At 37.5% G+C, this 71,507-nt stretch overlaps 6 protein-coding genes, 1 non-coding gene and 1 pseudogene across 7 annotated transcripts; 3 read left to right on the plus strand and 5 right to left on the minus strand.

Moving 5' to 3' along the window:
• The first annotated feature begins 1,936 nt into the window (after positions 1–1,936).
• LOC133816990 (uncharacterized) lies at positions 1,937–4,516 on the plus strand. The gene is made up of 2 exons (XM_062249362.1): positions 1,937–2,741; positions 3,427–4,516. The coding sequence occupies exons 1-2, from the start codon at positions 2,154–2,156 to the stop codon at positions 4,147–4,149; spliced, it is 1,311 nt and encodes a 436-aa protein (XP_062105346.1). The 5' UTR covers positions 1,937–2,153; the 3' UTR covers positions 4,150–4,516.
• Positions 4,517–25,993: 21,477 nt separating this feature from the next.
• On the plus strand, positions 25,994–29,201 carry LOC133816992 (mitochondrial phosphate carrier protein 3, mitochondrial-like). The gene is made up of 6 exons (XM_062249364.1): positions 25,994–26,469; positions 27,439–27,800; positions 27,904–27,947; positions 28,169–28,383; positions 28,473–28,597; positions 28,695–29,201. The coding sequence occupies exons 1-6, from the start codon at positions 26,161–26,163 to the stop codon at positions 28,753–28,755; spliced, it is 1,116 nt and encodes a 371-aa protein (XP_062105348.1). The 5' UTR covers positions 25,994–26,160; the 3' UTR covers positions 28,756–29,201.
• Positions 29,202–29,392: 191 nt separating this feature from the next.
• On the minus strand, positions 29,393–33,814 carry LOC133816991 (V-type proton ATPase subunit C). The gene is made up of 11 exons (XM_062249363.1): positions 33,617–33,814; positions 33,454–33,522; positions 33,130–33,257; positions 32,925–33,024; positions 31,886–31,953; positions 31,657–31,798; positions 31,325–31,441; positions 30,954–31,079; positions 30,685–30,768; positions 30,526–30,605; positions 29,393–29,876 (listed from the first exon to the last, which is right to left on the minus strand). The coding sequence occupies exons 1-11, from the start codon at positions 33,728–33,730 to the stop codon at positions 29,777–29,779; spliced, it is 1,128 nt and encodes a 375-aa protein (XP_062105347.1). The 5' UTR covers positions 33,731–33,814; the 3' UTR covers positions 29,393–29,776.
• Positions 33,815–33,963: 149 nt separating this feature from the next.
• TRNAK-CUU (transfer RNA lysine (anticodon CUU)) lies at positions 33,964–34,036 on the minus strand. Its single transcript has one exon. It is a non-coding gene; the product is annotated as a tRNA-Lys (tRNA).
• Positions 34,037–34,831: 795 nt separating this feature from the next.
• On the plus strand, positions 34,832–35,728 carry LOC133820027 (uncharacterized). Its single transcript, XM_062253424.1, has one exon. It carries the CDS (start codon positions 34,832–34,834, stop codon positions 35,726–35,728), a length of 897 nt encoding a protein of 298 aa, XP_062109408.1.
• Positions 35,729–39,516: 3,788 nt separating this feature from the next.
• LOC133820028 (B3 domain-containing transcription factor FUS3-like) lies at positions 39,517–42,555 on the minus strand. Its single transcript, XM_062253426.1, has 7 exons — positions 42,247–42,555; positions 41,718–41,807; positions 40,735–40,835; positions 40,502–40,548; positions 40,331–40,407; positions 40,166–40,229; positions 39,517–40,066 (listed from the first exon to the last, which is right to left on the minus strand). Exons 1-7 carry the CDS (start codon positions 42,553–42,555, stop codon positions 39,807–39,809), a joined length of 948 nt encoding a protein of 315 aa, XP_062109410.1. The 3' UTR covers positions 39,517–39,806.
• A 3,217-nt stretch (positions 42,556–45,772) lies between these two features.
• LOC133816993 (long chain base biosynthesis protein 2a) lies at positions 45,773–49,713 on the minus strand. The gene is made up of 11 exons (XM_062249365.1): positions 49,522–49,713; positions 49,355–49,443; positions 49,130–49,275; positions 48,921–49,045; positions 48,722–48,815; positions 47,955–48,118; positions 47,385–47,546; positions 46,887–47,013; positions 46,578–46,744; positions 46,393–46,500; positions 45,773–46,274 (listed from the first exon to the last, which is right to left on the minus strand). The coding sequence occupies exons 1-11, from the start codon at positions 49,711–49,713 to the stop codon at positions 46,179–46,181; spliced, it is 1,470 nt and encodes a 489-aa protein (XP_062105349.1). The 3' UTR covers positions 45,773–46,178.
• On the minus strand, positions 49,609–54,365 carry LOC133816994 (long chain base biosynthesis protein 2a-like; annotated as a pseudogene).
• Positions 54,366–71,507: the final 17,142 nt, after the last annotated feature.

Consider the following 71,507-nt stretch of genomic DNA (forward strand, 5'->3'; position numbering starts at 1 on the left):
TCATTATTGGTTTATTTTTATTCTCTCAAATAGTTTTATTTTAAATCTTTTATTTTATGTTCATAACATTAAAACTCATAAATCTTTGGAGCTAGGTTAGAATTTTATTAATTTTGGTTTAAAATAGTTTTCTTTTTTATTTTAGATAACTCTTTTGGGTTCGATCTTGTGCTTACACGAACACTATATTTCATATACGATTCGTGCGCTTGCGAGTATAAATTTTTAAAACATACTCGTTTTGGGTCCATCAGTACCCTCGGTGCTTACCCAAGGATACTCACCTTAATCCTAATCGACTTCAAGGTTGTCCTATCAATAGTCACGACAAGTGTCACTCCACGAGTTGACTACTAAGTTGCATGATTGAGGGCATGCCTTTACCCAATCAAAAGGGATGCTTGACATGCAACTAGGTTAGGTAAATGCGTTACACGGTGCCTAACCTGTCAATTTATCGAAGGGTAGCACCCCCATCCACCACATCAACAAGGGAATACATCTATTCTACTTCATGGTTTTACCCTGTCAAAAATGATGCTCGACATGTAGCTAGGTTAGGAAAATGTGTTACATGCTGCCTAACATGTCGATCCGTTGAAGGGTAGCACCCCTATCCACCACATCGGTAAGGGAAAACATCTCTTATACTTTCCAAGGAATTACCCCTTAGCACAGGCCTAAATAACCTTCACCTTATGATCTAATCAATGATAATGGTTTTCTTCGAGAGCCACCCCTGATCTAACGGTCTAGGAGCTCGCCCGTATGCCTTATAAGACGGAGCCCATTCCTTCCGCACAACACACAACCTAACACAAAAGCAAGATTTAGACTTTATCTATTTTCACTTCGTTTACCTTTCTAAGATATCTTTTAGCTCAAAAACTCTCCCAACAAGAAGTTCCTCTTAGTCTCAACTTAAGACAATAGTCAAAATACCTTCAAGTCTAACTAGAACCTGACAAAAGAGTCTAAGATTGAAGCACAACAAACCAATCAATATTCTAACATTTTTATCTCTTGTTCATCCATATCATTGGAACAAAATCGAGCACTTTTTATAGCTGTGCAAAAAAATTTGTAACTCGCCCACATCAACCCGAAATAACTGACAAAAAATGTAACCCAAAAAACCCGACTTTCATTTCAAACCGCCCAATTACTATATTTGGCGGGTTGAAATTTTTGGCAACCCGCCCAATGTAACCCGACCCGTCCAATTAAGAATTTGTCTATTTATTTAATTATTAATTATACATATATAAAACTAAATTCAAATTATTTTATTTTATAAAAAATCATATATTTTAAAGTAACAATTATTTTAGTTACAAATACAAACTAAAAATAGAGAAAATAATAAAAAAATTAGTGAAAAATGATTTTTTTTTAGAAAAAAAATAAAAAAAAAGTTTCGGCAGTTTGGTCGGGTGAACTTGCCCAAACCGATGGTTGGGTTGAACTTAAAATATTTTTAATTGGATGGGTTACGGGTTGAAAAATATCAACTTGATTATAAGTTTGAGTTTGTAAAAAATCTACCAAACATGTCCAAACCGACCATTGAACACTCCTAATTCTTATTTACAATATTAATAGAAATAATATATATATATTTTTTTATGTTTCATTATATAAAAATTATTATATTAATATATATTTTTATATTATTTAGTAGGATAACGAATTTAAATAAATGGACATTATGTCAAAATTTGTTTAGTGGCAAAATTAATTCTTTTCATTTGTAATTTTTTTGTAGTATCAATATAAATTAATTACCAAGTTGTGTAAATAATTAATATTTTTGTTTCAATAAATAATAATAATAATAATAATAATTTCGTGGTTTTGGAATGAAATGAGAAAAAGACATATAGACATGTTTGATATGTCTTCATCACATTCATTCACACTTTCTTTCAAACACATATTAAGCTACTAACTAACCCTACCTTTTAAGACTTTGAGCTGATTTTCAGGCTCATAAATTCATAATAATATTTAAACTCAGCTCTCCCACAACTCAACAGATCTTCCCAATTCAGATTCACACTAATACAATTATGCTTTACAATGGTAGATTCCGATTCCTTTCTCAATCTCAATTCCTCTAGATTTTGATTGAATTGGGATTTGACCTCGCTTCAATGGGTTCCTCTCAGTCTGTTCAAGTTCCCGAAAATAGCGACGAAGAAGAACAGGAACAAGAGCAAGACGACGACGACGAAGAGGAAGAAGAAGAAGAAGAAACAGAGGACCACAATGGCGAGCCTGATAGGATGAGGGAAGTGGATAACCATTTGGTGAAGAAGGTTCTTCAACAGGAACCGGAGATGTTGCCCTGCTACGCATCCGCATCGCCTCTCTCTCCTCAGCTATCTTCATTGGGTACGCCTCGCCTCGGACCCTCTATCAAGGTCTGGGACCCTTACAATGTGCTCGCTCCGCCACCCCCGCTTCCGCCTCCTCCCGTCTTTTCCCGGAGCTTCTCGTCCAATGCCATGGACGAGGATCGGGTGATGTTCGAAGTGTTTTTGATTAGTCACGGCGAGTGTCAGCTGAGTCTCAGGCCGGATTTGGTTGGGGGCCGGTGCCCGGAGGCTGCGCTCACCACCAATGGGAAGCGCCAAGCCAGGGCTTTGGCGGTGTTCTTGAATTCCCAGGGGATTCGGTTCAATGCGGTTTACTCATCGCCGTTGGATCGGGCTCGATCCATGGCTGTATCAGCTTGTCAGGTATTACTGTTATCAACTTTGTTTGTTTTCTGACATGTAAATCAGCATGTGAATAATTACATAGTTTGAAACTGTTGTATGTTTTGTTGGGTCAGTGGAGTGAATTATTAGAGCTTGAATTGGAATGTAGGAAGTGCATTTTATCCCATTTTTGGTAGTTTGATGTGATGTAACCTTGCCAGACAATAGGGTGTTTGTTAATCTCGAGTTATAGAATCTCATCTATTGAGGACAATGAGCCTCAAATTGTTGGTTAGGGTAGGCATTACATTTAGTTGATTTTTCTTTACTTGAACAAAGTTGGAAGTTTCCAAAATATATAAAATGATACATTTTTATTTTGGGAAACTAGGATCCCCACCCAACCCTACAACACACATTTGGGGATCAGAAAATAATGGCTTTGTAGATGGTGCTTGGGGGAGACTATTTGAGCTACCCCTTTTGGTTGAATCCAATATGAGCAATTGCTTCACATCTAATTCTGATCATGATATCATTGAATCTAATGCTCGTGCTTTTAATCCCATAATATTGATTTTTTTGAGACAGACTGAAAAAGATTCCTCCAAAATTTAATTCTGCTTGGGTGTACCACAAGAATTTTGGAAGTTTGAGTTATAATAAGTTTAATTTGGCTCTTTTGAAAGTTGAACAATTTGTGTACAACCATAAAATCCTGCAGGAAATGAACTTTGCAGAGGAACAGATTCAAACTTCGGATGCTCTTGTGGAGATGAGTCAGGGGCATTGGGAAGGATGCCTTCGGTCAGAGATATACTCTGCTGAAATGTTGAGCTTTATTGACAATGTTCAGCCTGATTTTTGTCCACCCTCAGGGGAATCACTGAGGCAAGTGGAGTTTCGAATGGTTAGTTTTCTAAATGGGACTGTGTTGGGACTGCCTGAAAAATTAAGATCAGATTTCTCGTCACTCCATCCGATGGAGAACCAAGGTTTTCCACTCCATAATCCTCACACTTTATCGAGTTCAATCCATGACCGAGAAGGGTCTTCACTCGCAGCACCTCACTGGGATATGCTTCAGAGGCAGCAGCGACAGGGAACTGGGCTACTAAGGAAAAAGTCCGGAAAAAGCAGGCTACAATTTATGACTACCACTGGAGATCATGAGGTCGAGGAAGAAATTTCCCCTCAAGAGTCCAATCATCGAAGCTCCCTACATGATTTAAGTGGCAGGAGCTCCTCTTATGCCCCTACTTGTATTGGTATTTTTAGTCATGCAGTGCCAATTAGGTGTCTCCTCACTGGCATCCTTGGCTGCAGCCCGCTAATGTCTCATAAGATGTGCATAGACGATTCTTCAGTGACTGTGCTGCAGCATTCATGGAAAACTGGTTGGCAGATAAAAAAGTTGAACGATACTGCACACCTCAGACTTCTTTAGTCGGAGTGTTTAGCCTGAAAAATCTCATCTATGGATTCATCGGCCAAGGCCCGGCAATGGCATCGGTATGGTTTCTGGATTGAACTTGTATGCTGCAACTCATGATGTTGGATGAAGTTGCACTACATTTTGCACTTTTTTGTTACCATCTTTGCAATACTTGTTTCTAGATTAAGTTTAACTAGCTCCCAAGAAAACTAATTGTTGTGGGAGTTGGGATTATTTTTATATGGGATGATTCTTTTGATTTGTAGCCATTTCCTGGAGTAACTATAGTTGTAATAGAAAGAAAAATAAGTTTATTATTGTTTTATCATATTTTTTTTTTTTGAGAATGGGAAAACTTTTATGAGCTTATTGGCAGTCACTTACTTCTTGTTTTTTTCCTTTTATTTTTTCCCTTTAAAAGTAAATTCCCATGCTTTAAAGGGTGTGTCATTCATTGTATAGATTTGGGCATTGTTCCATAAATTAGATAATGATTTCAGTGCCACAATCTGTGGTAGCAGTTGCTAGTGGAGATCCCTGAGTTTCCATGTGACTCCTATATTTTATTAGTCTTAAATCACCGTTTCTATGCTTAAACTTTTTTTAGGTTTTTAGTGGAATCAATCTGAATCTTCACCTGAAATTATTATGTACTCTAATATTTTCTTTTTATGTGGAATATTCATTTGATATTTTTCTCAAAATTCAGAGGGGTTTAGGGAACATAACCTTTCTTGATGTATGCAATTAGTAAGGTACAATAAGACAAAGATGAAAAGAAAAAGAAAGAAGTCATGTTAGTTTTTTTGCAAAGTTTAACACTTTATTTCAAAAGAGAGAATCATCTCCTTTTGTAGTTCATTATTTTCTTTACTTTCCAACCTCTTCGATCAATCTCTGTGAAGTAGGGTGTTAATTCTCCAATATTTTGGCTCTTATTCTATCTAGTGAAAATAATTGAGTAATAGTGTAGAATATGAGTAGAGTTTTTTTTTTTTTTTTTTTTTTAAATGACCTAAGATCGTAAAATAAGGAAAGGGTAGAAGAAAGGAACTTATTTAGGGACATACAATGTAATAAAAATGTTTGATCATTGCACTTCGGACCAGGTTATTTTATTCTAATTCTTATAGTAAGAACTTGAATCAAAATACTTCATAATATGACAATATATTTATACAAAACTTCGGCATAAATGGTGAGATAGATCATAAGCTATTTTATCCTAACCTTGTGGAGTAAAGTATTTAATGTTCCAATATTTTGGCCTTTATAGATATCTAAACAACTAAACCAAAGCACCTCCACTTGGAAAATGTACCAATTATTTAAGTTAGAGCATACCCATACAAGCATACAAGATTTTTAGGTAACAGATGGTCTCACACCACACGTGGCACCAAAGGAATCCATAGCAGCCAACAGAGTCACATGGGGGGGAGAGATCGGATCAACCAGAGTCCCACACTCACTCCAAAAATCTAGACCTTTAACATTATTAAAACCCTTTTCTTCTTTTTCTTATATATGCAGATAATCTAGAATAGAAAGAAGAAACTGTTTGTCCTACTCTTAAAAGACAGTAAAATTTAACACTAGCACTGCTATCCCGTGATGCCCACCGAGTGAACTAACGCTCACTCACACCACCACACTATACATAACCCCTTTATCCTCTAACTCTCACATCTCAACTCTCTCTCTCCTTCTCTTCACTCTCCAATGGCCATTTTATCATATAAGTTCTCAGTTGCCTTAGCCATGGCCACAGCTATATTCCTTGCCAATTTTCATTCTACATATTCAAGAAGCAGTGTGCCTGCAATCTCAGCCTCTCCAGCAGTGTTGCCGTACGTGACAGCGCCCAATATGTCGTCATTCTTCCCATCTCATCAGCCGGCGGCCTCGCCTGACTCGGAGGCCTTTGCGCCAGTGCCTAGCTCGGGGGAGTTCGTGGGAAGGGTCTCTTCTGCTGAATCAACTAATAAAAAAGGGTTGGCTTTAGCTTTACATTGTGGGGTCCTTTCTGGGTTTTTCCTATTGAAATTTGTTTGTGTTGTTTAAGCATTATTATAGTTATAGATAGATCATGTTAGTTTGAGCACATTATAGCTTCATGTGTTGAGATCAGATGATGGTGATGATGATATTGAGACTAGAACAGTAGAACTGGTTTTGTTTTGTTTTTCTTTCTCTTTGCTTAATCAAATTGATTTGTTTTTCTTTCATTTCACCGTTTGATTCGATACAAATATGTAACAACAATTGGCTCTGTTTTTCAAGGAATCTGGGGAATCGAAATAACATAGATAAGATCATTTTTAGACTCTGGTACAAAACAGATGAACTACAATCTTGCTCTTTGCTTGTAAATCCCAAGTTTTAACATATTTTTGTTAGATCATGTTATGTTAGTCTATGTGAGGAAAGTATAACAGTGAAAGAGAATTCAATAACAGAAGGAATAAAGTCTGAACACAAGAAATATAGAATGATGTTCTCTGTATTGCTCAAGATCAACAGTACAAAGGGTTTATATACAATGATGAAGACAACTAAAGAAATATAAAAGAAGTTGTTAACAACAACTAACTGTGTAACAAACTATCAGATCATTGTCATATATCTATTCTAACACCCTCTCAAACTGAGCATGGATAAGGGAACCACTTTCAGTTTGTCACGGAGAAGAAGGAATCTTGTGCTGGACAAAGCTTTAGTAAAGGTATCGGCTTGATCTTGAGCTGGAATGTGCTTGACAATCAGCATTTTGTTGAGAACTTTTTTCCTTACAAAGTAGAGATCAAGCTCAATATGCTTAGTTATGGAGTGAAGAACAGGGTTAGCTGATATGAGTACTGTACTTTGGTTATCACACCAAAGAACAGGAATAGCAGAAGGAGAAGCACCAATTTCATGAAGAAGAGACTGTATCCAAGTAATCTCAGCAGAAGCATTTGCAACACTCCGATATTCTGCCTCAGTGCTTGACCGTGAAACGGTTTGGCTTTTTTGAAGACCATGAAACTAAGTTGCCCCCAATATAAACACAAAACCCCAAAGTGGACCTCCAATCATCCGGATCTGAGGCCCAATCAGCGTCTGAAAACGCTGTTATGTTGAAGCTAGTGGCTCTGATACCATGTGAGGAAAGTATAACAGTGAAAGAGAATTCAATAAAAGAAGGAATAAAGTCTGAACACAAAAAATGTAGAATGATGTTCTCTGTATTGCTCAAGATCAACAGTACAAATGGTTTATATACAGAGTGATGAAGACAATTAAAGAAATATAACAGAAGTTGTTAACAACAACTAACTGTGTAACAAACTAACAGATGATTGTCATATATCTATCCTAACAGTCTATCTCTATAAAAATGGGCGTGAAGTAAAGAAAATGTGCTCATGTGCAAGGTCAAGTTTGGACGAAAATAGATGGTTATGCAAGTGTGGTTTTTGACCTAAAATGAAGACTTAAAAGTTGAAAAGATCTCATTTATGTTTAAGTGATACATCACATTATAATAAATAAAGAGTAATAATATATGCACCAAAGAGTAATGATACGGGCACACACAAATTACATACAAATACTACACACACTTATGTGATAAATCATTTTAATCAATCATATTTATTTAAGATGAGCCCCATTAAGTAAAAATGATTTGGTACATAAGTGTGTAGTGTTTGTGTGTAATTTGTGTGTGCATGTATCATTATTGGTGCACCAAAATATTACAATGACGTGTCAATTTTATTTAATCAATCAATTATTCTTTTAAGACAGGACCCAATATTTATAAAACATTCTCACATCACTTGGTTGTGATATTTTGGTGCACATATCATTATTTTATAATAAAATTATTATTATTGATTAATGCTTCAAAATAAGATATATTGTCCTACTCCACTTGAGTTAGTATTTAAATTTAAAATTAGGTCTCATTAATAATAATTTAAAATATTACCACAATTAAATTTAACTATTCGTAACATGTCATCTTAAATGATGTTGCGGATATTATATGATATTTTATAATAAAATAATGTGTCATTCAAATATAAATAAAATATGTTGGGAAGAAACATGTTATACCCAGATTTCGAGCCGTAGCAAATATGACCTCGAAAGCTGAGTTCGCATTAAATGGTCTCGTGAGGGTTAAGGGTATGCTCTACGATTGTAAATCGGAGCCTGCAAAGTATGGTACAGATCTCGAATATGGTGACCTCGAAGTGATCTCGATCTCGAAGGATAGCTCTGTGAGCCCCTCATCTTCAGAAGCAACTCCGGAGCAGGGATCTCGAGCTCGATATGCCATCTCGAAAGAAATGTAAGCTCGGGAAGTGTCAGCGGCTCGCACAATGACGTGAAGCCTTGGAGATACGCAATGACTACCTTGAATATCTACAAGTGTTGTAGATATGGGATATGATCCTCATTTGTTAATGTAAATCCCCAAGAATCGTGGGATATTATTTGGTCAGTTATGCGTTTCCTGGTCTTCAGGGACGTTTCCTTTTATATCTGATTATAGGCATTTAAAGCCATTTATTTTATTCACAAAAGAGTAACTACCCAAGATATGTGGGATAGTATTCTGCATCCTTCTCTATAAATAGAGAAGGCATGCACCATTGTAAAGGATCGAATTTCTGATTCTTGAGAGAAAACTCTGGAGAATTCATGCTAAAGGATTGTTCAGAGATAATCTTGAGATTAATAACAGAGACTCGTGGACTAGGCAGATTTAACTGCTGAACCACGTAAAAACCGTGTGTCTGATTCGTTTGTTTGTTTTAGCCATTGTCTTTAATTGTTTGCGTGCTCTCTTCTTTTATCTGTTGACGAAAAGCGGCGTCAACAGTTTGGTGCTTTCATTGAGAGCCTCAAGCATCCATCCCTGAGAGATTCATGGCTACAAACAATCAGAACACTCCTGAAGAAACTTACCCAAGGCGTCCTGGAAAACAGCCAATGGAGAACCCGGACGCTGATGAAAGGAGTGGGTCCTCTGATTCCCGGGGACCACCTCCACAACCAAGGGATGAGGACATGTACTATAACCCTGAGCGTTATGTCCCTATTGTAGAATTGGAGAATCGGCAGCTGAAACAACTGCTGGCAGATGCCAACAAACGTAACGAGGAGTTAACTAGGATAGCCGCGGAGGCGCAGGTGGCTCAGCCCCCACCTCCGCGCGAAGACCGAGCCCCTCCTCCAAGGGACGTGCACGTTCCCCCCCGGAAGCCCCGTGGACGTCCACGAAAAAATGCTAACACAAGGAGGCCAGCTCAGCCTCCAGCACCAACAGAGCCATCTGCTCCTTCTAGGCCTCAGAGGAGTACCCGAGCTCGGGTCCCGCCTAATCCACCCGTGGAAGTGCCTACAGGAACTGAGAACAACCAAGCTCCTGTCGAGGCTCGGACTCAGGTTCCTGGTAGCGCACCAAACGCAACCGGCCCATCTCGGGCAAATTCTGGACCTTCCAGGCCGAGGCAAGGACGGCAACCACCGTCACCTATACGGTTTCCTCCGTCTCCCGTAAGATATCCTTCACCTCCCCGCAGGAACGCTCAACCTGGTCGAGATCAGGATCAAGGGCGTACAGGGGAGAGACAAGGAAATGGGGAGACGTTCCAGGGGCGGAAAGGCGCGCCATCCGAGAGAAGTCAGACGTCCCGATCTCGTACTGCAGTGACGAGGCGACGTAGAAAGGATCCACCACGAAATGACCGATCGATGAGTTTCACTAGCAATGAGTCCGGAGAAACAAGGTCTGTCAGTAAACACGACCGGGGTCGTAAAAATACTGGGAATCACAAGAGCCATCCCGACCTGCGCAATCACCTGAATCAGAGCAGGGGAAAGGGAGATCAGACAAACCCGGATCTTAGGAATCATCTGAATGGGCGTAGAGATCCCTCACGGAGACGCGAGCCTGGGATCGCGATTAATGACTATCAATTCCAAACACCGCCTAAGGACCCAGTACAAGAAAGGATCGATCAGCTCGAAAAAGCCTTTAGGCTTTTGAAGAATGAGCGAGGAAACGGTCGATATGAGGACTCTGATGAGGAGCTCGAGCCGTTTGCTCCCAATATTTCTAGCACTCAGTTCCCCCAAGGGTTCCGGATTCCTCATGTCCCAGCGTTTGAGGGAAAAACCGACCCATGCAGCCATCTGAGTACATTCAACACTATTATGAGAGCTAGTAACGTAGGTTACGAGCTCAGATGTATGTTGTTTCCAACATCATTGGCCGGGCCTGCCAAGAGTTGGTTCGAGAAGTACAAGAGACATTCTATAACTTCGTGGGATCAATTGTCTAGAGACTTCAAGAAACAGTTCCGGGCTATGGTGGGAGTCAGACCCGAAGCATCCACTTTGACTAACGTCCGACAACAACCAGGCGAAACACTAAAGAGCTACCTGACAAGATTTAATCTAGAGGTCGCCCGAGCTCGTGACGTGGATGACAGCGGGCACTTGATGGCCATCCGAGCTGGTGTTTTACCCGGGAGTGCACTTTGGGATGACATACAAGGGAAACCGGTGAGGTCGATAACCGAGTTTAACAGACGGGCGCAGAAATTTGTTAATGTAGAGGAAGCGAGGTCAACACTCAAAGCGACCTCGCAGACCGAAACTACAACGATAAACATTAACTCCGCCTCAACCTCGGTTGATCCTCTAGTTGCACAGCCTGCCTCGGAGAATCCTTCCAAGAGAAAAAAAAGCGAGGGAAATAATCCCGAGGCTGATGGAGGAAAGAAGAAAAAAGGAGAAAGATATTTCTCCGTATATAAAGTGCATACCGAGCTCAACGAGTCCCGGGAAAACATATACCTGGCTAATGAAAACCAGGTCCCCTTCAGGCGACCGGATCCTATGAGGAATCAAAAGTCCAAGAGGGACTCCAGCAAGTATTGTCGATTTCATAGGGACACCGGCCACACAACTGATGAGTGCCGACAGCTGAAGGACGAGATCGAAGGATTGATCTCGAGAGGTTATTTCCGGCAGTATGTCAAAAACCAGAATACTGGACAGACTACTGCCAGCCAGAGAGTAGCCGCACTTCCGGCGACACAGAATAATAACTCCCGATCTCGGGATGAGGATAGGCCTCCACCGATAGATGGAGAGGATGTAATAACCATCTCGGGAGGTCCTCATCTCGCAGGAGGGGGCAGAAATGCTCAAAAACGATATGTGAATGAGCTGAAAACAGGGGACGGGTCCCCATATGAACCCGAACCAAGGGCACCAAAAAGCCAAAGGGTTGAGACTCAGCCTATAACCTTCACCGAGGAGGATGCCTCTCGCGTCCAGTTCCCTCATCATGATCCACTCGTCATCACCCTACAGCTTGCCAACAAAAGAGTGCGCCGAGTTCTCATAGACAATGGGAGCTCAGTTAACATTCTTTATAAAGCAACCCTAGAGAAAATGGGGCTCTCCCTTCGCGACCTGAGGGCTTGTGCAACCACTTTGTACGGCTTTTCTGGAGAAGGAACCGCTTGTATGGGGTCCATTGAACTCCCTGTGACCTTGGGAGACTATCCAGTCTCGGTGACCAAGATGATGGAGTTCGTGGTAGTAGAGTTACCATCTGCCTACAATGTATTGCTCGGGAGATCCGCCCTGGTCGGGCTGGGGGCAGCTTCATCTGTAAGGCATCTAGCCCTTAAGTTCCCAACCCCAAGCGGGGTCGGAACATTGAAAGGAGATCAACTGGCAGGAAGGGAGTGCTACAGCATTTCCTTAAGGGGAAAGAAACAAACAAGCGCGCAAGCACTTGTTGTCATACAGTATAAAGACGGGACAGTTCTAAAAATTGACGAGGAGATCGATCCAAGGATTGAAGAGAAGATTGACCTCCAACCTTTGGAGGAGCTCGAAGAGGTTCAGCTCGATGAGTCTAGTCCCTCGAAAAAGGTGAAGGTCGGGAAACACCTCCTAGACGAATCAAAATAGCAATTAATTTGCTTTCTGAAGAAAAACCAGGATGTCTTCGCGTGGTCCCACTCTGACATGGTGGGAATAAGCCCTAATATAGCGAGCCACGCATTGAATATAGACAAAAGCTTTCCTCCGAAGCAGCAAAAGCGAAGGCAGCTGGATGAAGACAGAAAGAAAGCACTAAAGGAGGAGGTGGACAGGCTGAAAGCAAATAATTTTATAAGGGACGCTTTTTACCCTGATTGGGTGGCCAATCCAGTATTGGTCCCGAAACCCAATGGGACATGGAGGACGTGCATTGACTACTCAGACCTCCCCGAAAGACTGTTTTCCCCTACCGAGAATTGATCAGCTCGTGGATGCCACGGCGGGGCATGGTCTGATGTCATTCATGGATGCCTATTCTGGATATAACCAGATTCCCATGCATGCCCCCGACCAAGAGCATACAAGCTTCATTATGGATAAAGGGCTCTACTGCTACAATGTCATGCCATTCGGACTCAAGAATGCCAGAGCAACGTACCAGCGGCTCGTAAACATGATGTTCTCAGAGCAAATAGGGAACAACATGGAAGTTTATGTTGACGACATGCTCGTAAAGTCTCAACTTAACAAGAACCATGTTGATGACCTCGAAGAGTGCTTTGGCGTGCTCAGAAAGTACAACATGAAGTTGAATCCTCAGAAGTGCACTTTTGGGGTGTCTTCAGGGAAATTTCTGGGTTTCATTGTCAACTCTCGTGGAATCGAGGCTAATCCCGATAAAATAAAGGCCCTGATTGATATGCCGTCACCTCGGAAGCATAAAGATGTTCAAAGCTTGACTGGCAGGATGGCAGCTCTGGGCAGGTTCATTTCGAAGTCAACGGACCGCGGTCTCCCGTTCTTCAACTTATTGAAAGGAAGTAAAAAGTTCGAATGGACAGACGAGTGCGAGCTAGCCTTTCAAGAGCTAAAAAGGCACTTAGCCGAACCACCTATCCTATCGAAACCTGAGACGGGAGAAGTACTGTTCTTATATCTCTCAACAACTGAACACGCGATAAGCGCGGTGCTCGTCCGAGAGGAAGAGAGAATACAGAAACCCGTCTACTACATCAGTAAAAGATTACTGGGGGCAGAGTCCAGGTATCCACTGATGGAGAAACTCGCCCTCAGTCTGATCCACTCATCTCGAAAGCTCCGCCCGTACTTTCAGGCACATCCTATCCATGTACTGACAGATCAACCATTAAGGCAAGTCTTGTCCAAACCAGAGGCATCTGGTCGACTCCTTAAGTGGGCTGTTGAGCTCGGACAATTCGAGATCACCTACCATCCGAGAACAACCATTAAGGCACAAGCGTTGGCAGATTTTATAGTAGAGTGCACCGGTACAGCCGACGACGAAGTAACAACCACGGCCCACGAGCTGTGGAAACTTTACGTCGACGGGTCGTTAAATGAAAATGGAGCGGGGGCAGGAGTTATTCTGATCACCCCTGCAGGGAGCAAATTTCACTCTGCATTAAGATTCGGCTTTAAAGCATCTAATAATGAAGCTGAGTACGAGGCTTTACTGGCGGGACTACGAATAGCAAAGGAACTCAAGGCCAGAGCTATACATTGCTACAGCGACTCCCAGCTCGTAGTTAATCAAATCTTGGGAGAATATCAGGCTCGTGGCACAAAAATGGCAGCTTATCTGGAGAAGGCAAAGTACGCATTGGAGTTTTTTGAGTTTTATGCAATCGAACAAGTTCCCCGAGAACAAAACTCAAATGCAGATGCCTTAGCTCGGCTCGCCACTTCCACTGAAAATGAGGAGCTGAATGTTGTACCCATAGAACATCTGTCAGCACCCAGCATTACTGAGTCAGACAAGGAAGATGTGTGCATGATCGAGACAGAACCGACCTGGATGAGCCCGATCGTTGAATACCTCGAAAATGGAATTCTTCCCAAAGATCGAAGTCAGGCTCGGAAACTAATGTATCAACTTCCTCGTTACACCATCCTGGATGGAAGGCTATACAGAAGAGGGTATTCCATGCCATTGCTCAGATGCGTGACTCCCCCCGAGGCAAAGAAGATTATTAGAGAAGTTCATGAGGGGTTTTGCGGAGATCATACCGGGGGGCACAGCCTATCCAAGAAAGTTATACGCCAAGGATATTTCTGGCCAACCATTAAGACGGATTCTTTCGAGTTCGTGAAAAAATGCGACAAGTGCCAGAGATTCGCCACGATACCCCGAGCTCCACCTTCCGAACTAACCATGTTGACGTCCCCATGGCCTTTTGCGGTATGGGGCATCGACCTCATAGGCTCACTCCCAACTGGCAAAGGAGGAGTAAAGTATGCTGTGGTCGCGGTTGATTACTTCACAAAATGGACGGAGGCTGAACCATTAGCGACCATAACTTCGAAGAAGATCCTGGATTTCGTGGTAAAGAACATCGTATGCCGATATGGAGTGCCAAGAAAGATTGTGTCTGACAACGGAACCCAGTTTGATTGCGACTTATTTTCCAACTTTTGTAACAAGAACGGTATAATAAAGAGCTTTTCGTCAGTGGCTCACCCTCAGGCGAACGGTCAGGTCGAAGCCGTTAATAAAACTCTCAAGAGTTCCTTGAAGAAAAGGTTGGAAGAAGCAAAGGGACGATGGCCTGAGGAATTACCCCAAGTCCTTTGGGGATATAGAACTACAGCTCGGACATCAACTGGGCATACCCCGTTTTCTCTAGCATACGGCTGCGAGGCAATGTTGCCCATTGAGGTCGAAATTCCGACAATTCGAACTCAGATTTACGACCAAAGTTCCAATCATACTCAGCTCGAAGAAACCCTAGACTTGATCGAAGAAAAAAGGGAGGAGGCTCAGCTGAGAAATGCTGTTTACCAGCAACGAACAACAAGATATTTCAATAAAAGGGTCCGAAGTCGAAAGTTCGGAGTAGGAGACCTGATTTTGAGACGAGTATTCTTAGCAACCCGAGATCCAGCAGCAGGAGTACTCGGGCCAAACTGGGAAGGACCATACCAGATAGAATCAGTCATCCGCCCTGGCGTATACAAACTTGCGAGATTAGATGGGAACCTCATACCACGAGCATGGAATGGCGAACACCTTAGACCATATTATCAATAGTGTAGGAAGTGTCGCCCGTAACCATGATTTTCTGTACTTAGTTTGTTTTTGAATTTCAAATAAAGGGTCTACTTTGTTTCACATGTAACTTATTTTTATTTTTGCAATCTCTCTTAATTTAATAACCTATGGTCACACTCATAGGATATTAAGGGGGCAACATTGGTATACATACCTCTAGCTTTAAAAAAAAAAAAAAAAAAAAATACAATACAAAAAGTATTTGGATACAACCAAATACGCGAGCTAAGATAGTTCGGACTTAACCGAGTTATCAAAAACAAAAAAGTATTTGGATATAACCAAATACGCGAGTTTAGATAGTTCGGACTTAACCGAGCGAGCTTAGATAGTTCGGACTTAACCGAATTATAAAAAAAAAACATTAAGTATTTGGAAATAACCAAGTACGCGGGCTTAGATAGTTCGGACATTACCGAGCTACCAAAAACCAAAAACGTTTGGAATTGACCAGATGTGCAAGCATAACAGGTTTGGAACAAACCAGCCAAATTATCTATTAATGATGAATGGGAGCCTAAACCCGTCACAAAATATGTCGAGATCAAGGCTGGAACATCTTAAAATAGTCTCGAACTCATAACCTCGGAGCTAAGATACTAAGGATGAGGAAAAGTGACTAAAAAGATTAACCAAATCATTCATATTACATGCCATATAAGTACTTTTCAGTTCATGGTTACAGTAATGTCCGACCTTGATAAATAACGAGGTTGGAAACGGATAAATCGAATAAACTATGCATGAATGCATCGAATTTCGAGCCTAAATCCAAACTATGTTTGTATGCATAAATAAACATAACCGGTCCATCAATTATAAAAATATGCAAAATATTTCGAACCAAGAAATGTAAGTATATAAAAGAATAATAAAGGGAATTGTATCAGCCCCGTGGGCACAAGTTGAAATAATTACAGAAATAATGGGACGCAGCCCCGAAAACTGATCTCCCCGAGGTCAGATTCAAAGAAGAGGAGTCTCCTTGGCCTTCTCAGCATCAGTGGCACCGGACCCCTCAGGACGAATAGCATGACTATCCTCCTGAGCTCCCTCCGAAATAGTACTCGGAGTAGCTTTATCCTTCTCGAGCTGGTCAGCCTCTTCCTTCTCGAGCCGGGCATTCCATCGTTCGAGGAAGGACGCCTCGAGGGGACCCAAAAAACTGGTGTCCAGTTCTTCGTTATAGGCCCACATCCGGTACATGGCTGAATCGACCGCCGTTTCCTTCTTTTCTTTGAACTCAGCAGTAAGGCGGGTTTTGATATCCTCCATGAGGTCGAGGGTGACGGCCTTGTCTTCCTCGAGCTTCTTATTGGTCTCCCGAAGCTGGATGTTGTCTTTCTTCTGCTCCTCGAGTTCGTTTTTCAGCTTTCCGAGCTCCTTGGCCATTTCCTCACGCTCCTTAACCACTGCCTCGAGCTTAGTATTCACTGCCTTCAGGTCGTCATTCGCTTTAAGGTGGAGGTCCCTCTCCTCTTGGGCGAGGGTCCTGCTCGTATGGACCTCGTTGTTCAGCTCGTAATTAAGCTGGGCAGTGAAAGCAAGAGCCTGAAAAAAGGAAGAAACCATCATTAGCCTCGAGACAGCATGAATGTAAGCAAAAGGAATATATAGGATACTTACCGCGGCAGTGTGCTCGATACTCTTCTCGTACAGGACAGTGCGGTCCCGAGTGCCAGTTAGACACTGCCACTGAGGAGCCTCAAAATTGCCATAGCTCTGGCCAATCCGGGACATTACATCCGAGATCAGCGTAGACCCGTGAGGACCGGCAGAATTGTCCACCACATACGAATCCATATGGGTGGAAATAGTTAGCTTCTGGGCTCGGGAAGCAGAAGGTCTTTTGACGAGCTGGGTAGAAGGCATTTGACCCGCCACAGGAGGTTGGGATTCAACCACGGCAGCGATATCAGTCTGCGAGGCCGGCACCACCCCAGGGACGACGGCCTGCGAGGGCGGTATCGTCGTGGGGACGTTAGTCTGGCCAGTCGACGCAGCAGCAGAGCTCGAAGCCGGCGGGGGAGGAGGAGGCGTTTTCCTGGATCTCTTGGAGCTTTTCCCAGGCTGACTGGTTGTCAGTCCCCTTGCCCTGGGGCGCTTGCTCCTCTTGGCACCCGCATTGTCGATGAGGGCGTCAAGGTCAGAGTCCATGTTGCCTGCACAAGTCATCACAGTGAGTCAGTGAAAGAAATACAAGTTACTCCAACACTATATAGAGTGGTGAAAGAAGAAACCTAACTGGAACTTTCCCCCGAGATCGAGCTTGGGGACCATGAAATTCCCCCGTCTTCAGAAGAGGCGGGGGGAGGGCCTTCCCTATAAGTTGGTGATAACCTCGAAAGGTCCCTATAGTCATTGGTCCCATACTGCACAGCTATCCCATTCCACATCTCGTCTGTGGTATACATAGTGTCGTATTTCCCGAGCCCACTATCAAACCTATGGACACAGTCATCTACCCAACTCCATATATAGAAGTGATATCTATCCTGTGGGCACGAGACTAGTCTATTGGGCCTGTGTTTTAATAAAGTGGGAGACCACATTCGCGAAGTAGGAAGGGTATTACCTCCATCGGAGTCCGAACCTGAGGCTTCATCATTTGCCTCGTTCCCTGACCGCGGACTTCTCGAGCGAATTGGGAGAGGTGCTTTCCTTTTCCTCCTCGGAGGAAGGATGCCTGTAGGCAGAGGCACTTCCTCCCAGCGTTCGTATTTTTTACTGGACCAGTCAGAGGTTGACTGGCCCTGTCCCAACAAGCCACAAGCTCGAAGCTTGTCCTCATGTAACAGAAATGAAAGAGACCTCCTGCCATAAGGGAGTCGGAGCAGGCTCCCTCTGTGCTCCTTCATTGTCTCGTCGGGGGTGGGACGCTGAAAGTTAGCTGAAAGGCGAGATACACTTCAACTAAACATGGATACAAGGACTAAAGATTCGAGCTCAAAAATAGAAAATGACGAGAATACTTACGAATTCGCCTAAACGAACGATGTCGAGACGGGAACAGACCGTCTGTCCAGAAAAAAGCCCTTTTGAAGTCAGGGGGATGGTTCGGAAGGTCTTCAAAGATTTTTATCTCTTTGGGATAGCTCGAAAGGTAGTAAAAACCATCTCCTCCCCGAGCTCGGGAGGGATTACTCTTTAAACAAAAGAGGTATAAAATCTCTTGGGGTGAAGGTCCTATCCACCCCAGCTTGTGGAATAAGGACCTCAGGGCAGACAGCACCCTGTATGAGTTGGTGTTGAGTTGGAATGGAGCCAACCCAACGAAATCGGTGAAATCTCTGAAAAAGGACTTCAGGGGCAGCAAAGCTCCTGCCTTTAGGTGTTCCTGGCTCCAGGCCGCGTACTTCACACTGGAATCACGGCCCCCAGGAGCGAAGCAGCTCCGTTCATGTCTTGTCGGAGCTCGGCAGTTCAGTGTGTCCAACGAGCTAAGGCCATGAAGGGCCAGGATGTCAGTTATCTGGTCGGAGGTGGTAACCGAGCTCTGGTAGAACTCGGCTTCAAACATCTCCCTCCTAGGCTGCGAAGACGAAGGCTCCTCCATTAAGGAAAACTGAAGTTCCCCCGGATAGTATGCTACCGTGACTTTTAACGCGGGGTCAAGGGGAACTGGCCTAGGTCCGGGGTTCGGCTCCGGATAGATGGCTTCCCGAAGGACTCTTCTCTTCTTTTCGATGACCTCGTCAATCTGGCGGCGATAGTGGGCTCGGATGTCTTCTTGCTCGCGTGCGATCTCGTACTCTTTAATCCGACGCTGGTTCCGGACAAAGACCGATTCCGGGCTCGGAGATTTGGGCTCGTAAGGGATTGCTCGTAATGACCCCCACCGTCTTTCCAGATTCTGTGACATCTAACGAGAAAGAAAAAATGGTGAGGGCCATGCATGCAAGGATCACGAACTCGATAAGATAAGCTCGGATAACTAAGGGCAAGAAACTAAATATTAAGACCCGAGCGCGTGTTCCACAGGGAAGAAAAAGAACGTGGATGATTTTTTGAAAATCCCGAAGTTCAAGGGAAAGAAAGGTGGCGGTTAGCCAGGAAAGGGCTTTTTCGGGTTTCGTGTAATTGTCAAGAATAAGGGTTTTTACCCGAAAACTTGGTGTACAAGAATCATAGCCTAAAATCTTCAAAACCCAGAAAGTTGAAACCACATTCAAACAATTGAATCCGAATATAAACCAGAGACGAACTTCCAGAGTGAAAATCCAGAAAGCCTAAAAACCTATCGGTTCAAACCCTCCTATCGCATTATGCTAATAACGTGAACTAACATACACAGCCAGCACAATATAAAAGGAACAACAAAAATGGCGTACTTACACAGTAATGGGGAGTGCAGCGAAATCGTCGAGTGGAGAAGAGGTTGCAGGAAAGAACTCACTGAGTTGTACAAACCAGGATTCTTTTGTTTCTTCGGCCTGGAAAACATGCAATGAGCATGAACTGTGGTAAGAGGTTTAGGGAGTGTTTCTTTTTTCTGGTCTGTGATGAGAAAATGTGAAGAAGACGAAGAGGGAGTCTTGCATAAATAGGTGGGAAAACTGGATTAATCAGGAACGTTGATTGAAATCCTCATCAGATCGAATGGAGGGGAGTCGATGATGAGATAGCGCCGAAAAGCTGTCAGACGAACGATCGTGGGCATGTTCCCAAGGTACTCAAGTACCTAAAGTGAGCAATACCCATCTGGCACGTGTCCATTTTTAAGAGAGTGACAATATGGTTCCCGAAAAGAGTAGTTCAAAAGTCTCCTTCTCTTAGGATTCGAACAAATACTTTTGAAGGGGCAAAATGTTATACCCAGATTTCGAGCCGTAGCAAATATGACCTCGAAAGCTGAGTTCGCATTAAATGGTCTCGTGAGGGTTAAGGGTATGCTCTACGATTGTAAATCGGAGCCTGCAAAGTATGGTACAGATCTCGAATATGGTGACCTCGAAGTGATCTCGATCTCGAAGGATAGCTCTGTGAGCCCCTCATCTTCAGAAGCAACTCCGGAGCAGGGATCTCGAGCTCGATATGCCATCTCGAAAGAAATGTAAGCTCGGGAAGTGTCAGCGGCTCGCACAATGACGTGAAGCCTTGGAGATACGCAATGACTACCTTGAATATCTACAAGTGTTGTAGATATGGGATATGATCCTCATTTGTTAATGTAAATCCCCAAGAATCGTGGGATATTATTTGGTCAGTTATGCGTTTCCTGGTCTTCAGGGACGTTTCCTTTTATATCTGATTATAGGCATTTAAAGCCATTTATTTTATTCACAAAAGAGTAACTACCCAAGATATGTGGGATAGTATTCTGCATCCTTCTCTATAAATAGAGAAGGCATGCACCATTGTAAAGGATCGAATTTCTGATTCTTGAGAGAAAACTCTGGAGAATTCATGCTAAAGGATTGTTCAGAGATAATCTTGAGATTAATAACAGAGACTCGTGGACTAGGCAGATTTAACTGCTGAACCACGTAAAAACCGTGTGTCTGATTCGTTTGTTTGTTTTAGCCATTGTCTTTAATTGTTTGCGTGCTCTCTTCTTTTATCTGTTGACGAAAAGCGGCGTCAACAAAACAAATTAAGAATAAGTGGTTTTTATTGTGAGATTATGTTCATATAATAATTTATTATTGAAAACATACTATTTATTATGTGATATTTTATTAGTGTTATTGTATTAGTATGTAGTGTTGTCCTTCGTATAAATACTATAAAATGTTACATATAATTCAGAAGCTTTAAATTGACAAGTTGCTTGATGATTGGATTGTTGCTAAAGCAAGAGAAGAGGCAACCAACTTCTAAGCCTATGACATCTTCAACAAGTAAATAACCACAGTTGAAAATAATTTTAAGCATTTATCCTTGTAACAACATGTACCCAAAATATTGTGCCCTGGTAATTTTCTAAATTTGGTAAGATAACAGAATACGTCGTTTTACTTAAACTAAAGGTATCAAAGCGTAGAAACATAGGTGAGAAAATCAGTTATTTGTTCAATGACGTGAATCAATTATAAAGTAATATTTCCCACCAATTCAAACTAACTATAGCCTATAAATATCAATTTGATCATTCAAAGAGCGTATTTTCCTACTTTTTATTACACTTTTATATTATTACTCAGTCAAAATTAGAGAATCTTTACTAACTTAAGCATCAGAGAACTTTTACGTAGGTACCCTTTGGGAGTTTCATCTCTTTCTACGGTGGGGTAACTCTAAAATATAGCTCTTAATTCCAAAAATGTGTGATCAAAAAGAGGAAAGACATCCATTGATTGATAGACTTTACATTGATTGGACCATTCCAATTATAGAAAAAGCCCTTTGAGCAAATTTTTCACATCAACACAAAGCATCAATTATTTGTCTCTCATTACTCAATCCTTCCTTCAAAAAATTCCAACCATACTTAATGGAAAACAAAATTCCAATATTTAAGCTCTTATCTAATAGTTAGTAGGCCTAATCTATTGCCATTGTACCATCATGCTCTCATTTTTTGCCCCCTTAACATTATGACATCACTTTATTGAGATCATTTGTTTACACATATTTTGGTTTTAATGCATTGAAGATAGTGAGAACTCATTTTTCAAAACTTAAAAAATTTCAATGTAAATTTTGTTTTTATTATGCTTCTGGAGATTTTTTTTACATGTAATTTTATATTTTAGTTTTTATTTATATATTTATATACAATCGAAAACTACCATATTCACTTATGATAAGAATCCTTAGATATGAGTAGTCACTTAACTAAATATAGATGAGCTATATAAACTACTATTAAAAGTAAAGAAAAACAAATTTTATAATATTATATCTTATCATACCTAATTTTGTTAATTACGTACAATAATATTCTTGGAAGATATACAACAATGGACCCAAAAAAAAAAAAAAAAAACTTATGGAAACAACAAAATAAAAAATGAACATAAACCTTTTTAAAAGGGTTGAATCATGTGTTAAATTTATTGTCTTTTTTTAGATGATAAATAGTAGTATAGTGATTGAGAGTTTAGAGTATGAGTATGAGTATGTAAATACAACTATTTATTATGTGGAGTTTAAAGAGTTCATGCATGAGTCTTTAGGTTGTTGATGCATTGGACTCGTATATAATTTCGTTTAAATCAATCTATGGTATGAGAATTTGACAAGATTTCATTCACTTTTCATAATATTTAAGATTGTTAATCAACTAAAGAAAATGAGAAATGATTAAAGTGATTTTTTTTAGTTGGTGGAAATAGTTTTTTTTTTTTTTAAAAAAAAACTGATTTTGTACTCTGACTTATTTTTAATAATTTTTTGCAAAATGATATTTGTCTGAAATTCGATCTGTTGTTGAAATTTTTTGACCAGCTGTCTAAAATTTTCGACCGACTGTTTGAATTTTTCGACCACCTGTCTAAATTTTCGACTAGCTGTTTAAATTATGAGAGATTATTTTGCAAAAAATTATTAAAATTAGGCTATAATGTAAAATATCTTTAAAAAATAAGACATGACTCTTTTTTTTTTATAGTATATAAAAACTTATTGTCTTTTTCCATAGTGCCTTTTCATATAATTTTCTTATAAATAATGTTGACAAAAAACCTAAATAAAAAATTACACAATAGCCTTAAATATATGGCTGTTAACGTTTGTACCTCCATACTCAGTCTTAAGCCTTAATAAATCATTATCAACCATTAAAATAGCAAAGATTAAACAATGAATGAGTAAAATTGTCACCGTACCACCACAATCACAAGTTGCTAAGAATGAAAGTGAAAAGAAAAGAAAAGAAAAAAAAAGTATAAATGTAAGGATATGTTTGGTTAGGAGTGATGGAATAATTTTTTAATTTTTTTTCCATTTCTTTTTTTGGTTTTTGTATAAAGTATTGGAATGTGACTTTTTCATTATTTTGGTAGAACAACTATTACATTTAAAAGTACGAGAAAATTTCATTCCAACACACAAATAAAAAAATTATTAATTTTCATAATTTTTTATTTGTATTAAATTTTAGGGATATTTGTGGCAAAAATACTTAAATTATTATTGTATTTGTAGCACTTAAGTATTTAAGTTATTTTTTTAGCGGCAAAAGTACCTTCCGTCCATGTGTTTGGTGCAGTTTAATGCATCTATTTGTTTCATCGTTAAGTACGCCACGATGGTGTGAAATTTACTTATAACTTTGGAACTTTCACCGCAAATATATCTTAAATTGGATACTTTCGCCACAAACATCTCTTTAATTATGTACTTTCGCCGCAAATATACATTTAATTGGATACTTTCGCATACGTATTACAATCGAACTTAACGACGAGAATTAATAGTTGTACTAAACTGCACCAAAACATAAACGGAATATACTTTCACAGCTAAGAAAATAATTTGAGTACTTAAATGCTACAAACATAATAAATTTAGTACACAACGCAAATCTCCCTAAATTTTATTCTATTATATTCTTATTACAATTCTCACTCCCAACCAAAAGTTCCTAGGCTTCCAAATCCCAAGGGTATAAATGTAAGTTCCAAGCACTCTGCATTGCAAGATTGCAAGGTTTCTGAAAAAAAAAAAAAACAAAAAAAGTTGCAAGCCTTCTTTCTTGGCTATTATATATATATATAGGGTAATTTTTTGGTAGGGCTTTCAAAAAGAGTCCTACCGTAGGGCTCTTTTGTGTTTCTCAACTTTTGAACAGTTTTCGGTGCGATTTTTTTTTATGACCATGTATATTGTAGTTATTTAGAGCATCCTGCAAATTTTCAGAAAATTTCGAATAATTTACAGTGCCGAAAACAGATTATTGCACGCATGACTAATTTTTTTATGCGCGTGGAAAATAGCATGTTTGAACTTAGTTTTTAGCACTGTAAATTATTCAGAATTTTCTGAAAATTTGCAGGATGCTCTAAATAACTACAATATACATGGTCATAAAAAAAAATTGCGCCAAAAACTGTTCAAAAGTTGAGAAACACAAAAAAACCCTACGACATGGCTCTTTTTGAAAGCCCTACCAAAAAATTCCCCTATACATAAAAAAAGAAGCATATGGGAATTGATTTTCCCAAGATGCATATAATGGGAATATGCCCTTATTTCTATTTGATTTGATTTGGCTTTTGGGTTTGGGTTTGGGTGGCTGGTCTTCCATCTCTTTTAGTTGCAACTAATCCCTTTTGACTAGTCATTCAAAATTATTACGCCATTAAATACCTCAAAACAACGCCAATAAGCACGCGTCCATTACTATTATTATTACTTTTCTCAATTATTATAAGCAAGCTACAGATAGACTCATGCACGAATCTATACTATAATCTATACTATATATAAGTGAGGGCCCTCATTTTTTTTAATTAAATTGTCAATTTTCTTTTGTATTTTTTTTATTCAAAATACATAAGGGAAAAATGCATTAAAATTTCCTTAAAGAAAATAGGTGTAAATATGGTTTATGGTGACCCAATGTAGAATTGTCCTAATTTTGACCATATTTCTCTACTAAACATAAGAATAATATATAAAAATAAACAAGCAAATGTCCACGATATGTTTGGGGAAATATTAGTTTTGACTTTGAGTAGTACTATTCTCTACCAAATAGAATTATAAGAAATTAAAATTAGTTTAAAAAATCCCCTAAAACAAAGTCTAAATAACACAAACAAAAAAGTCCACCTCATGAATTTTGTTGCCCCTACCCCTTCACAACTGAGGTCATATTTGGTTGGAAGAAAATGAATCGAACAACACATTTCTTTATTTGGCTACAATCTAAAATATTAAAATATCTTATAATGAAAGGGCTTTTTCATCATTTTGTTATTCTTTAAAAAAATAAAAAGGCACTCTCATACATAATAAAATTTATTATTTTTTATACTCAAATTAGAATTTTATTCTTTTACTCACAACCAAGTATGTGGGAGATTATTGAATATTACTATGAGGCAATATATGCTGCTGCTTGGCATTACTTAAGTTATCATAATATGATTAATTAAATTTAAGATCGAATCCTTTGAAAGGTCAAATTAATTTATAAGTTATCGGAAAAAGTTTATATAAAAAGAGGTTTTGATCTTGCCCGATTCTGGGATAGATTTCTCCATATCCTTAAGAATTAACAAGGTCGAATTTCACCATACCCTACTTAAAGTGATGTTTCCAATATTTTTAACTGCTGAATGGACCGACTTATAGGATAATATTGGATTGTTTTCACTCACATTCATATTTTTTCGTTGTTGACCTTGAAAAAATACTACTAATTTAAGTATTAAAGTGTCTTTGTACATGTTTCCCAAGAGATTTTTTTTTATTTTAAAATCGAAAAATACATGAAGATCTAATCCTAATTTGAAGTTTATTTCATCAATTGAACCTAACTAATTCATTAATTTTCATTTGCAATCCATAACATAAATATAGAATAAAATCACTCAATAATTTTTAGAATAAAAAAAGTCCCATGTATTATATTATAATTTAAAATATTCTATCATAAAATTTAATAAAATAGTATTAGAGAGCGTATACTATACCTTACTAGGTGATCTTTCAAATTTTCCAGAAGAAAGGGCAAAATCGTAATTATGAGGGGAAAGAGAGGGTGATTTTGAAGAGCGGGTGACATCTCGTATAAAAAACGCGAGTTAGGGCAAAAGAAAAGGAAATAAAAACACGAGAAAAAGGCGGATTCTCACATAATAGTGTTCCAGAGCTCTCTGAGAGTAAGCATTTGGCAGCGAGAGATTGGGAGAGAAACAAACCTCACAACCCTCTCTCTCTCTCTATCACTTTGCTTTCTTCTCCCAAAAATCAACCCTCTCCAAACCTCCGATCTCTCTCCCATGGCGTTCTCCGATAAATCCTCGCGTCAATCTCTAATTCCTAGCTTCCTTTACTCTTCTACCTCCACCAAGGCCATGGCCGTCGAGAAAATGCTCCAATCTCGACCTACCACCGCCGTCTCACCACCCGACGTCGAAGCCGTAGCTCCAAGGAAAGCCTTCGTTGTTCCTTCTCCGGCCGAGTCTGGTTTGAAGATCGAGATGTACTCCCCCGCTTTCTACGCCGCCTGTACCGCCGGGGGAATCCTTAGCTGTGGACTCACTCACATGTCCGTCACTCCTCTTGACCTTGTCAAGTGTAATATGCAGGTTTGATTCTCTCAGATCCGTTGCCTTGATTTCATTTTCGTGTTGTCGATGTTAGATTTTTTGGTAGACTAGATCTGTGGTGATTTTGTCTTTGGTTTTCGAACCCTGTGAGATCGCGAATGTGTGCAATTCTGTAAATCGGTAAGGTTTGGTGTCAATTTATTGTTTGATTAGATCTGCGATTTTGATTTCTTGCTATACGAGTTCAATGCATTAATGTTTCTGCATTTCGGTGGATCTTTGTCTATTCCGACATCATTTTCATCGCAATTTAATATGTTAGGACTTTTGTTCGTGGAGTCTTTCTTCGTTATAGTGTTTTTCATTTTCTCTACGTTCTGAATAACATTGATTCTTTCATTATTTGAATAAATCTAACTGGTTTCTAGGTGTTCATTGCTGAATTTTTATGGACACAAACTTTGGCTCATCTTTTTAAATGTTGAAATTCTAGCTGATTAAACAGTGGATATACCCAACCAAACGCCTTAGATCTATGATTAGCTTTCTCAATTTTTAAAACAAAAAACAAAAACGAAGATGATCTATACTATATTAATATTCTTTTACATGGTTCGTGTTAGAAGTTCTATATGAATATATGAAATTCCAGCTCAACTTACGCGTACTGCTGTGCTTTTTTCTTTTTATTTTTAATTGTCCATAAATAAGTTTTGCAATGGTGTTGATTCAATGCTATTTCTTCAGTCGAGAATTGGAACGTGCAGAGTTGCGCTATCTAGATTATAAGCATGTATGTATGTATTTTGAATTCACCTAATGGCCATGCGTTAGGTAAGGCCCGTGCTCAATTATTAAGACCATTCATCCTGCTCTATTAAATTTCTTGTCAAGCCCGTGCTCAATTATTTATTTTCATTTTCATTCACGAAATAGATTTTATCTGATATTTGCATTATGCTAAGACAATCACGTTGTAGACTTATTCTCATTTGTTTTCCTTTTCAGATTGACCCTGCCAAGTACAAAAGTATTTCATCCGGTTTTGGAATTCTTCTCAAGGAGCAGGGTGTCAGGGGATTCTTCAGGGGATGGGTGCCTACTCTACTTGGTTACAGTGCACAGGGTGCTTGCAAGTTTGGATTCTATGAATTTTTCAAGAAGTACTACTCTGACATTGCTGGGCCAGAGTATGCTGCCAAGTACAAGACTTTGATCTACCTTGCTGGTTCTGCATCTGCTGAGGTGATAGCAGATATTGCTCTCTGCCCCTTCGAGGCTGTGAAGGTCCGTGTTCAAACTCAACCTGGATTTGCTCGTGGTTTGTCAGATGGGCTTCCCAAGTTTGTGAAATCTGAAGGCGCACTAGGGTATCTTTAATTGTTTGATTCTTATTAATTTTAACAAGAAAACTTATTATTGTTTATTACATTGCATCTTCGGGATGTCTATCTGAACAATTGGTCTATCCAGGTTGTACAAGGGTATTGTTCCACTCTGGGGTCGTCAAATTCCATGTAAGTTGGTGACTGAAATTTGTGATTCTTTCTTCATTATGTTATTGGGATTTTTCTTCTCATCATCGACCCAAGTGATATTTGTGTAGATTTTTTGTTAGGATTTTTGCAACTAATATTTTCTTGCTCATTATCCCTGGCATGTAATACTGCTGTTATGTTTGAGTTATGATCTTATTACTTGTGATTTGTCAACTATAACAACTTTCCCTGTCTTGCAGACACTATGATGAAGTTTGCATCCTTTGAGACCATTGTCGAGATGATCTACAAATATGGTATTCCTACACCAAAGGATCAATGCAGCAAAGAACTTCAGCTCGGTGTGAGTTTCGCTGGTGGATACGTTGCTGGTGTTTTCTGTGCTATTGTGTCTCATCCTGCTGACAATCTCGTCTCTTTCTTGAACAACGCCAAAGGAGCAACTGTTGGTGATGTGAGTGCCCTAATCTCCAATAGTTCCTAATTTTTTTTTTATGCCCTACTCTTCCTTTTTAGGTTTTAACTCTTTTTGTTGTTGTGCAGGCTGTGAAGAAGATGGGTATGTTGGGTCTCTTTACCCGAGGACTTCCTCTTCGTATTGTCATGATCGGAACTCTAACCGGAGCCCAATGGGGTATCTATGATGCATTCAAAGTTTTCGTGGGACTGTAAGTTTCCTCAGCCTCATTTTTTTGTTTCTCACGCTATATGATATTACGAGTACCCTTGTTGAATTCCGTTATTTTGGTATAATGTTCGAAACAGGCCAACAACCGGTGGCGTTTCTCCTGCTGCCCCTTCTCCAACAGAGCTTGCCAAGGCTTAATAAAATAAGATGTTCGAATGGTCACAAAATCATATAGTGGTTTTTATTTGTTTCATGGAACTGAGAAAAAACATCGTTTCAAGGAATTAAAAATAAACGTAGGGGGGTTTTGGGTTGGGTTGCTGAAGCTGCTGCTTGAAATGGTGGCTCAGAAGGCTTCTCTAGGGAGAATCATCTTTTGAAGTGGGAGGTTCTCTCCAATTTTTTCCATTTTGACTCTATTTTTTGTCTTTTTCTTTCAGAAGGTAGTTTTGTTCTTACCCTTCTGAGAAAAACTCTCTAGTTGTAGATGATCAAAAATATGAATTTGGAGTTTTATGTCAGGATTATTATTTTGGACCCCCTTAGATAGTCGGCAAACAAAAAATAAGAGGAAATTTGGGGGTTGATTTATTTTCTATTTAAAGAAGTTTGGTTGGGCATGGGATCTATGCCTTAATTCTCTATGTTCCTCGCAATTCTTTTTTACAGTTATTAAATTTGACTTTAATTGTCGTCTCTAAGCTTATCTCGCGCAGTATTCTAATTCCATTCAAATTTTGTTCGATTTTTCCAAGCACTGCAAGAGTGTACAAACTTCTCTTTTTGGTTTAAGACCACAAATCCCATTAGAAAAATTACAAAGAAAAAAAAAACATAATTGAATCAATCATATTATACAAATGTAAAACAATGAACAGAGTAGAATAAATTCAAGTCGTTCAGAACAAATAAATACATTACAATGTCGAGACATCACATGTATTCTTAGCAACGAGTTCATTCCAGATAGCTAAGACATTTTATACTCAGATTAAAAATGAGAACCCTCACGAATCCCAAAGAAATAACCAAAGAATTATGGCCATAAATTATAATGCACCTCTAATATACAATATTTTTGGCTTATCCCACCCACATTTATTATTCTAGAGAAATCCGCAGGTTCAGGCTTCTTCAAAATGGACAAGAAACTGTAACTGTAAACTGAGCTCTCTCACTCAATCACTTTCTCTCTCTCTCTCTCTCTCTCTCTCTCAGATCAAACAAGATTAATTGTAAAGGAGACGTACGGATGGGTATCAGCCTCACCTCCTAAACCAGCCATCACTCCAACCTCATCTTCACCTTTCCAATATGTGCTGCACACCATCATAACAACAACATCAGCTAGTATTAATCAACAATTTCAGCTAAATACTATAATGACTCGAATTATGATCTTTTTATGTACTGGTTTTGTTTTTATTTTTATCAAAACTTGTGATTTAGTTTTTGATGCTGCGAAAAGAGAAACTATCCTTGATTGTTGGTACAAAAAATAAAGCAGCTGGTTCAATATTAAGGGAAGGAATAAAGGCTCGTGTCATTATGTTAGTAAAAAGAGTAATGATATATTTATGCACCAAAATTTTACATGTAAATGATATGACATAAACAATCACATTTATCTAAGGTAGGACCCACTACCTTAAAAAAGCATGTCATGTCAATTAAAACATGTCATGTCAAGTCATTATATGTTAGAGTTGGTAAATAACGAAATGACAGAATCGAAAAACACCAAAGACGTATTTAAAGACATGTAAAACAGCATGCAGGGGGTTATAAAACTAATAAAAATATAGTATTATCACTAATGAGAAGGTCGGGTCTCTCTAGGAACGGCAAAATTGGACCACTTTGGAGTGCAATTTATTTTGAACTTTAAGTTGACGTTGCTTCTATTCAAAGCTGATGTATAACTTTTCTTAGAATTATCAAGAGATTGTTAGAAGCTTAAATACTTGCCTGTTTGTACTGTCGCACAACCCTTCAAGGAGTGAGCGCACTTTCTTCTCACCCTTCAGAGATGGAGCTAAAACGAATGACTGAAACCATAAAAAAACAGTTAGTCGAAACACGAGTGTTTAATGAAAAATCGTGGTCGAAAAATAAGAGTCTACTTACCAAGAAAGATGGTGGCAGACCATATCTAAGAATGCTCTCTGAAAAGATTCGTACAGCACAGAAGTGCATCCAGGAGGTGAAGACCTATAGCCAAGAAACTCATTTAATTATTTATTAAGTAAAAATCACAGGCCACGTAGAGGAAATAGATGGGGGCAATCCTATATATCTCATGCATCAAAACGAGGATTAACAGATCATTATTTTCAAGATACTTCTAACACTACCAAAATTTTCATTGCCAAAAACAATGTAAGAAAAGAAAATACCTCGCCATAACTGGTGTAGCACCACTGTAAAAGAGAGCTTCTCAGAACCTCTTGGTCTTGCATCAATTTTTCTAGCTCCTGCTTTCGGCTTTCTTGTGCTTCTGTACTATGTTCAAAATCACGAATCTAAACCAATTTTTGAAGAAACACAAATCTTAGAACCAGCAAATTTTTGTGAGATGTTCAGAAATCTTAGTATCAGCATATCTTTTGGAAAATTATAAGGTATTAAAAACTAGCGAAGATATGTTGCAGGACCAGCAGCATTGAGGTTTATGCAGAGATTTCAAAAATCCATAAGTAGACTACAAGGCCATGCTTAAATTTAACTTACGAAAAAAACATATGCAATAGTAAAACAACAAACTCACTTGGAAGCCTTTTTCACGTGCACTTGTTTTAAAATTGTCTGCCACACGATTGAATAGTGTAACAGTGTAAAGAGCATATTCATTATCTTCATACAAGTTCTTTGATGACCTGGGAACCTGTAAAAACCCTATCATGATTAATAAGATAAAAAATTAATGAGACTACAAAACAGAATTCATTCAGGAATTTTTTGAGTAAATGATGGATAAGTCCATCATTGTAGTGAACCAAAGGCAGTGAATCTCAGGGAGGCCATGTAAATCTTAAGCTCAAACACTCTAAGTGGTGTAACACTAGTAGTTGGAATTTTGAAACTGAAAAGGTAAATTACCACATAGTTGGTCAATGTCTCATAGCTTGACAGCCAATCCTTCTGTGAATACTTGGGAACAACTGCAAGCAGCGTGACCAGATGTTCTGAAGTAACAATATCCTCTGGTTTAACTAGATTAGAAAGATCACGGACTGCTACACTGAAAAAGGCCAGGAAGTATGTCAATAAGGACATACATATATATATATTAAACAGCCTTAAAAAATCTTAGTTATTGAATTTTTACCTTCCAGCTTGCTTTCGATTGATAGCATTAAGCTGACTGCGCACATTGTTATACTCACCTACACGCACCTAACACAAAAGATTAAAATTAAAAATTTGGATTCGGTCTATATATACATATGCATATGTATATATTGATCTATGTAAGATGAATAGGTTTACTTATTGCACAGATTCATAGACCTGGAGCTTCGCTCTTTTCCTATGTGTTCTAAGTGATAGAAATTTGAATGATCTCAATACTAGCATAGGAAGCAATAAAGCTCACAGCCAATAATATTTTTTACTTTTGCTATCAAGTTATCAACATAATCTAATCTATTCAAGATTATTGTTAAGCTAAATTGTTGTTTCACTCCTTTTTCCTTATCGATAATGAAATCAATTCTTTTCCTATGTGTTCTAAGTGATGTAATTCTAGATGATCTCAATAGCAGAAGAACCTATAAATCTCACAGCCAATAATAAGAGTTCTGCATTAACAACTGGATTGCTTGATCTTGCTATCAAGTTATCAGCATAATGTATTCAATATTTTGTTGAGCCTGAACTACTTATTCTTGCACTCTTTTTTCCTAATCGATACTGAAATCAAATCTTTTCCTATGTGTTCTAAGTGATATAAACATAAATGATCTAAACAGCAGAAAAAACTACAAACCTCAGCCAATTAGAGCTCTGCTTTTACAGCTTATGTTTTGATCTCACTATCAAGTTATCAACATAATCTATTCAATATTTTTGTTAAACTATATAATTCTTCACTCTTTTTTCTCAACCGAGAAAGAAATCAATTCTTTTCCTACAAGTGCGAAGTGATAGAAACCTAAATGAACTCAACAGCAGAAGAAACTATAAACCTCACATCCAATAAGAGCTATGCAACTTGTATTTTTTTTTCTTCATCTTGCGATCATGTTAATGTATTCAATATACTTCTTAAACTACTTTATTCTTACAGGCATTTTCCTAATCGATAATAAAATCAACTAAAACCACACATCGAAAAATTAATGTTCTGTTAAGATAAGAAGCTTTACTTTAAGATCGTCCTCAATCTTAGCCACCTGACCGTGAATGCCATCCACAATCTCCCTCAGAGGAGACATAGTGGGATACTTAGCTTCATCCCAAACAAACCTACAACCAAAACATCATAAAACTCAGAGCGCTCACAGTTGAATTGTCAAAATCAAACCTCAGAGATAATAAAATTGATATCAATGAATACAGAAGATGCTTTACCTTGTGAGATATGAATCAACAGGAACTCCATCAACTGTGAGAGAACTGCTCTCGACGCCCGAAACCCTTTCCAGTTCCTCGATCTGCCTTCTGATCTTGTGAGACACTCCTTCCACGAAGTTGTTTGACTGCATATCATAGCCAAAAATCGCGAAATATTCACAGATCGAATTAGAAGAAAATCCAATTCAATGAAACTCACCAGTAAATCATCAAAATCCAGATTATATTCGTGAAATTATCAGTAGATTCCAGTAAGACCGATCAAATTCAAAGTTATACACACACAAATGTAACAACAGAATGGAATTCAATGCCAATTACTTTCACAAGATCGTCACTGAGAGAGAGAAGCGAGTCCAGTGTTCCGACACGAAGATTAGGAATATTGAACTGAAATAAAGAAATGATAATCGAAAAATGTTAGACGAAACAGAAGAAAATCAGATCCAATCGCAAACGAAAAGAGGAAATGAAAAACACTGACTCGGTAAAGTGGAGTATCAAAGGAATGCTTAGAGACTAGTTCTTGGAGACGATTCCATAGGGACGAAGCAGATCCCTGAACAGGAAGAGAAACCACCCAGTACCTATTCGCCATTGATGATTTCAGAGAAAAATTAGAACCAAATGACACTGCTCTCTCTTTCTCTCGTCTTACAGATCAATATCGATAAAATATAAATATTAAATTTAATTTTTATATATATAAAAAAAATTAAATGAGCTTTATGAAATTAAAAAAAAATGAAATATTAAAATAAAAAGGAAGAAGCTTCAATAAAAATGACAAAAGAACGTGTGTCTTGAGTTGCGCCAAAAAGTAGAAAAATTCGCCCACCGTGGGGCTCGAACCCACGACCACAAGGTTAAGAGCCTTGCGCTCTACCAACTGAGCTAGACGGGCTTTTTGTTATAGTAACTTCTATTAGTTTTATTATCAACAAAATGTGTGGCGTCAATTGTAAAATTGGATCAGATTCTTTTGTTTGAACTTTCTGTGAAAGAGTTTGTCTAGTAGTTGTGTCTGTTTTTCTAATATAACTATTTTATACAATGATTTTGGGTCTTTGTTAGAGATTATAGCAAGTATGTTATCGAGATTTCCAGAAGTGTCCTTAATCCATATTCATCGGTGAACTTTCAGTGAAAAATTTGTCTAGTAGATGTGTCTGATTTGCTAAGAGAACTACTTACAATGATTTTAGGTCTTTGTTAGAGGATATATCAAATATGTTATCTAGATTTCCAAAGGTATCCTTAATCTATATTCATTGGTGAACTTTTGGCGAAAAAGTTTGTCCAGCATATGTGTCTATTTTGCTAAGAAAACTAATTTAAGAAAACTAATTTCTACAACGATTTTGTGTATTTTTTATTTTTTTAGAGGTTATAATAAGTAGGTTATTCAGATTTTCATGAGAGTCCTTATGTTCTTAGGATGGATAGAAAATTTGTATGATAAGACATTATACGTGATTATCATTGCTAAAAAAAAAATATAATTTCGTAATCTTACATTAGGCAAAAGTTGTTAGTTAGTTTTGGCTTTAGTTAGCTGGTTGTTACAGCTGTTTTATATCCTCTATATATATATATATATATATATAACAGAGCTTATATTCGGATTGTATCACAGTGATTCTGAATCAATAAAACAAAGTCTTTTCTTTTCCTGTTATGGTATCAGAGATTACACCTCATGGCTCGCACTCGACACAACACTTCTGCTAGCCTCAGAAATGGTCCTCAAGAACCAGTTGAAGATGCTCGACAACAATCCCAGATGCCTGAAGCTCCGAACTCCAACACCAATGGCGGACACAACTCAGCTTCAAATAGATTTGCTCCCCTGGACAATCTTGATCATTCTCCCCTTGAAGATGCCAACAATCCGTATTTCTTGGGTAATGGTGATCATCCAGGGCTCATTCTTGCATCACCTCCATTAACAGATAAGAATTTTCAACAATGGCGTCAGAACTTCATGATATCGATTGGAGCAAAGAATAAATCTAACTTCCTCAATGGATCTCTTTCCCAGCCTTCTCCCAACGATCCCCATTTCCATTCCTGGCAAAGATGCAATCAAATGATCATGTCTTGGATCATTCATTCGGTCTCACCAGATATCAAGAGTAGTATTATGTTCTTGAACTCTACTGCTGCTATGTGGGTCGAACTCAACAACCGATTTAATCAAGGAAATGGGCCACGCCTCTTTGAGCTTCGACAAACTCTCATTCGTCTCCATCAAGGTGATGATTCAATCAGCTCCTATTTCACCAAACTGAAGGCTATATGGGATGAAATAAACGAAATCTGTCCAAGAACTCCTTGCACATGTGCTGCTGCTGCCGATAATCTTGATTCTCACAATCAAGAACAGGTTTTACAATTTCTTACTTGTCTTAATGAATCTTATCATGCTGTTAGGGCTCAAGTTTTGTTGATTGACCCATTACCTTCCTTGTCCAAAGTTTTTTCTATGATTATCTTAGAGGAAAGACAAAGGAATCTTGGTCCTTCTACAAATCCAAATATTATTGCTACCACAACCTCAAATCAAATACCTGTTCAGTATCCCCCAACAGACTAGAATCCTCATCCCCCTCCCCCAAACCATCTTCCACCCCGTGCTAAGAAACTTCGCCCCACCTGCACCCATTGCCAAAAACCAGGTCATCTTAAAGAGAAATGCTATTTTCTTCATGGCTTTCCACCTGGTTATGGTTCTCAAAGGAAACCAGCCCCTTCTCCACAACTTCATCACTCTCAAAATACCCCATCCTCCCACAGACCTTTTGTTCACCAAACTTCTGCCTCTCACACGAATGCCAATGTCCCCCCCTCTAATGCCTCCATTCAAGGACTAATATCTCTCTTGAGCCAGCAATTACAGCACAGCAACCCTCCCTTGCCAACAACTCAACCTCTGGTGTCTAATTTCACTGGTAACTCTAACACTTTCTCTCATTCATAATGGATTGTTGACAGTGGAGCCACATATCACATATGTTATGATTTCAATTGTTTCTCTTTTTTTCATTCCACTACTATTGCTAACTCAATAACCCTCCCAAATGGTTTCAAAATTAGTGTCCACAAGTCTGGTTCGGTCCAAATAAATGAGCATCTGACATTACACAATGTCTTATATGTACCAACATTCAAATACAACTTACTCTCAGTTCCTGCTTTATTAACTTCTCATGATTACTCAATTTCTTTTTCTCAATCTCATTGCTCTATACAGGAACTGCACCTGAATAAACCGATTGGGATTGCTGACAGAATTGGTCACTTATACCTTCTGCCCCAGCATCATCATTTTTTGTCTTCTTGTTCATCTGTTTACTCTAAAAACTCATGTAAAGATGTTCATAAATGGCATACTCGCCTTGGACATCCATCTTTGTTTGTTACAAATTCACTCAATAAAGATTTGAATTTTTTGCCTTCTGGTTTACCTTCTCCTTGCAATATTTGTCATTTAGCTAAACAAAGAAAATTACCCTTTATATCTACCCAAAACATGGCACCTGCTGCTTTTGATCTTCTTCATATGGATATTTGGGGTCCTTTTCACATTGTTAGCATATAAGGTTTTAGATTTTTTCTTACTATTGTTGATGACAACACTAGATTCACATGGGTATACATGTTAAAGAGTAAATCTGATGTTCAGCAAGTTATTCCTCAGTTTTTCTCATTCATTTATACTCAGTTTTCAGCTACTATAAAGGCCATTCGATGTGATAATGCCAAGGAATTGAACTTGACTTCTTTTTATGCCACTAAAGGGATTCAACTGTATCATTCTTGTGTAGAACGACCTGAACAAAATTCAGTTGTTGAAAGAAAACACCAGCACATATTAAATGTTGCTAGAGCTCTTGCTTTTCAGTCTCATATTTCTTTACCTTATTGGACTTACATGATACATACAGCTGTTTACCTTATTAATCGAACTCCTTCAGCTTTATTTAAGTTTAAAACTTCTTTTGAAATGTTGTATCATAAAGCTCCCTTTTATGAACACTTAAGAAATTATGGCTGTCTTGCTTATGCATCTACTTTAACTAGTAAAAGGCACAAATTTTCTCCTCGTGCTAGTGCTTGTGTTTTTATTGGCTACCCTAATGGGATGAAAGCTTATACCTTATTAGATATTGAAACTCATCAGATTTTTCACTCTAGAGATGTTATTTTTCATGAAAATATTTTTCCTCTCAAAACTAACACTTCTACTGACTCTTTTGCTCAGTTTTTCTCTTATGACAATATCTCTACATCTTCACTTTCTAACATCTCTCCTACAGGTTCTGAAGCTGATACTATTAATCATACAAAAACACAAACGGTTCCAAATCTGAACTATAATTTTCAGCAACAGCAGATTGCAGAGTGTTCTCCAACCCATGTTTCTACTACTCATTCAACTAAATCTGGTCGTTCTATTCATCGACCAGCCTACTTAAAGGACTATATTTGTGAGTCTTCTACAGCCCATCCTTTATCTAATTTCCTCTCTTATGATAAATTTCAGCCACATTTTCGTAATGCTATTCTGGCTGCACATTCAATTATTGAGCCTGCTTCTTTTACTGAAGCATCAAAAGATCCCAAATGGCAATCAGCAATGACTGCTGAGATTGATGCTCTCATAGCTAATAACACATGGACCATTGTCCCTCTTCCCCAAGGCCACCATGCTATTGGCAATAAATGGGTATATAAAATAAAACACAAATCCAATGGTGATATAGACAGGTACAAGGCACGTCTAGTAGCAAAGGGTTATACCCAACAATATGGAATCGATTATCTTGAAACTTTTGCTCCTGTAGCGAAGTTTAACACCTTAAAACTTTTACTTGCTCTAGCTGCCATTAAAAACTGGAAATTACACCAAATGGATATTAATAATGCTTTTTTGCATGGTGATTTACATGAAGAAGTTTATATGAAACTTCCTCAAGGATTCACACCTAAGGGGGAGTTTCCCTCCAATGTTGTTTGTAAATTAAATAAAAGCTTGTATGGTTTGAAGCAAGCTTCATGCCAATGGTATGCTAAACTAAGTACTACTCTTATCAATGATGGCTTCAAACAATCTCCATCTGACCATTCTCTATTCATAAGATCAACTTCTACTAATTTTTTAGCTGTTTTAATATATGTTGACGACATTGTCATTGCTAGTAACAATGACCTAGATGCAGCTACTTTTAAAGCTAAGTTAAACTCTAGCTTTCAACTTAAGGATCTCGGTCATTTACGTTTTTTTCTTGGTCTAGAGGCTGGTCGCTCTACAAATGGTATTTCTGTTTCACAACGTCCTTTTACTCTCCAACTTTTAAGTGGTACAGGATATCTCGGTGCTAAAGCTTCCTCAACACCAATGGAACCAAATGTAAAGCTTAGTGCCACTATCGGAGATGTTCTTACTGATCCTACCTCTTATAGAAGTCTCATTGGTAAGTTAATTTTCTTAACCATAACTCAACCTAACATTTCTTATGCTGTCAATAGGTTAAGTCAATACCTTAGTGAGCCTCGTCAACCTCATATGCAAGCTGCCCAAAGAGTTTTACAATATCTCAAAGGCACTCCAGGCCAAGGCTTGTTTTTTCCTTCCAAATCACAAACTCAACTCACTGCTTATGCTGAAACTAACATGTCTTCTTCAGATTTACAGCTCAAAGTCTTTTCTGACGCTGATTGGGGCACTTGTCCAGATACGAGACGATCCATTTCTGGCTTTTGCATATTTTTGGGCCGGTCCCTGGTTTCATGGAAATCCAAGAAACAGAGTACTATATCTCGTTCCTCTGCCGAAGCAGAATATAGGGCAATGGCTAATACCACATGTGAAATCCTATAGTTGCTTGCTCTTCTCCAAGACCTTGGCATTCCTCATCCGCAACCAGCTCTTTTATACTGTGATAACAACGCTGCAATACACATTTATGAGAATCATGTATTCCATGAGCGCACAAAGCATGTGGACATCGATTGTCACATTGTTCGGGAAAAACTCCAAACTGGTCTGCTAAAATTAGTCCATGTCTCTTCCAACAATAATATAGCTGACATTTTTACAAAGCCTTTGTTTCCTTCTAATTTTCATGGCTTGCTTTCCAAAATGAGTATTACTAATCTGTACCACTCACCTTGAGGGGGAGTCTTACATTAGGCAAAAGTTGTTAGTTAGTTTTGGCTTTAGTTAGCTGGTTGTTACAGCAGTTTTATATCCTCTCTATATATATATATATAAACAGAGCTTATATATTCGGATTGTATCACGGTGATTCTGAATGAATAAAACAAAATCTTTTCTTTTCCTGTTACGTAATAATATAAAAAAACTAATGTCATTTCCACTAATAAATTTGGTGATGATACAATTGTGGAAAAGGGATACGCGCGTTTGTGCAAGTTTAGTGAAATAAGATATACATTTTGATAAGACAATTTCACAACAACAACAAAAAAGTAGTGTTGTTAACTTAAGTTACCACTCTTTATTATTACATATTATATATACATGTGTCTAGTCTTGGACACATGAACCAAAATACATCTCACAGATCATCATCGAAGCTAGAGTGCATCCCAAAAAAGAAAAAAACAAAAGAAGTCAAACTGATCATCATATATTTCGACGATGATGATCAGTAATAGTCGTCAAGAGATAAGTTGTCCACTGAGCCAAAACTCCCAAAGGGTCCTGATCCATATGATGATGATTTTGATGAGTAGTTATGGGTCATGGAAGAACCACCCAAAAAGTCAAGCAGAGACTCGTTTGAGAAGTTGGTAGTGTCGTAGATGAAGGACATGTTTGTTTGTTGATCATCACTTTCTCCCATGTGTAGTAAAGATCTTATATTGTTGCTCAAGTAATAATCTTCTTCGAAACTTGATGACGAGAGTGGCTCGGATGATGGTGGCTCAACTTTCACAGTGTTTATGTGATCATTATTTGTGTATATAACGAGATCATGATCATCGTGATCTTTGTGATCTTGATGATCTTGATCTTGATCTTGATGTCGTTCTTGCTCAGTACTTGTCTTTTTTTGAGCCTGAATCACCTGTTTTTTTGAAAAATAATAGTGTGTTATTTTAGTTATTATTAGTGAAATTATAAAAATATATATAGATATGAAGAAGTTATGTATGGTAGTTGTGTTACATAATTCTGGTTTTCAGTATCTTGATAAACCATGATAAAGTCTCCAAGTCTTAATCCATGTGTGTTAGTGAATTCCCCTAAGAAAATTTCAATAACAGATTGTTAATTAATTAAAAAAAAAAAGATATTAAATTATATTGTTTATATTTTGGAAAGGGAACGTATGTATACCAGTGTTTTCGAGTACATACATTCTGCTGTTGTTATTAGGCCAAAACCTGCAATAATTGGTAATATTTACATAGTGGGAAAATATTAAAAATCAACATTATTATAGCAAATATTTCTTTTAGTCTAAATCTTTTACTATATCCAGCATCATTTAAATGGGGTGATTTTTTAAATTTACTTATAAAAAAATATATAATAATTATTATTATTAATTAATGAAATAATAAATTGACCTGTATTTGAAGCTCCATACATGCAGGCCATCCAAGTCATCCATATTAATGACCATTCCCTCTTTGGATTCCAGAACTGGAAGGTGAGCCTCAGCTGCTTTCTGGTTAAATTATGATATATATATATATAGTCCAATAACTTAATCATATACAGCTATAAATATATATCATAGCTAAATTAGGTAATATTGTTAATATTTATTAGTTATATATAATTGATGATTCAGTCCCCTCTCAAATAGATCATGACCAGATTCTTTGCAATCAAACTCTTTACAAATTGACTTATTTTTTAAAATTATTTTACACTCTAACTTAGCTTAGCTTAGCTTTGATAATTCTTTCCAAAATAATTTCTTATAAAATCCAACCAAATAATTGAGACAAACAATCAAATCACAGGTTAGTCAAAAAAATTAAGATAAATTAATCGAATTATATACATAGGAGTATTCTATGGTAGGGATTTTAAAAAAGTCGTTATGGTATTTTTTGTGTTCCCAATCCGCGTGAATAGTTTTCGACACGATTTTTTTTTATTACTATGTATATTGTAGTTATCTAGAGCATTTTGTAAATTTTTAGAAAATTCCGAATAATTTACAGTACCGAAAACTTTTAAACATACGTGCTATTTTCCATGCACATAACAAAATTAATCACGCGTGCAATAACCTATTTTTAAACTAGTTTGGGCACTGTAAATTATTTAAAAATTTCTAAAAATTTACAAAATACTCCAAATAACTACAACATAGTATAAAAAAAATTACGCCAAAAACTATTTACGGAACACAAAATAACTCTACCAAAAAAATTTCCCTAAACATATATCATTTGCAAAAAAAATATAAAAAGTAACTCAAAGTAAAAATTCAATTAAAAAAAGATATCATTCTTACTAATTTTTCTGTATATATATATATTCATATGTAAAATATATATGAAGTGAAAAGTATTATCTAATAGGATTAATTAGGTACCTTAGGGAGTATCATTCTTCTGAGAGAGCTAACGTCACTGTTTTTGAGCTCTTTCTGGAAGAGGAATCTCAATCTCCCTGGATCAATTCCCTGATCAATCATATATATATAAATTAATTACATTATTGATTCAAATATATACGTGTGTAAAAAATACAGACACACATTTATATACCCAAATTAAATTAACGTAAAGAGAATGAAATATCTATATATAGCCTAGCTATATAGTCGAAATACAATGATTATACCACACTACTAGCTATACTTATTTAATTCTTGAAATTGCCAAATTTGAAGTATTAATTATTGATTAGTAGTATCTAGCTAAAAAGAGGCATCTAATTAATTTGATTGCAAAATTTTAAATCGATTGATTGATTGATAATAAATCATCAAATAATTAATTACATATTTATATAAAACAAATCAAAATGTAGTAGAAGAGATAATCTTCAAAAGAAAATCTTAATAATCACCACATCCTAAAATAATTATTCAAAAAAAAGAAAGAAAAAAAAAAGCTCACACGTGTGGATGGAAGAGAGGATTGCGGCACGTGTGAAGAGGAGTAGGAGCCAGGGTTGGGAAAGAGGAAATGAAGGTTGACGAGAGTGGAGGAGCTACGCCTCTGCCTGGGCAACCTCTTCTTCCTGTGAGTAACGGTAGTGAGCAGGTCTCGGGTCAACCCGATTGGATCCGAGAGACTCGGGTCGACCCGGTTCTCCTGGAGGACCTGGTCATGAGCAGTAGTGACGACAAGGCCAAGGTGGTCACGCTCAAGGTCACGGGCGTGTAGTAGTGGCTGCTTTTGATGCTCCATCATCATCATCATCATCTTCATCATGCATATATATATGTATACAATATTTATATATATATAGGCCTATATATATAGTGTGTGTGTGGTTTTCTGTGAAAGAAAAGAAAAAAGATCAGGATCGAAAGTAGCGGGGGATGAGATATGAGATGGGTACTAGTGCAACAGTAGTAGTGAGTTGAGTGGGTGTTGTAAAAAAGAGAAAACTAACTTATACTACTCTTCCTCTTCTCTTTCTCTCTCTCTTTTTCTTTCTATTTTTAGGAATCTAAGACTTGGGTCTCGGCGATCACACACACACAATCACGCAGAGACTGAGAATTATGCCATTTGTGCGATCTGCATTCACTCAAACTTGATGAGATATCTCTCTTTTTCTTGTGTGTGTGTGTGTATGTCTTTTTTTTTTGTTCACATTGTACTCATATTTATGCTACCCCTAATGGGTAATGGAAGAAAATATCAGAAGAAAAAAGAAAAGAAAAAAAAAGAGAGTAGTAGGGTTTTTGGTTTCGGTGAATACAACACGGGGGGTGATTAATTGTAGTTCTGGTTGAATGTTGCCAAATGTGAACTATGCATTAGACACTATATATATAAATGAATATATACTGACCCTTTGAGCTATATAATCTATATATGTATATATTTTGATGATTCAAAGTATCAAAGTTAAGTTAACCAGAGTATATTGGAGTAGAGTGTGGTTAGCGTTGAGAAGTGTGGTGAGGGTGGTTAGGGAAGGACCAAGAGAAGAGTGACGGATGTAAAGGAAAGTGAACAGAGTCTGTGAGAGAACCATCTCCACCTGTTGTTAAAGTTCTGATTTCATGCAACACAAATCAATGCCCTTGCCCTTGCCCTAACCTAGCTACCTAACTCACTCTTTCACTCTCTCTCTTCTCTTCTTTTTCACCATGTGAAAACCATATTCTCTTTCTCATCATCGTTTGGATCTTTGTACATATTTATATTTATATATAGAGTGGGGTGAAGGAGAAGGAGTAGTGGTTTTTGAGCTCAAAACGGGGAGAAGAAACACTGGTTTTACGTGGTGGCATGGGAACTGGGAAGCTGTCCTTCGTCGATGGGAGATGTTTGGTTAATTATTAGGTTGTGAAAATCTTATACTTATATAGATAGATAGATATCATATATACCAAATCCAAACACCTTGATTTGCTGACACCTAACATTTTCAACCCCACTTGCATCTAGTAAATGCTTTTTCATTGGTGCTTAATCTTTCAGCGATTCTTGCTTTGCTTTTACCATAAGTTAATAGTATTTTTTTTCTCCTCTTTGTCTCTCTCTACAGCTAGTTTTCGACTTTGGTTGACACGTTACATGCATGCACAGGCAGTGGCTGCTGGTGCTTGTGCTGGTGCTGACTTTAAATTACTATATCAGCCTCTCCTTCAATTCTTACTATACTCTCTGGGTTTGACTTTAAAATTTTAGATCAGTGAAAACTATATATTGCTATAAATAAATAGTTTCACCTTCTTTTTTTTCGATCGGCCAGCTAGACTAGATAGTTTGTTTAATAACTTATTCAACTGAAAAAATTTAAAGTTCCAACTAATTAGTTTCACCTTCTTAGATAATTATATAAATATGGATGTGTTTATTTATATCTCATAATTATTTATCTCACTTTTGTTTTGTTAATAGAAGTCTTTAATGCTTACATTTAAAATTTTGCCAATAATTCTAATATTTTTACCTATGTGGATATGCTTTTTTTATATATACATATAAATATACTAAATACGTTAGTTTAGTTTTATTTATAACATTTATTAATTATTTTTATTAAATTTATATTAATATCATAAATTTTTTTAAATAAATATCTTATTTTAATTAAATAATTTACTTATTTTTGTTTAAGTTTATGTTTGTTCTAATTTTTGAATTTGAGAGTGACAACAAGAGATTATATATTATATGTTTAATATAATATTAAATATTAAATATTATACATAGATTTTAAATTTAAGTTTCTTGCTAGTTTTTTTAAATAAGCAATTTGTTGCTAATTCACACTCGATTATATTATATGTTTAATATGATATTATTCTAATAAGTGAGTTTAAGTTTAATTAAATTTTATTTAAGTTATAAAACGTATGATTTTATTATTTTTAAATAATTATCATTGTAAAATATCTCAAAAATATCATATTTTAATTTGTTTAATTATTTATTATTTTTAAATAATTATCATCATAAAATATCTCAAAAATATCTTATTTTAATTATTTATTTTATTTTATTTAAGTTTAAGTCTTTACAAACTACAATTAAATATATGAATATTCCGTTAAAGTTAACATTAAAAAATAAAAACCATTAAAATAAAAAAAATTTAGTTATTTACACACTTATCGTTATATATCTATATAATTAGTTGATTATGATAAGTTAGCTAATGTAAATTTTTAAAACCTTCTTAACTTTCATTAAAAAAAAATTATCAACTTAATTTGAAGTATGAATTTTTATTTTTATTTTTTTCTTAAAAAATAGTAGATGATATAGAAGACTTCTCATTTAATTTATTTCCCTATTTTTTTTATGGTAATTGTTACAAATAACAAACTGATACTGCATTTGAAATTCAAATATGAAAAGATTAGCATAAAAATGAAGGGGGTAGCAGAGTGTACATTGTCCTTTATCTCAAGACTTAGTCAATATTAAATTAAATATTATACTTAACCATTTTTATAATGGAAAAGCTAAGAGAACTTTGTACAATAAATATATATGCTTGGCCTGTTGTGAAATGATGTATTAATTGCTGTTCTGACCAACAAATTGTTACCGTCTGCTGAAGCTTTATTTATTTATACTTATTGCATTTTAATTTTGTGTAAAAAATATATTTTATATATATAAATAACAGAAAATTTTGGGAGATCGTGCCTTTCTCAAGTTTATTTAAGAAATTTAATCATAAAAATTTTAGAGTCACGTTCAATTTTGCTTAGTATCAGCCGACACAATCCTAAACTTCAGAAACAAAGAAGAGAGGAATATATTGGTCAAATATCCAACTTAGCTGTGCTCCTTTCATTCGCAATTACACTACAAAATTTAGATCATTATAAATCAATGTCTACTACCAGTACATAGATTTATGTATACATTTAAGTACAATTCAAGAAATTGTATTGCCAACAACAAATGGAACTAATAAAATTAAAACTATGAATTTCATGGTTCCAAATAGAAAAAAGAAAATTGTTGAAGATGTATCATCAAGACAAGAGTTACAAGATTATTATTCCCCATGGGAAAGACTACCTGGAAGAATAGCATAAAATATGGTTTGCTCAAGCTTAAAGGTTACACCTGTACAAAATTATTAAATAGGAGACAAAATTCAATAACTGAAGCCACAAAACCAATCCCACTTTAAGACACACGAGTGTCTCAATCCCACTCCACTCGTGTGTGTTTCAATACTACTGAGAGGCCATTTTAGAGGCTCACATAATAAGATGTTAAAAGCAAAGCAGGCACAGATGAAACCTAAGTTATCAAAGTAACAGCTTGATTTTTTTACAAACCTCTCCCCTCTTTTGTGGCTTGAACTAGGAGACTTAAATATTTTTCTTTTTCTTTTTCTTTTCTCAGTCACGCTTCTTCAAGTCTGCATCTGGCAATTGTTTATTTGGTTCGGCAGGGAAGTATTTAATGCCCACGAGATCACCAACTCGGCTAATCACCTGTTCATATCAACAGAATTGAAACATGCATTGAGCAAAGAAATGTTTGGAGGAACAGAACTGGTAGTAAGGTATAAATGATTTCGAGTCAAACTATTAAAAATCAGCAGCCTGTTACCTCCAAGGCTTTGAGTAGGTCTTCCCTGGAATGAGATGCGGAAATGCATATTCGTGCCCTTGCCAACAGAAGAGGGGTCGCTGGAAATGCTACTGTTACAACAGCAACCTGTAGTGGAATGATTTAGTGTCAAATATATATGTAGGAGAATTGACAGAGTGCAGTGATCAGGGAAATGGACTCACATTCTGGCGGAGGCATTCACGTGAGAAGGCAGGGATTTTGGCTGGGTTGTAAAGCATAATTGGCATAACTGGAGAATCATTATCCCCCAGGACTTCAAAACCCATTTTTTGCAGTTCTGACCTGAAGAAGTTACTGTTTTCCCGAATTCGTGCAAGTTTCTGGGCTCCTGAAAGGGAGCAACAGCTCCATAAAGTTTTGGTCATATTTGAGCAGCAGTTGAGCTTCAAACAAGCTCCAAAGATCAAACTGTGCAGCAAATATTATCAAGTAGGGGGAAAAAAAATCAAAATAACAAACAGAGTCCATACCTCTACTAGTGCCATCCTCTCCAAGGATGACCTTAATGGCAGACATTATTTGTTCTCCGGCCGGTGGAGAAATTGAAGTTGCGTACAGATGAGCAGGACAAGTGTACTTCAAATATTGAATAAGCTCCTGAACAAAATCCAAAGCACTTAATATGCAAATCAGAGTTCATCCAAGTTTCATGGCTCTGAGTTTGATCAAATTCATTCAAGAGGAGAAGAATGCTTGTTAAGTACATGTTGGGCTAAAATAAATCTAGTGCTGTATTCCTTATTTATGAATTGAATTACTACTTGCCACGTAAAGAATTTGGCTAAATTACTCTAGACACTGTTTGATAGATCATTTATTATCCCTAATGAATGCTCCTCAACAGATGGAAATTTCTTGAATAATGGAAAAACTAAAGAGAACAAAAATCAAGTACAATTCAACATTAAGTGTACCTATAGTAAGGTAAAACTATACAATATCTAAATATACAAGACCGAAAAGCAAACCTTGGATCCTGCAATATAGCCACCACACGATCCAAATGATTTTGTAAAAGTTCCCATCATGACATCTACGTCAGCTGGATCCACACCCAAGAGCTCACAAACACCTCTTCCAGACTTCCCTACTGCTCCAATACTGTGGGCCTCATCCAAGTACGTATATGCCTAGGATACAAAAAAACGAATACTGAGATGCAGTAGTTTAAAAAGTTGGGAAAATAACACATTCTTAATAGAAGTGAATATAATAGTATCAGCAAACCTGATATGATATTTATATATATATCAAGTATTAGGCTCTTAATATGAAGAAAATTTACCATAAGAAGTCTTAAAACTATTTCTATAGGAATTAATGTGCACACATCATAAGAAAATCCATGTTAACCATGAAAAGCATGAACTCTTAAGTTATTCATCAATTAAGAGCACATGAGAGTTCATTTTAGCAAACTCTTCCTAAAATATTTAGAAAAATGAGAAGAAACTGAGAATATATCAAATATTTAATATACCAAAAACTTCATAGGATATTCAATATATAATTTATGAAGTGTACAATGCGGGCACAACCTTATATTTTTTGCAAATTGCTATTATCTCAGGAAGTTTGCAAAGCTCTCCTTCCATGCTATATATCCCCTCCACAATAACCAATATCTTTTTCCATGGTCTGCCAGTCCTAGGTTGTCCCTCCGCTATTTGTTCCTTCAAAACTTCCTCTAAGTGAGCAGGTGCTATAAGCAAGATAAGAAGGAAAATTATAAGAGAACAAAATTCTATTTAGATGAACTAAAATAGTAAACTATAAGTTGATGCTATACAATACCAAAATCATAGGGCCCATTTAGCACACCTTGTTAAACATCCTATTTTATATTGCTTTAATGCAAACATTGTCTTTTATTTGGTGAAAATCTTGCATTGTATAGCTTAACTTGATGCTTAGAAATACACAAATGCTAAAGGGCACCACACTAATACAAGTGAGGGTTCCACGTGCCAATTTAATATGGTGGGGTTCGCCTATTTTAGTGTGTGGTGCTCAATAACAATAGTTTAGCAGCAAATACACCAAAATTTAAGTGGCATTGCATGCTATAAGACTATATTATGTTATAATCTCTGCATTCTCAATTATCATTTACTCTCATGAATTGCTAGCATCATCTTTTCACTCTCTTCATTTTCTCAATTTTCCCAATTATATTCATCATCGCCCTTCTCATTGTCTATTAGACAATATTAGTTTTTACGTCTCATCTAATACATTTACAATAATACAAATAATTTCATGCAATACAATACAATACATTATAAATATGGCCTTGTAGACTTACTATTGTGTTGGAAAACGCGAACTGTAGCTCCAGATCCTCGTGCACCATTAATGATTGAACTATGGTTCAATGAATCGCTAATGATCAAGCTTCCCTGTGAATTAAAACAATGAAAAATATATGAAAGGACACATAAAACCATGAATGACCAAGATTAAGATAAAATTTAATAAGAATAATGTGATAAAACCAAACAAACCTTCCTCATTAGGACTGGAAGAATAGCAGAATTGGTGACATAACCCATTCCAAAAACAATTGCAGCTGGTTTTCCTACAAAATCAGCAACACACTTCTCCAATTCGACGTGTAATCTCATTGTGCCTGATTGATGGTTCAGTTCTCTCATCATAAACCAAATAATAAATTCAATTTCGAATCACAAAACAGAAAATCTCAAATACTCACCACCATCGACTCGACTGCTACAGGTACTCGGAGAATACTTCTTCAAAGACTCAATCACACGAGGGGTACAGTACTCATCCGAAGCCGCAAAACCAAGGTAATTGTACGATCCCAAGTTCAGGCATTTAGTCGTCTTTGAGGTTCGTCTGCAAAAGGAACAATGAGTTTAGATACATACATATATAACATAGATACAAATACAAAAGGTTTGAATACAATGTTTACTTGAGCGTCTTGTTATTGTCCTCGGAGAATCGCTCAACCACATCGAACCAAGCATCCGGAGCACTAGCTATAGGTCGACCGAAACAGTCCTGAGATAGAAAAGATGAGATTTCCATAGTCGCAATAGCATATACATATACATATACGTATAATGAAGGGAAGGGTACCTGAATACGAAGATAGAGACGGCGAGTGTAGAAATCTTCGAGTCCCAAGCAAAGAGGTGCATAACCATGGAGATTATTAGCGGACGACCAATCGATGAGTTTGCGGAAGAAATCCCTGATTTGGCCGAAGAAGAAGAGGAGACCATAGCTGAAGTAGGTTGATAAAGCAGTCAGATATGGAATTGCAATCATTTTGAGCTAATCGACCCAGATCTACGAAGCCTTTTCCAGATCCCAACCCCAACCCGGATCGAACCAGAGAAAGAGAGAGAACCTTCGAACTTTTAAACCAAAGAGATGTTATGTTATGTCTCTCTCTCTCTCTTTCCTCTTTCTCGCCCCACTTGTTGGACTATTCGTCCCCGGCCTCCCGCGACCCTTGTTTGGCCGGACCATGATAAACGTTATTTTAAAATTATTTTCATTTCACGAAAATGTCGTTTTTTATTTTTAAATTTATTGCCTGGCTTAAAATGTCGTTTTTAATTTGTCAAGATTAAGGTTCAATTATGCCACAAAAATACTGTTTATTTAATTAATTACATATTGATTTTTCTTTTCATTTTTGGAGGGAGTAGAAAAAATAAATCATTGTAGCCAACAAACGACAATAAGTTTCGATTAAACAATATGTCGTTTATTGAGAAATGTGTCGTTTTTGTTATCTCGTTTTTTGTAAATATGCCATCTACCTTATTTAGCATTCAATTTAAATTTTTAAAAAAATGTGTTTTAACAAAATTCAAATTTAGACCCTTAATTATGAATAATACTTGTGTGATACTCTAAAACTATAGCTCAAATATGATAAACAAATTTTTCAATATAATCAAATTAACTTCAGTTATAAGTAATTAACTAAGTATCACAATGTATTGTTCCAAATGTAGCTTCTTCCTACTATCTGACCGTTCCAGCTTTGGGGATCTCGTCGTCACTGCTGGTGGTCCATGAGTTTGTTCCTCGTTGTCAGCTGGACATCTTCACAGGGGGAGCTGCTGGAGGTGGTCGTAGGCGTCGGGGGACTGGGCGTGCTTCGTGGTCGTCTGCAGGGAATTTGTATTGCAACAACAAATGGCAACTTTAAGACAAATGAAAATTGATTCAAAAATTAAAAAGCAAAATTGTTGATTTGAGAGTTTATACCTGCAAAACTCAAACACAGCAAGACAAAGAAACTACCAAGAAACTTGGTTGAGACAAAACAACAAGCACAGAGTAATCAAAGGTAAAAAAAAGAGATAGAAAGACCAAGATACTTGGTTGAGACAAAACAACAAGCACGGAGTAATCAAAGGTAAAAAAAGAGATAGAAAGACCAAGATACTTGGTTCGGTATCTATCAATGTGATTGACCCTACATCGTCCAATCCACTATGTCAAAATGTGAATACCCTCTTGAATCTCTCACTAGATTAAAGCTTACTCTCTCAAGTTCTCACTCACAAGTATATAAGGCAATTATATGAATCGGTAACCTTAGGTTGCTCGGGTCTAAGTCTATATATAGAGTAGACGAGAAGCGTTGAACCAAGTCTTGAACCGCCTAGCCACCAAGCAGCAGACTTCAAGAATAGGATAGCGAGTTAGTTATTGGCTGGAATAAGATTTACACTTCACAATTGAAGATGTACCATCAAGGGTTACAAGATTATTATCCCCTGTAAAAAAAAAAGACTACCGAGACGAATAGCATAAAATATGGTTTGCTCAAGCTTAAAGGCTACATCTGCACAAAAATTATTAAAAATAGAAGCCAAAATTCAATAAATGAAGACACAAAAACAAATCCCACCTATGTCGCACAAGTGTCTCAATCCCACTCCACTAGTGCGTGTTTCAATAGTACTGAGAGGCCATTTTAGAGGCTCACATAATAAGATGTTAAAAAGCAAGGCAGCTAGGCACAGATGAAACCTCTCCCCTCTTTTGTGGCTTGAACAAGGAGGCTTTAAAGCTTTTTCTTTCTCTTTCTCAGTTAAACTTCTTTGAGTCTTCATCTAGCAATTGTTTATTTGGTTCAGAAGGGAAGTATTTAATGCCCACGAGATCACCAACTTGGCTAATCACCTGTTCATATTCACAGAATTGAGGCAAGCATTGAACAAAAAATGTTTTGAGGAACAACACTCAACACTGGTAGTTGGTATAAAGTCAAACGATTCTAAATTAGCAGCCTGTTACCTCCAAGGCTTTGAGTAAGTCTTCCCTAAAATGAGAAGCGGAAATGCATATTCATGCCCTTGCCAACAGAAGATTGGTCGCTGGAAATGCTACTGTTACAACAGCAACTTGTAGTGGAATGATTTAGTGTCAAATATATGTGTTATAGGAGAATTGAAAAAGAGCAGCGATCCTGGAAATGGACACACATTCTGGCGGAGGCATTCACGTGAGAAGGTGGGGATTTTGGCTGGGTTGTAAAGCATAATAGGCATAACTGGAGAATCATTATCCCCCAGGACCTCAAAACCCATTTTTTGGAGTTCTGACCTGAAGAAGTTACTGTTTTCCCGAATTCATGCAAGTTTCTGGGCTCCTGAAAGGGAGCAACAGCTTTATAAAGATTTGGTCATATTTGAGCAGCAGTTGAGCTTCATTCAAGCTCCAAGTTTAGACCATACAGCTAATATAATACCAAAATATACAAGACGAAGAAAAGTCAAACCTTGGATCCTGCAATATAACCACCACACGATCCAAATGATTTGGTAAAAGTTCCTATCATGACATTTACATCAGCTGGATCCACATCCAAGAGTTCACAAACTCCTCTTCCAAACTTCCCTACTGCTTCAAGACTGTGGGCCTCATCCAAGTATGTATAAGCCTAGGATACAAGATAACAAATATTAAGATGCAGTAGTTTAAAAATTTGATAAAGTAACACATGTTTAGTAGAAGTGAATATAATAGATTCAGCGAACCTGAAATGAGTAAATATATATATATATATATTAAGTATTAGGCTCTCAATAAGAAGAAATTTCACCCATAAGAAGTCTTAAAACTATTTCTGAAGGAATTAATGTGCATACATCATAAGAAAATCCATGTTAACCATGAAAAGCATGAATTCTTAAGTTATTCATCAAATTAAGCACATGATAGTTTATTTTAGCAAACTCCGTTCCTAAAGTATTTAGAAAAATAAGAAGAAACTGAGAATATATCAGATATTCAATAGACCAAAAACTTCATAGCATATTCAATATATAATTTATGAAGTCTACAATGCGGACATAACCTTATATTTTTTGCAAATAGCTATTATCTCAGGAAGTTCACAGAGCTCCCCTTCCATGCTATGTATCCCCTCCACAATAACCATTATCTTTTTCCATGGTCTGCCAGTCCTAGGTTGTCCCTCCGCTATTTGTTCCTTCAAAACATCTTCCAAGCGAGCAGGTGCTGTCAGCAATATAGGAAGGAAAATTATGCGTGAACCAAATTCTCTCTTTAAATGAGCACAACATCGTTAAGACAAAGTTTGATGCTATACAATACTTAAATCTTAGGGCCTGTTCAGCACACCCTATTAAACATCCTATTTTTTATTCTTTTAAATACGAACATTGTATTTTATTTGGAGGAAATACTGAATTGTAGAACTTCATTGGCAGAAATAAAATGATGATGATGATTTATCATTGTCCTTTTTTTACTCATTCTCTACTTTTTATGTCTCTTATAATACATTTACAACAGAACATTGTATCATATGGTTTTGTAGACTTACTATTGTGTTGGAAAACGCGAACTGTAGCTCCAGATCCTCGTGCACCATTAATGATAGACTTATGGTTTAATGAATCGCTGATAATCAAGCTTCCCTGTGATTTAAAACAATAAAAAATAAAATAAAGGATGTATGAAACCATGAATGACCAAGATTAAGATAAAAAGTAATGAGAATGATGTGATAAACCAAACAAACCTTCCCCATGAGGACTGGAAGAATAGCAGAATTGGTGATTTAACCCATTCAAAAAACAATTGCAGCTGGTTTTCCTACAAAATCAGCAACACTTTTTTCCAAAACGACGTGCAATCTCATTGTGCCTGATTGATTGTTCAGTTTTATCATCATAAACCAAATACTTAATTTAATTTCAAATCACAAAACAGAAAATCTCAAATACTCACCACCATCGACTCCACTGCTACAGGTACTTGGAGAATACTTCTTCAAAGACTCAATCATACGAGGGGTACAGTACTCACCAGAAGCCGCAAAGCCAAGGCAATTGTACGATCCCAAGTTCAGGCATTTAGTCGCCTTTGAGGTTCGTCTATAAAGGGAACAATGAGTGAGTTTAGATACATACACAGATACGTAGATATGAGTACAAAAGGTTTGAATACAATGTTTTACTTGAGCGTCTTGTTATTGTCCTCGGAGAATCGCTCAACCACATCGAACCAAGCATCGGGAGCACTCGCTATAGGTCGACCGAAACAGTCCTGAGTGTGTCAAAAAGAAGAGACTAGAATATGAGATTGCCATAGTCGCAATAGCATATGCATATACATATACATATATATATATACATGGATGTAATGAAGGGAAAGGTACCTGAATACGAAGATAGAGACGGCGAGTGTAGAAATCTTCGAGTCCCAAGCAAAGAGGTGCATAACCATGGAGTAGCGGAAGACCAATCGATGAGTTTGCGGAAGAAATTCCTAATTTGGACGAAGAAGAAGAGGAGGCCATAGCTCAAGTAGGTTGATAAAGCAGTTAGATAGAGAATTGCAATCATTATGATGAGCTAATCCCAGAGAGAGATAGAGCAGAGGCCTTCGAACTTTTAATTTTTCAAACCAAAGAGATGTTATATTATTAGAGAGAGATATTGGTAGCTTAAATAACCAAATTTGTTCAAAATTTATACTTAATAACTAAATTTTTTTTAGTCATAATAATATATAAATCTACAATTTTAATTTTAGTGCAATAGTCATCATCATTAGCTGCGCATTAAGTATCTCTTAAATTTATCTATTAAAGTGTAATTTTATAAATAGTTTATCATTATCGCCATTAAAATCTCTAAATTCATTGGATACTATCAAAATTATTTTAAATTTTAAAAATTCAAAAGATTATTAGAAGGTAATTCATAAAAAAAATATATACAAATTTGAAACAATCAAATTAAAATTAAAACTCAAAATCATCACAAAATTCATTTTATTAATTAGTTTTTAATAATTTTGCAGATTTTTTAAAATTTATAATGATTTTTATAATATTTAAATAAATTAAATAATTTAGTCTAAAATCATCCCAAAATCAATATGTATCACGTGGATACTTAACGCGCAGTGCATGGTGAGTATTAATGATTGTACCAAAATTATAGATTTAGGTAGTATCACAAAAAAAAAATTGGATATTAAAGTTTAACTTTTGAAAAGATTTGAGTATTATCGCCGCCAATTAGACTAATAAAAATGTGACACGTGTATACGGTGAGTACTAACGGATACACTAAAATTATAAATTTAGGTATTATTAACACCAAAAAAAATTTGTGTATTAAAGTACAATTTTTGAAAAAATTTAAATATTATCGCCGCCAATATCCCTGTAATATTATTATTTTTCCTGAAAATGTCATTTTCATTTCGTTTAAATTAAGGTTTAATCATGCCCAAAAAGCAAATTACTATTTAGTTAATTTATTTAATGTCGTTTAGAATATATTATTGGGGCCAATAAACGACAATAAGCTTGGATGAATCAACATGTCGTTTTTATAAATATGCCGTTTGTATGAAAATATGTCTTTTTTAGGGGGATATGTCGTTTTTGTTACTATGTCATTTTTTGATAATTATGTCGTTTCTACTGGGCTGTTAGTCACTTAAATCATATAACCCGTAAAAAAAACCTCGTCTTTAGAGAATGATTTCGTTTTTGTTACTATGTCGTTTATACAAGCTAACTACTTAACCCTAAACCCGGGAAAAAAATGTTGTTTTAAGAGAAATATTAATGTTTTCCTTATATGTGTCGTTTTTTTATAAATATGCCGTTTTTGTTAAATGTGTGTCTTTTGATAAATATGTCGTTTTTCATTGGGTTGTTAATCCTAACTCCCAAAGAAATTGTCTGCTTAATTTTACATACAATTTTAAATTTAAAATTTCAAACATTGTATTCATTGATAATAAAATAACAAATTACTATTTTATCAAGAAATAATAATAATAACAAGTGTTTATACCTTTTTGGACCCAATGTGTTTTCCCATTACCTGTTTGGACCCTGTGTTTTGACAAATTACTTTTTGGACCCTATGTTTTGTAAAATAGTTAAAATAGAACCATAAACTCAATTTTGATGAACAAAATATTTAATATAACAACACAGTTTTTAAGCAGAATGATTTTATTTTTATTCTGAATTGTTAGTTTGGTAAATTATTTGTGATTTTAGTTGAGAAAACATTGACCAAAATCGGGTTCAGGGTTCTATTTTAACTATTTTACAAAACATAGGGTCCAAAAAGTAATTTATCAAAACACAGGGTCCAAACAGGTAATGAGAAAAAACACAGGGTCCAAAAAGGTATAAACCCTAATAACAAAATACTCTTAAGAAACTATTTAAATTTCAAAATAAAATGTTTAAATATATATGTTAGTAAGGCCCAAGAGGCAGGCCCAATTGAGTTGGACGCTACTGCATTCCAGGAGCAAGTAAAGGGATAGGGAAAGGACTCGGTTCAGCCAACTGCAAAAGCACCAATGAGGGAAGATGAGAATGGTGATATCCGAGCCGAAGGAGAAGGGATTAGAAGAGAAACAAAGGAAGAGAAAGCACGTAGCAAGAGAGAGCGCGTGAGGCCACGATGGTTGAGAGACTACATGATGATATTGGGGTTGAGGGAGTGAGAGAATGTAACCAATTCTGTTAGAATTTGAATTGCTACTGAGTATAAATATTTACTTTGTAATATTTTGGAAGGATGTTGAATGAAATTGCAAGAGTGCACTAGGAGATTTGCTCTGTCTCGAAGAGAGCCGTTAATCTAACATTGGTGCTTTCATTAATCCTCCTTCATCATCATGAAGAACGAAGAAATTGCCGCCATGTTGTAGTCGTTGGACCTCAAATTCTAGCAGTATTCTGATGCTCGGTTTGAGAGTTTCAAATCCCTTCTAGAGCAGCATGTTGCCAAGACGGATGAACGTTTTTCCCAACTACCACGATCACTGTCGCTGATTACTGCAGGGGATACAAGTGCTGCCAAAGATACAAGTAAGTCGATGGGTAAGCGTTCGGAGTTTGAACCTACTGGCCGTGACCTTAATTCCATTCTCAAAACACTTCGAGTTAAGGTGCCATGATTTGATGGAGCTAATGTCGAAGATTGGATCTATAAGATCAATAAATTTTTTGATCTTCATCAGGTTGACCATACAATGCGATTGTCTGTGGTTGCTTTTCATCTGGATGGAGCTCCTTCCACTTGGTTTCAATGGATGGAAAAAGAGGGCGCATTCTTGGATTGGGAATCATTTCTTCGGGCGTTGTAAACCCGTTTTGGCACTTCAATATATCACAACCCACTGGGACGTATCTCAATGCTCACTCAGACAGGGAGGGTGTCGGATTATCGAACGAAATTTGAGTCATTGATGCCACGAATTTCAGGGGTAGATCAATCGATGGTTCTGAATTTTTTTATTTGGGGCCTTAAACTGGAAATCCGAAGGGAACTCTTGATGCTGAAACCAGTTGATCTAGCTGATGCAATGGCGAAGGCCCAATTGTTCGAAGACTGCCATGATGATCTTAGCAACCACAATCGATTCGAGGTCGGACGACCCATTTGGTCTTCTCGCTCGACCAATGTTACATCAGCAACCAACACATTTCCCCAACCACTGCACAAGCAAACTTCATTCCCAGCAACAGCTACAACCAAATCTTCACTTCCAGGTACTCAATCCATACCAATTAAGCGTTTATCTCCAGCTGAACTGAAGGATAGGAAGGACGAAGGTCTTTGTTTCACTTGCGATGAAAAATTCAACTATGGACATAAGTGTAAGAATCGAATGCTCATCTTGTGCGGTTATGAGGAAGAGGACTGTGACTCTTTCCATGAGACAGAGTTTCAAGTGACAGACGACACTACTGAGGATGAGGTGAGCCTCATTTCACTATCCAACTCCATGAACCCGGGGATTTTTCGGATTATGGCAAAGCATGGTGCTGAATTTTTGGAGGTTTTGATTGATACGGGCAGCAACAACAATTTTATTCAGGAGTCCCTAGCTGACCACTTGCAGCTTTCTTGGGAAGAAACCAAACGTTTCAAGGTATATATGGGGAATGGTAATTTTCTATTGTGTTAAAAAATTTGCAAGGGAGTTGAGCTAGTTCTATAGGGTCATCGATTCATTGTTGATTTGTATGTACTCCCTATTTGTGGTTTGGATGTGGTTCTTGGAATGCAATGGCTACAAACTTTGGGCCCTTGCATTCATGACCGTAAAGCATTTACTATGGAATTTTCTTGGAAAGGAAGTGTAGTAAAGCTAGCTGGATCCACCGATGTATCTACTCACCAGCTGTCGTTTACACGGTTTAATGCTCTCTTGAGAAAGGGAGAGGTTAGGGGACTGTTTCGGTTGTGTAACACCCCGCGTCACTATGGCTGCTTTCTGGAATGACGACTGGCCCTACAAACCAACACAAGTCTTTCCAGCGTGCTTTGCCCTCACTCACACGCTTCCTGGGAAAACTTCTCAGGAGGTCACCCATCCCTAGATTACCCCAGGCCAAGCACACTTAACTTTGGAGTTCTCAAGTGATGGGCTACCGAAAAGAAGATGCATCTTGTTGATATAGGTAGTACCCATCAATCTATTTAAGCCCTCTTCAATTGTGTAGTCCCATACCTACACAGTCTTAGAATCATCACACTTGACCTTACCCAGGCGGTGTGGGATTGCACAACTTTACTCGGTCTTTCCCCTTACGGATCACGGGATTATGACTGTCACAATCACCCCCCCTTACGGGCCCGACGTCCCCGTCAGCCACACTTCCGGCTGGGTCAAGGCTCTGATACCATTTGTGACGCCCCACGTCACTATGGCTGCTTTCTGGAATGACGACTGGCCCTACAAACCAATACAAGTCTTTCCAGCGTGCTTTGTCCTTACTCACACGCTTCCTAGGAAAACTTCCCAGGAGGTCACCCATCCTTAGATTACCCCAGGCCAAGCACGCTTAACTTTGGAGTTCTTAAGTGATGGGCTACCAAAAAGAAGATGGTATCTGAGCCTTGACCCAGCCGGAAGTGTGGTCGACGAGGACGTCGGGCCCGTAAGGGGGGTGATTGTGACAGTCAGAATCCCGTGATCTGTGGGGGGAAAGACCGGGTAAGCTGTGCAATCCCACACCGCCTGGGGAAGGTCAAGTGTGATGGTTCTAAGACTGTGTAGGTATGGGACTACACAGTTAAAGAGGGCTTAAATGGATAGATGGGTACTACCTATATCAACAAGATGCATCTTCTTTTCGGTAGCCCATCACTTGAGAACTCCAAAGTTAAGCGTGCTTGACCTGGGGTAATCTAGGGATTGGTGACCTCCTGGGAAGTTTTCCTAGGAAGCATGTGAGTGAGGACAAAGCACGCTGAAAAGACTCGTGTTGGTTTGTAGGGCCAGTCGTCATTCCAGAAAGTAGCCATAGTGATGTGGGGCGTCACAAATGGTGGTCAAGGAGTTCTCAGGGGAACTAGGGGGTTTACCCTATTTTTGCCGTTTAGGTCGGCGGGGATTGTAAATTTGAAACAGTAGTGACCATTTTGTACTATAAACAGCTTGTAAATGTTTTGAATAACTCATGAGCATTTTATATACTTAATGAAATATATCATTTTCTTTTAATTGGTTTTTCACCTTAGCCTGTTAATAACACTTAGAACACGTTTTTAACCAAAGGGCTCGAGTAGCGAGTCAAATTTCTGGTTCACCGTTCACAGTAACTGTCCTGGGGTAACCAGGGCGTTACAACTTGGTATCAGAAAGCAGCCAGTCGTCATTCCAGAAAGCAGCCATAGTGATGCGGGGCGTTACAGGTTAACTGCTATCACTGAAGAACACGGTAATAGGGGGGACGAGTTGACTACTTTGGAGACTACATTACCTCCACGGGGCAAGGGAATTCTGACTAAGTATGCTGATGTATTTGATGAACCCAAGCGGCTGCCTCCCTATAGAGCTGTGGACCACATAATTTTTTTGCAACCAGGATCGACACCGGTGAATGTTAGACCATACCGATACCCATATTTCCAGAAAGATGTAATATAAAAGCTTGTAAAAGAAATGATGGAGATGGGGTTCATACGATCAAGTACCAGCCCATACTCATCGCCCGTTTTGTTAGTAAAGAAGAAGGACGGGTCTTGGCATTTCTGTGTCGATTATAGAGCCCTAAATGGCATCACAGTCAAGGATAGATTTCTGATTCCCACCATTGAGGAGCTTTTGGATGAACTAGGCAACGCTAAAGTATTTTCAAAGCTGGATCTTAGGGCCGGATATCACCAAATTCGTATGGATCATCGGGACATTCATAAGACGACATTCCGTACTCATGAAAGGCATTATGAATTTGCGGTAATGCCATTTGGGCTTACCAATGCTCCCTCCACATTTCAAGCTGCAATGACTCAAGTCTTCCGCCCATTTTTGCGACATTTTGTTATTGTATTTTTTTATGACATTTTAATATGCAGCAGCGAAGATGAACATGTTGGTCACCTCTGATTGGTTCTCCAGCTCCTTAGAGGCCATAGTTTCTATGCAAAAGTGAGTAAGTGCCAGTTCTTTCAGCGAACGATGGAGTATTTGGGGCATTTGGTGTCTTCGCAAGGGGTACAAGCGGATCCTTCAAAGATTACAGCCATGGTAGATTGGCCAACACCTAACTCGCTAAAACAATTACGAGGTTTCCTTGGTCTTACAGAATATTATCGACGATTCATGGTCCATTATGCCACCATTGCCGCACCACTCACAGAGCTATTGAAACGAGACAATTTCAATTGGTCTAAGACTACCATGACACACACACCATTTCTTAGACTGCCAAATTTTTCAAAGGAGTTTATTATTGAGACAGATGCTTCTAATGTTGGCATAGGAGGGGTATTGATGCAAGAGGGACATCCCTTGGCTTATTTCAGCAAGAAGCTTGGTCCTAGATTTGTTGGGGCTTCGACATATATCCAAGAAATGAGAGCTATTGTAGAGGCTGTCTCTAAGTGGCGCCATTATTTGCTTGGATGACATTTCATCATTCGAACAGACCATAAAAGCCTTCGTGAGCTGTTAACACAAGTTATTCAAACTCCGGAACAACAACACTTCATCCGAAAACTCCTGGGATTCCAATTCTCCATCGAGTATAAGGCAGGTAAACAAAATTCTGCTGCTGATGCACTATCCAGACAGCTCGAGGGGTCTTCCTTTTCTCTTCATTTGGCAATTAGTGCAGGTTCTTTCGACTTTCTGGATGAGTTACACCAAGAAAATATCACCTCTCCAGATATCCGCCTTATTCATGAACAACTTCAGCAAGGAAAATTAGATGCTACTGTCTACACACACAGGGACGGGTTGCTCTATTATCGCCAGAAATTTTTTATCAGTACCCATTCTAATTTAAAGAAGCAGCTACTCCAGGAGTTTCATGCCTCTCCTCTAGGGGGTCACGCAGGAATTGACAGGACTTTATTACACTTGGGAGCAAAAATTTTCTGGCACGGGATGCGCAAGGATGTGCGTCAATTTGTTTCAACCTGTTTGGTTTGCCAAGTATTCACCCACAGCCCCCTACGGCTTGCTCCAACCACTTGAAATTCCAGAACGAGTTTAGGAAGATTCGGCTATGGACTTTATTGTGGGACTGCCTAACTCACATGGAGTGACTAATATCTTGGTGGTGATTGTTAGATTTACTAAATATGCTCATTTTGGGGCACTACCTGATGGACCCAAATCGGGTATGTTTAAAAATTTACTCACAAGCGCACGAATCGTATTTATAGAATAGTTTTCGTGTAAGCACGAGGTCGAACCCAAAGGAGTTATCTAAAATAAAAAAAGAAAACTATTTTAAATCAAAAGTAATAAATTCTAACCTAGTTCCAAAGATTGATGAGTTTTAATATTATGAACATAAAATGAAAGATTGAAAAATAAAACTATTTAAGATAATGAAAATAAACCAATAATGATTTGACAATAAGTGTTAAAAGAAAAGATTATTAAGATACTAGAATCCATAAAATGTAAGTTTAATAATATTTATTAGTATATTGATTCCCAAGTTTTAGTGATAGTTAAAATAATTCAAACTATCAATTTCCAAAAATATTTATAATTTTAAGCACAAATTTCTTATAAAAAGATAGGATTTTTCTTCACTTTTCAAAATTATAATTTCAAAGCATTTAGTGTAAATTAATCTAATGAAATAACAAATAAATCAATGAACATTATTTATGAGGCAAAACATAATATTTTTGTTCTAAGCATGAATGTGTACAATTTAATGACACATCTTACACAAAGAATATTATGTTTATGCACTAATGAAGAATAAAGTGTAAATATGTTCTAACAATCTAAAATACAAGATATTTAAGATGAAAGAAATATATGTAGAAGAAAAATCCATAAACTTTGTTGTATTACAAGGGAAATCAACATACAACATAAATATTACATAGTTACAAGTTGCTTCATCATGATCTTAATAATCTTATGAAAAAGATTAGAAGCACATAACTAGAGTAGAAATTACAAAATAAATGACATACATACTTGCAAAATGCTCTTGAAAAACCCAAATGGAAGATAGAATGGTAGAGAGAAAATGGGAGAAAAATATGGTAACCAAAATTAAGCACCCTAAAATGGTCTTGAAAGTCCATATTTATAGCCAAAGTGAGATTATTAAAATAATCAATTTAAATTAATTAAATTGATTAGATTAATTAAATAAAATAAATATGGTATGTAGAGGTAAATTATAGGGTGTAATGATGATGTTGTGGTGAAAAATGTGTAGAAAAATGGGTAAAAAGTTGGCATTTTAGACATAGGGGACATTGTGGGCTCAAGATAATTATATGTGGCTAGACAGGCAGCTGCCGTGCAATTGGGCAGAAGGAGAAAACAGGTGGAGCTGGCTGAACATTGCTGGGCCGAATGGTTTGGGCCTTGAGATGCTGAAGGTTCGGTTGGGCATTGCTCAGCTGAATGGTGAAAGATCAAAGGACAGGTGGCGGCTGGATGGGGACTTTGGTGATGCTGCTTTGCTGCTCGGTTTGGAGAAAAGCTTCAGCTAGGAGGAGTCACGTTGGGAGATGGCTTGGGAGGAGATTGAAGGCTGAAGATGGCCAATGGGCTTGGGCTGTGGGGCTGAATGGAGGATATGGCCTTGTGCCAATTTTTTCTAATTCTTTTTCACAAATGCCACTCTTCTTTCTTTCTTTTTCTCAAAACTACAATATAATTCCTACAAGAAAAAAAAAATTAAATAACAATCAAATATTTTCAAATATAAATAAATCATATTAATTATTTGAAAATATTGATTATAACTTAATTTAATATAGCATTTAAGTTCACAAGAATTACACTTTTAACTTCTAACTTAACAATACAAATTTCAAATAATTAAATTACAACATATTATAATAAAATATCTATAAAAACATATAAAAATCTAGAAAACTACAATAAGACTAATAAATTAAAAATTACATAAAAACTTAATAAGTTAATTAAAAACTCAAGAACTAAGCAACAATTAGCATATAAAATATGATAAAATAACTCTAATTTGTAGAGTTATCACTACCGAATCACTACTCAGCTACCAAAGTGGCTGATCTCTTTTCTCACATGGTGATTCGACTTCACGGCATGCCTTGGACTATCATCTCAGATAGAGATCCAATTTTCACTAGTACTTTTTGGCAAAAACTATTTGAGTTGATGGATACTACACTGAAGATGAGCTCCGCATACCACCCTCAAACGGATGGCCAGACCGAAGTAACTAACAGATACTTGGAACAATACTTACGAGCTTTTACAGCCGAAAATCCGAAGCAATGGAGCAAGTTTCTATCCTGGGCCGAGTACCATTATAACACTAGTCATCACTCAGCTATTGGTATGACACCTTTCCCGGCTGTTTATGGACACACTCCTCCAATGATTCCCTCGTATACTCGGGGCGCCACAACCATTCAAGCAGTAGAAGATGACCTGCTTACACGGGATGCTATTTTACACCAGCTGCGACAAAATCTTCAACAAGCTCAAAATCGCATGCGCTAGCAAGCTAATAAGAAACGCAGGGATGTCGAATTCAAACTAGGTGATCTAGTCCTTGTGAAGCTTCAGCCATACCGTCAGACAACAGTTGCTCATCGCCTCAACTCCAAGCTATGCCGCTGTTACTTTGGTCCATTTGAAGTTATAGCACGAGCAGGTCCAGTTGCTTATACCTTGAAGCTGCCCCAAGATAGCTGTCTTCACCCGACCTTCCATGTATCCTTGTTAAAGCCTTATCATGGAGAGCAACCAACAAGTTGCTACCCCTTACCAGAAATGAGCATTGCCAACAAACCTCTCATGATTCCATTATCTATCCTAGCTACTCGGATTCACAAGGACAACAACAAAGCCATTCGACAGGTTCTGGTACACTGGTCTTTGAGCTCTCCAGAAGATGCAACATGGGAGGACTTCGATGCTTTCGTCGATATGTACAAGCTGCACAACCTTGAGGACAAGGTTATTTTCGTGGAGGGGAGTAGTGTTAGTAAGGCCCAAGAGGCAAGCCCAATTGAGTTGGACTCTACTGCAATCCAGGAGCAAGTAAAGGGATGGGGAAATGACTCGGTTCAGCCAACTGCAGAAGCACCAATGAGGGAAGATGAGAACGGTGATATTCGAGCCGAAGGAGAAGGGATTAGAAGAGAAACAGAGGAAGAGAAAGCGCGTAGCAAGAGAGAGCGCGTGAGGCCACTATGGTTGAGAGACTACATGATGATATTGGGATGTTGAGGGAATGAGAGAATGTAACCAATTCTGTTAGAATTTGAATTGTTATCGAGTATAAATATTTTCTTTGTAATATTTTGGAAGGATGTTGAATGAAATTGCAAGAGTGCACTGGGAGATTTGCTCTGTCTCGAAGAGAGTCGTTAGTCTAACAATATACTTGCTTAGCTTTAAAGTTGTAAACATTGTCTATAATTTTAATAAAAACTAGTTAATTATTTTTTTAAAATATATATATGTACATAATAGAATGAAATATACTTTTATAATATATAAAAATATTTATATCAATAATCTCTACATATATGACATCAAAACACAACATTAACATATATATTTACATGACATATATATAAATTACAATAATATTTAAAAATAAATTAATAATAAAAATAAAATAAGAATAGAAAAAGGCATAGTCTAGACAATAGTATACATGCAAAACTATCTTTAGTTTCTAATTTATCTCGCAATGTCATTTGATAAATTTGATGAAGAAAAATAACTTCAATCACTTGATAAAAAACAAACTATCATACAAATTTATAAGATAAAAAAAATGATATGTATGTTTTTTTTATTTTTAAATAAATATGATTTAATTATTTAAATTATCATAAAATATCTTAAAAATATAATATTTTAATTAATTAATTAAATTTTGTTTATGTTTACCGAGTTTTTCGAAAACTATAATTATAAAAGATAAGAGAGCATGGAAAGTAAAGGGTATAGATTATCTCACAAGGAACTTTACGTGGTTGGGGCGTTAAAGAGACTTAGTCCACGAGTCAATTGTATTAGAACTTTTAGGAGGTTACGTAATGAAGTTTCTCTAAATTTGAGCAGAGTGTATGAAAAATATTCATATTTATAGGTAGCTGAGTGCTCTGGGTTTGGGTTGGACTAATATGGGCCTAATAAGGGTATCAATACTATTTGCTCACTGATGGATGCTAAATACAAAGGATTTTAATAAATAAAATGCACTAATCAGGGCCCACTGGGCTGGCCTGAGCATAACCATGCTATAAGACTGACAACACACGCAGCTTCAATCTGATTCACGTGGGCTTCGAAGGAGATCCGGGGGACAGGATCCGTCAGAGTAGTGACAAAACAGTTCTAAAATGACGACGTACATTTCGTATGTAACCTCTTATGCAGATTAGTTACGGGGACAAAACTCCATGTTTCTCAGGGTGATGTCAGTATCGAGGGCAACTTATCACGCCCAGCTTGGGTGCCTGGTCCGGGTTCATTTACTAACATCCCTCTTCATTTACTATGACCTTGGTTCGTTTACCAGGATTCAGGTTCATCCACTATCATCCTGGTCCATTTTTAGACTTTGAGGAAACAATATCTTTATCGCACCCGGGCTACACTAGACATGGGGTCCGGGAAGATGAAACGTGCCAACCTCATGGTCCCGGCTTCTATTCCGGGACAACGTTTGGGCTTTACTGATATTTGGGTCGCCAAGGCTCACTCCTTCCTTATAACGCCCTGGATACCCCAGAACAGTTACAGTGAACCGGAAATTTGACCCGCTACCCGAGTCATTTGGTTAAAAACGTGTTCTAAGTGTTATTAACAGGCTAGGGTGGAAAATCAGTAGAAAGGAAAGGATATGCTTTATTAAGTATATAAAACTGTTCATGAGCTCATCAAAACATTTACAAGTTATTTACAACTCAAAATGGTCATTACTGTTTCAAATTTACAAACCCGCCAACCTAAGCGGCAAAAATAGGGTAAACCCCCTAGTTCCTCTGAGAACTCCTTGGCCGTGGTGGTCAAGCGGCCGCATATGTACACATCACCACCTAAGCTCTCGACCCAGGGCTGGGTGAGATTTTCTTTCCCTTTACCTGCACCACATAGCACCCATGAGTCAAAGTCTAGCAAGAAAACACAGTGTTGTATATAAACATTATCAATTGATTATCATTATAATCACACAGAGCTTATAGCTCTTTAAACAGATGAGTGAATATCACTTGAGGTTCTAGTAAACCATACTGAGTGACTGACAAGCAAGTCACTAATTTAAACAGAAGAGTGGCTGCTGGGTAAGCCACTAGCCTTAAACAGATGAGAGTCTGATGGGTAAGTCTCTAACTTAATAGATGAGTCACTGATGGGTAAGTCACACAAGCGCTTATAGTATTCATCGAACTTGAGGTCGGTCTGGCATTAATGCTCTTTGAGTCATCCAATGTAGATATCGATTAGATCTAATCTTTATTGGCTTGCGTTGAACACGCTAAGGCCGTCCTGGCTTATAAGTCAGCACTGTGTGACCAGTGCCCAGTACCATTTCCGAACCTCACTAATGAGTCACAACTTCACATATGATACTGACACCTTTGCCAAATCTGACTTATGAGCCAGTACCATGCATAAGTGAGCAAGATTTGCTAGGCATTCAGTAATCAAACCATGTCCACATTTACACAATCAACATGCTTCATGAACAACCATGCATGTCACATATGGGATGCAGTTTTCTTACCTCTGGTTCGAGCGAGAATTAATGTAAGAACGACCCTTGAGAACGACCTCTCTTCTTGTCCCTTAGCGGTTACCTGGTCATAACCAATTATGGGATTCCATCAATAAAATGAATAACAAAGGGTTTCCAAACCAAAACCTAGCCTCCGAGACATCGAATCCTACTAAACCGGGTAGTAGGATCGATCCCGAGGCCTAAGGCTAGCATCCCCGAGCCAAAAACTCATTTCTGGCCAAAATGCCACTAAGGGCCGCGACCCTCCTTGGCCATGTCGCGGCCTAACCCCCAGTTCAGCCAACACTCTGGTTTTTCTTCCCTTGCGATTTCCCTTGGAACCACCTTTCAAACCAAGCTCAAACACCTCTCAAACCTCCAATACAACCCCTAAACTTGATCTATAACACTCCCTCATCAAAACCCAAGTTAAACCCCAACCAAAACTTCCATCAATTCCGACTATCCACAACAAAATCACAAGCTGAAACTAAACATCAAAACAGAGCAAACCAGGGGACTAGTGGCTAGAAACTTACCTCAAACTCAGGTTGTGATGCTCTTCAATGGTAGACCACTCTCCCAAACTCCCAAGACCTACTTCCCAAGCTTAAATCCTCAACAAGTGCTCAAAAATCACAAAGAAGATGAAGGAGGAGGAAGGTACGGGTAAGCTCTTGATCACACTCTGTTTTCTCTCTGTTTCACAGCCAAAGGTAGTTTATATCTATCCTAGGGGTAAAAAGACCATTATACCCCTAGGTCAATTAAGGGTTTCTAAAGGCTCCCAAGGGCAAATTTTGTCATTTCCAACCTGTAACGCCCCAACTCCTGGGACCATTACGGTGTGCCTTGTAAATAGTGCTAAACTCGCTAATCGAGTCATTTGGCCAAAATCGTGATCTAAGTATGATTAGCGGTTTAGGGATTAAACATTTTGGTTAAGATATAACGTTTCACTAGAACGTTTAACATATACATTGGGATCCCGAAAATACAATTCAGAGTTTATTACAGAAAATATTTACAACAGGCCGTTCTAAGCGGCAAAACAGGGTTCAACCCTAGTTCCACTTTAAACCTCGGCCGTGACGGACGAGCAGCTGCATATGTACACGTCATCACCTAAGCCCTCCAACTCAAGGATGGTCTAGCTTCCTCTTGCCTTTACCTGCACCACATAGCACCCGTGAGCCGAAGCCCAGCAAGAAAACATAACACTTTTCATAAACATTATCAAATGATTATCATTATAACCACACAGAATATAAAGCTTTCAAACCAATGGGTGCACATCACATGATTCTAGCGGGAGAGTGGCTGTTACATAAGCCACTAGCCTCCAAGCTCTGTTTTCTAGCAGGAGAGTGGCTGATAGGTAAGCCACTAGCCTCCAAGCTCTGTTTTCTAGCAGGAGAGTGGCTGATAGGTAAGCCACTAGCCTTCAAGCTCTGTTTTCTAGCAGGAGAGTGGCTAATAGGTAAGCCACTAGCCTTCAAGCTCTGTTTTCTAGCAAGAGAGTGGCTGATAGGTGAGCCACTAGCTTTCAAGCTCTGTTTATTCATCGACCCTCAAGGTCGGTCAGGCATTAATGCTCCTTGAGTCATTCAATGCTAGTAATCGATTAGATCTAATCTCTGTTGGCTTGCGTGATTCACGCTAAGGCCGTTCTGACAAGTAAGTCAGCGCTTCCTGACCTGTGTCCAGTAACACTGCCGAGCCTGACAAATAAGTCACAACCTCACAGCTGATACTAACACTTTTGTCGATTCTGTATTCAGTCCATACACAAGTAAGCAATGCTATCAATATGTATCATATGCCAGTTATCCAAGAATAGGGCATTCAGCATGCTTACTAAACAGTTCTAGCACAGTCATGATCATGCATAAACTCAGAGACTCAAGCTCTGACCAATCTCATATTCATCATTCATGGCATGCCCTAATCACATGTTTCTCATGCATCACATGCATCTCACTTAATCATCAAGCATGCCTCAACAACAGTCATATGCAAATGGGCAAGATTGCCAAGCATTCATTATGCTATCAACATTTAATCACCCAACATGCATCAATCATAGCCATGCATGTCATATTCAGTAGCCAATCAACATGCATCATAATAGCCATGCACGTCATGCTCAATAATCAACCAACATGCATCCATAGTAACCATGCATGTCACATATACACAGGGTGCAGTTTTCTTACCTCAGATTTGAGCTAGTACCAATATAAGAACGATTCTTGAGAACGATCAACCTTTAAGCCCTTAGCGGTCACCTAATCATAAAGATATATGGAACACCATTAATAACATGATAATCAAATGTTCCACACCAATATCTAGCCCCCAAGAGATCAATCCGAACTAATCCAAGTAGTAGGGACACTCCCGAGGCCCATAGCTAAGTTCCCGGGGTCAAAACGAGCAAACGGGGTGAAAACAGGGCGAGGGCTGCGGCCCTAGCACCTTGGGCCGCGGCCCCCAGGGTTCTCTGAGGCAAGGGTCGCGGCGCCCTCCATCAAGGCCCGCGGCGCCCAGCAAGGTTCACTTCCAGACACCTGCTTCTTCGAACTAGGGCCGCGGCGCACAAGAACAAGGCCGCGGGCCCCAACCCTGGGCCATTCCCAAACGCGTTTTAAACACTCCAAATCTTTCAAAAACATACCCAAACATTCCCCAATCATCAAATCAAAGTTCCTAAGCTTCCCAATACTCCAAAACCCTCAAAACCCAAAGCTCAAACCAACCAAAAACTAAACAATTCACAAAGTCCAATTCTAAGCTTTAAAACTTTAAAAACTTAAAACTTCAAACTTAGATTACCTTCGATTGGGTTGTTTCTCGTCAAATCCTTCGGTTAAGAAGCTTTTAATCTTTCCTAGGATCGCTACGCCTCGACCCTCGCTTGATTCCGACTCCTAGAACTCAAGATTTCCTCAAAAAGGCTCAAACGGTAAAACAGACTGTTTTGAGAGAGAACGAGAAGTTTCTAACGTATGTTCTTATCTGTCAAGCTATTTCAAGCTTAAGTAACCTTAAATAAAACCTAGTGCTCGGGGTCCCGAAAACACCCCCGGGGACACTATAGTCGAAACTTCCAGAATTTCACCCTGATCTCAAATATTCCCAATCTATCACCAAATAAACATTTCTATTACCCCAAAATTGACCCCGTTATGCTAAAACCGCTAACTCATAACCTAAGATCGTCTCATGCCACATAGCTCGAATATATCTCCATAATAATTAAATCTCATTCACAAATTACAATATGCACCCAATTTACATATATGCCCTCAACAGGCCAAATTACCAAAATGCCCTTATCATTATAAATACACCCATATGCATGCATTTATCATCATGATAACTCTACAAAATAGAGTTATTTTACCATGTTTTACATGCTAATTGTTGCTTAGTTCATGAGTTTTTAATTAACTTATTAAGTTTTTATGTAATTTTTAATTTATTAGTCTTATTGTAGTTTTCTAGATTTTTATATGTTTTTATAGATATGTTATTATAATATGTTGTAGTTTAATTATTTAAAATTAGTATTGTTAGTTTGAATGCTAAAAATATGATTTTATTGAAATTAAATGTTATGTAAATTAAATTTTAATTAATGTTTTCATGGGAGTTATATGATATATTTTATTAATGAAAATATTTAATTTTAATTTAGTTTATAATTTATTGTGTAGGAAAATTATTGCCATTGAAAAGCAAGAAAATCAAAGGAAAGATGGTAATTTTGAAAGATAGTAACAAGAAAAATAGTGTTTCTCCAAAAGCCCAACCACGTGAGGCCCACTCTAGGCCCAACCCGTGGCCCCCCCTCCAACACCCAACCACCACATTGCTGCCATTTCCCTTATTGAGCCCAACAAAAATGCATTTTGTCCCTTTGTCCCCTATGACAAAAATACCAACTTTTTACCCTTTTTCCTACACATTTTCACCACAACATCATCATTACACCCTATAATTTACCTCTACATACCATATTTATTTTATTTAATTAATCTAATCAATTTAATTAATTTAAATTGATTATTTTAATAAACTCACTTTGGCTATAAATATGGACTTTCAAGACCATTTTTGGGGTGCTTAATTTTTTGGTTACCATCTTTTTCTCTCATTTTCTCTCTACCATTCTCTCTTCCATTTGGGTTTTTCAAGAGCATTTTGCAAGTATGTATGTCATTTATTTTGTAATTTCTATTCTAGTTATGTGCTTCTAATCTTTTTCATAAGATTATTAAGATCATGATGAAGCAACTTGTAACTAGGTAATATTTATGTTGTATGTTGATTTCCCTTGTAATGCAACAAAGTC

Source organism: Humulus lupulus, chromosome 2 (assembly GCF_963169125.1).
Source record: "Humulus lupulus chromosome 2, drHumLupu1.1, whole genome shotgun sequence".
Lineage (NCBI taxonomy): Eukaryota > Viridiplantae > Streptophyta > Magnoliopsida > Rosales > Cannabaceae > Humulus > Humulus lupulus.

What these genes read in the sequence shown, in the direction of transcription:
- LOC133816990 (XM_062249362.1), top strand. Translation starts at nt 2,154, where the DNA reads ATGGGTTCCTCTCAGTCTGTTCAAGTTCCCGAAAATAGCGACGAAGAA. An exon ending in TGGCTGTATCAGCTTGTCAG is followed by an intron (nt 2,742 to 3,426) that starts GTATTACTGTTA and finishes AAAATCCTGCAG; the next exon opens with GAAATGAACTTTGCAGAGGA.
- LOC133816991 (XM_062249363.1), bottom strand. Translation starts at nt 33,730, where the DNA reads ATGGCGAATAGGTACTGGGTGGTTTCTCTTCCTGTTCAGGGATCTGCT. An exon ending in TTGATACTCCACTTTACCGA is followed by an intron (nt 33,523 to 33,616) that starts GTCAGTGTTTTT and finishes TCTTTATTTCAG; the next exon opens with TTCAATATTCCTAATCTTCG. An exon ending in AATCGAAAGCAAGCTGGAAG is followed by an intron (nt 31,799 to 31,885) that starts GTAAAAATTCAA and finishes GGCCTTTTTCAG; the next exon opens with TGTAGCAGTCCGTGATCTTT.
- LOC133820027 (XM_062253424.1), top strand. Translation starts at nt 34,832, where the DNA reads ATGGCTCGCACTCGACACAACACTTCTGCTAGCCTCAGAAATGGTCCT.
- LOC133816993 (XM_062249365.1), bottom strand. Translation starts at nt 49,713, where the DNA reads ATGATTGCAATTCCATATCTGACTGCTTTATCAACCTACTTCAGCTAT. An exon ending in GTCTCTATCTTCGTATTCAG is followed by an intron (nt 49,444 to 49,521) that starts GTACCCTTCCCT and finishes TTTCTATCTCAG; the next exon opens with GACTGTTTCGGTCGACCTAT. An exon ending in TTCCAGTCCTAATGAGGAAG is followed by an intron (nt 48,816 to 48,920) that starts GTTTGTTTGGTT and finishes TTTAATTCACAG; the next exon opens with GGAAGCTTGATCATTAGCGA.
- LOC133820028 (XM_062253426.1), bottom strand. Translation starts at nt 42,555, where the DNA reads ATGATGATGATGATGATGGAGCATCAAAAGCAGCCACTACTACACGCC. An exon ending in GAAGAATGATACTCCCTAAG is followed by an intron (nt 40,836 to 41,717) that starts GTACCTAATTAA and finishes TAATTTAACCAG; the next exon opens with AAAGCAGCTGAGGCTCACCT. An exon ending in TCAAGATCAAGATCAAGATC is followed by an intron (nt 40,067 to 40,165) that starts ATCAAGATCACA and finishes CATCCGAGCCAC; the next exon opens with TCTCGTCATCAAGTTTCGAA.
- LOC133816992 (XM_062249364.1), top strand. Translation starts at nt 26,161, where the DNA reads ATGGCGTTCTCCGATAAATCCTCGCGTCAATCTCTAATTCCTAGCTTC. An exon ending in AAATCTGAAGGCGCACTAGG is followed by an intron (nt 27,801 to 27,903) that starts GTATCTTTAATT and finishes TGGTCTATCCAG; the next exon opens with GTTGTACAAGGGTATTGTTC. An exon ending in TTCAAAGTTTTCGTGGGACT is followed by an intron (nt 28,598 to 28,694) that starts GTAAGTTTCCTC and finishes TGTTCGAAACAG; the next exon opens with GCCAACAACCGGTGGCGTTT.